The 72,089-nt window shown below is 31.7% G+C and overlaps 6 protein-coding genes and 1 non-coding gene across 7 annotated transcripts; 5 read left to right on the top strand and 2 right to left on the bottom strand.

Moving 5' to 3' along the window:
• The first annotated feature begins 2,424 nt into the window (after positions 1-2,424).
• On the top strand, positions 2,425-2,781 carry LOC107176656 (E3 ubiquitin-protein ligase RING1-like). Its single transcript, XM_015529473.3, has one exon. The coding sequence runs from the start codon at positions 2,425-2,427 to the stop codon at positions 2,779-2,781; it is 357 nt and encodes a 118-aa protein (XP_015384959.1).
• An 18,392-nt stretch (positions 2,782-21,173) lies between these two features.
• On the bottom strand, positions 21,174-22,817 carry LOC107176655 (uncharacterized). The gene is made up of 3 exons (XM_052443639.1): positions 22,695-22,817; positions 21,972-22,568; positions 21,174-21,815 (listed from the first exon to the last, which is right to left on the bottom strand). Exons 1-3 carry the CDS (start codon positions 22,815-22,817, stop codon positions 21,174-21,176), a joined length of 1,362 nt encoding a protein of 453 aa, XP_052299599.1.
• Positions 22,818-23,067: 250 nt separating this feature from the next.
• On the top strand, positions 23,068-23,174 carry LOC112496146 (small nucleolar RNA R71). The gene has a single exon (XR_003062629.2). It is a non-coding gene; the product is annotated as a small nucleolar RNA R71 (small nucleolar RNA).
• A 17,440-nt stretch (positions 23,175-40,614) lies between these two features.
• Positions 40,615-41,182, top strand: LOC107176653 (uncharacterized). Its single transcript, XM_015529470.3, has one exon. The coding sequence runs from the start codon at positions 40,650-40,652 to the stop codon at positions 41,004-41,006; it is 357 nt and encodes a 118-aa protein (XP_015384956.1). The 5' UTR covers positions 40,615-40,649; the 3' UTR covers positions 41,007-41,182.
• A 7,499-nt stretch (positions 41,183-48,681) lies between these two features.
• On the bottom strand, positions 48,682-50,262 carry LOC102623433 (60S ribosomal protein L9). Its single transcript, XM_006475499.4, has 3 exons — positions 49,802-50,262; positions 49,075-49,197; positions 48,682-48,984 (listed from the first exon to the last, which is right to left on the bottom strand). The coding sequence occupies exons 1-3, from the start codon at positions 50,174-50,176 to the stop codon at positions 48,898-48,900; spliced, it is 585 nt and encodes a 194-aa protein (XP_006475562.1). The 5' UTR covers positions 50,177-50,262; the 3' UTR covers positions 48,682-48,897.
• Positions 50,263-54,001: 3,739 nt separating this feature from the next.
• LOC127903045 (uncharacterized) lies at positions 54,002-54,520 on the top strand. Its single transcript, XM_052443632.1, has one exon. It carries the CDS (start codon positions 54,002-54,004, stop codon positions 54,518-54,520), a length of 519 nt encoding a protein of 172 aa, XP_052299592.1.
• A 10,007-nt stretch (positions 54,521-64,527) lies between these two features.
• Positions 64,528-68,018, top strand: LOC102623157 (2-oxoglutarate-Fe(II) type oxidoreductase hxnY-like). The gene is made up of 11 exons (XM_006475498.4): positions 64,528-64,747; positions 64,924-65,119; positions 65,228-65,326; positions 65,396-65,447; positions 65,657-65,778; positions 65,873-65,973; positions 66,057-66,115; positions 66,494-66,550; positions 66,797-66,842; positions 67,513-67,592; positions 67,808-68,018. Exons 1-11 carry the CDS (start codon positions 64,640-64,642, stop codon positions 67,887-67,889), a joined length of 1,002 nt encoding a protein of 333 aa, XP_006475561.1. The 5' UTR covers positions 64,528-64,639; the 3' UTR covers positions 67,890-68,018.
• Positions 68,019-72,089: the final 4,071 nt, after the last annotated feature.

Genomic DNA, 72,089 nt, shown 5'->3' with positions numbered 1-72,089 from the left:
ATTTACCCAATCTAAATTATTTAATTTAGTTTGAATTTAGGTAAACTCATGTGTTTTGGGTTTATGCCCACCCCTAATCGGACTGCAGTTTGGTATAACCAACTAGCCAAGCCCACTAGCGGGTTCGCCTCTACTATGTGATATGTCTGCGTGTAAAAGCCGAGAATATATTTTCAATATTAGGACGTAATTATTAATTTTAAATAATTATTTTGCTTCTGTCAGTAATGGTTGGCTACTTACCATTTTCCATTGTTCAAACTTGAAAAGTCTCATCAAACATTTTAAATAAAAAGACAAAAGATTTGTGGTCTTTTGCACACCTGTGATCGCCTGATTGATGAGTCTACCACACGAGCCACTCTGTTGCTTTCTCTTTTCAATACTCATTTAAAACAAGAAAAATCAATATTTGAATTCATTACAACCGAAGAGCATGCTCTGGGACTAGGGATAGTAAAATTCGGATCCGGATCTGGGTTTATCTTTTTTGGATTTAGACCCGGATACTATTTTCTTTTTCCGGACCCAGATTTTAACCCGGATTTTTTCACCTAGGTCCGGGTTTGGGTTCAACCCGAAAAAATCTGGATTTTTAGATTCCGGGTTTTGAACTCGAATCAATGAATTAATATCAATTTCTAAAATTTTAAAAATAAAAAATTAATACATTTCCAAGCAATAACACATCTAGATTAATCAATAAAATTAATTAAAAAATAATATTAAAATTAGATATCCGGGTCCGGGTTCTGGATGTCCGGGTTAACCTAAACCCGGACCCGGACCCAGATATATCTGGGTTATTAAAATTTATTCCGGACCCGGATTTTTTTATATTCCGGTACGGGTTCAACCCGGCCCGGATTATCCGGGTTCGTCCAGATCCGGGCCGGGTCCGGGTTATTTTGCCATCTCTATCTGGGACTGCATTTCATTACGCAACTGCGGCAGTTTGCGGCATTAATTCTTTTTATTAATTAATTAATTTATTTATTATAATAATAATACATGAAAAAAATTTAATTTGATATAATATCATATAATATTATTTTTTATTTTTTATTTTTATATTCTAGTTATTAATATACATTAAAATAAATTTATTATTTATTATTCAATAATTTTATATTATATTTTATTTTAATTAAATTAAAAATATAACTAAATAATGTATTATTTAATTAAATTGAAAAAAGTATATATTGCACCAAACATGATATTCAATTATAGCTTAATACAAAGTAATGCAATATAACTAATTCAATACAATATAGACTGTCAAATACACTTACAGTTTATTTGTATTAAATAAGCATATAAAAAAAAACTGTAATAAGAAATAGAATATTTCTAAGAAGTTGCTAATTAGAAGAAGTTTTGAGGGCCAAAATGAAATAAATAGCCACCAAGCCGTGATGATTTATGTTTCATTCAAGCATACAGAATAAAATGAAGGCTTATGAGATTCCACAGATGGCCAAAAGGTCCCATTTCAATAAAACATATCGTTATAAGACAAGGGATGATGGGAACGGTGCAGTGGCAACCACGGCTGATAGAGAAGCCATGGTGGCAGTGTGTGATGTCGAAAGATAAAATTTATTTGTGTTGAAGCAGCAGCAGCTGCTTCGTTAGCATTAGCATTAGTACTAAACCAATGTTTAATTTATAAGGATGTTAATATCATCCAAATTTAATTATATACATATATCATGTCAGAAAATTATTATTTTTATTTTTATTTAAAATTAACGTTTATTACATATTTAACTCGCTAATCGATCATAAACTGAAGCCATGAGAATGTTATGATGAAATGGATCCTTTTTAGTACTTTTGGTGGGTTTTCACTCTATTAGTGCATTTAGGTAGTGTCTAGTTTCAACTAAATATAATTACTGATTATATGGTGATTTAAAAAAAAAATGCATACAGACATTACATACATGCATTTACCTCTAATTTATTTTAAAATCTTTCATAATCTAGATACACATTATTTTTTGAATTATATATAGTCAAGACTAGATTCTAGTCAGCATTGGACTGGACCCCTCCCATTTAGAACACACCCTCTTTGACTTTGTTTTTCCTATCACCTTTTTTTTTTTTTTTTGCAATTTTTTTCGCTAATTATCGACAGCAACTGAAAGGTAAATTATGCCATTTAACATATATTACACAAGAAAATTAATTATTTGCAAGTCTCATACCTTACCATAGCTGCTCCTAATGGTCGCTAGAAACAACGTTCCTTATTGATTTTCTTTCTCGCGCGTGGGCCGTACGCGGAGAATTTTCCACAGTGAGAAGCGTGGACTCAAAAGCATTTCTATAAAAGTACCACCAGCAGAACACTTTTGGTTTATGCATCCTCAATTTATTTCTAGCTCTCTCTCTCTCTCTATCTCTCACTCAAAAATGGCGTCTCCATATTATCTGGCGATCAACACTAATATCGTTTCAGGCAGTCCAATAATTGATGAAAGCTTCAACCTCGACGAGGCACTAACGATGATCACAAACACGTCGTCAACGCCACCAGATCAAGACCAACCAAAGAGTCACGACGGGCAAACGAACAGTGAATTGACGGTGTCGAGCTTGCCAACAGTTGCTGCCACCGAAGGCCGTTGCACGGTCTGCATGGAAAATTTTCTGCAGGCATTTCCCGGTAAGCAAGTTCCATGCGGCCACGTGTTCCATGCAACGTGTATCTCCACGTGGATCTCCCTTTCTAATTCTTGCCCTGTATGTCGGAGTGGCGTCATCGCATAATCTCAGGCTAGAAATAATTAAGGCTCTGTTCGTTATCTTAAAACCATACTTATGAAATAAAATATATTTATATTTGATATAAATAATTTTGATAAAAATAAATAATGTATTAATTGGGAAAATTATCCACCGTTCACTTGTTTTTTTCAACTTTTTCAAAAATATACAATTTTCTTTTTGGCTGGAATCCGCTTGAAATTATATTTCTTTTCACTTTTCCACTTTCGTTTGGAGACTGTTAAGAAAACTAATGGAATATTGTGTAAATGACTTTTTTACCCTCAAATGTAAAAGGTAAATTATCCACCAACTACCTTTTTTTTCATATTTTTTCAAAAATATATAATTCTTAATTTATTTTTTTGTGAACTCCACTTTAAGTTATATTGTTTTGTTCCTTTCCACCACTATGTCGTTGTGAAATGACAATTTTACTCTTATGATGTCAGCAAAGTTCTAACGGTATTATAACGAGAGTGGACCAATGAAAAAAATATTAACTTCTGGTAGAGCCCTGTAAAAAAAAATATTTTTAAAAAACTGTGATAATACGAGTGGACGATGGATAATTTTCCTATTAATTATAAATATTTTACTGAAAAAGTACTGTGCTCGTAACAAACCAGAGTGTAAATATCTATTGAACACTTTATAGTGTAAATATCACATGATTCATGCCCAACTTTGAATGGTTTGTCATATTTTATGAAAGTCTGATGTAGGAAATTAGTTAGTAATTAAAGCATAGAAACACCAATTTATGATCAACATAAAGTTCTGGAATATTGTGAAAATTAATTTTTGGCGGCCGTTTAAAAATTTGTCGAGCAAGAATTGAATCAATGGTCAAATCTGAGGTGGATCCGACGTTATAAGCTCTTGGGAGGACTTGTTAATGTGCCTTCGAGCTTTTGGGAGGACTCACAAATGAGTCGTTGAAGACCTTGAACTTTTCAGGAAGAGGAATGCTATACATTCTAAATTTTTTATCTCAAAAAATTATCTAAATAATGTGATATTTATAAATTAATTCAATAAATGTCGTAAAGAATTACCAACCACTCAATAAATGATATATCATTTATAATGAAATTTGGGATAAAAAATTTAAAATATTTACTATAACTCTTTTGAAAAATGAGGTTTTAAGAGACTTCCTTAGAGCTGGTAAAGTTGCTAAGGGAAAGACAGGGTATATCTATTTGATTAGTACTTTAGTAGTCAGAGGAGAAGTTGAACAATAATTTGATCTTGATAAAAATTCTTTACACCCATATATTTTACATATAATATAATAGGGTTAATGCAGCAGCAAACCCAACAAAAGAATGAGGAAGAAACCCCAACATTAGGGTTATTTTCGGCATTCACAGGTGTTACAAAAGATTATATAATTTTTCGATATTTTTATTGAGGTATGTTAAGAAACTGAGTTTTTAAGTGGAGTTTTGAGGGGTGCCAATAGCTCCACTCTCACTTCGCCTGTTGGTTTGAATATTTGATTTTGTGGACTGCATTGCATACAATTTTTGGAACAATTAAGCATCCGTTTTCTTGGGCTCAATATTGGGCTTATCTTTATACTCGTTTTGTTTGGGCTTAGCTTTTGTATAAAACGAATATTTAAAATTTGAAAAAAAAAAAAAGAGATGAACTACGGGCATCCCTCTAAAGTCCTCCTAATATTCCTTTTAAAAATTATTTTTAAAAAATCAAACTTTTTTTTCCAGATATGCCCATTTTAAATTTGTTGAATTATTTTTTTCCCCTTTTGTAATGAAAATCCACACCCATGCTATTTCTTTTCCCAATTAAGTTAGATGTCACATTTAAAAACTCCATTAACAAAATGAAAGTAAAATAAATATTGTCATAACTTTGAGAACAAATATTTGAATCTTGATATGAATTTTTTCATCTTAACAAATACTCATTTTTGTTACAAATAGATTTGAAATGATAGGGAGTTTGGGGCTGATATAGAGAAGCCATAAACCATGTGGTTTCTTGCATGTTGATTACTTATCACTGCATCTAAATTATACTCCACTAATTATAAGTAATTAGTTCTGAACTTTCTATTCGGACTTCCAAAATAATTCTAGATTTTTTTTTAACTTATTTTATATTGTAATTTATCCTTTAGTTGTGGTTGACTTGTACTTGATTCAGTAAAAGTTAGTTAGCTAATTTATTAGCATTAGTTTAGGATTGTGCCCATCTACTTTTATTTAAATATTGTAGGCTCATGTTTTATTTTTAAGCTAATATTTAAATTAACATCAGTATCAATAATTGCATACTGGAATATTCTTTGATAATTTTAAGTAGTTGGTATTAATCTTTCGAAGTGGTAATAATATCTATGAGGCGGTTCATGTTTATGTTATTATCTTTCTTATTTATTTTTTAGGGAGGGCCTAAGTTACGTTTAACGTAACTCAGTACCTGCCTTATTTTTTTTTATTTTTTGGTTATAGATTCCGTGCATGTAACATTTGAAATCAGAGGCAGGCTAATAAAGCAAGGACAAATGCCTTGCAATTTTTAACAATGGAGCATGTATTATTCTAATTACTCTTGAGAAACTTTTTAAAGTCTACTCTCAAAAAATTTGGTGTGGTGATTTGATGTCACATTAAGGATGGTGGCTTGAGCTTTTTAGTGGCATTGCACTTCTAACTATGGGTGAAATTCACCTATTGAATGATCTATGTTGAGTAGATTTTACTTCAGGAAAGTCACCCTTGAGGACAGGTTAGTTTTTAAGGCGCAAGGAATGATACGGTCTTTCAATATAATTTCAGAATTTTTATTTTTAATTTACTTTAATATATAAGTTATCGTTTAGTTATGGTTAGCGTGCACTTGACTGAGTAAAAATTAATTAGTTATTTGCGTTAGTATATCATCATGGTGTCTAATTTTAATATTATACTTTAGGTTTAAGGTTTATTATTAAGGTATTATTTAGACTAGCATCAATATCAGTAATGATAGACTAGAATATTATTTGGAAACTATGAGTTATAATTTGAAGGAATTAGTCCTTCAAAGTGCCAATAATATTTATTGAGAGGTTCGTTGTTTATAATATTTTATTTCCTTTTCGTTTCATTTTTCTTTGCAAAGAAAAAAAAAAAATTGTGCTTGCAACATTTTGATATCAAAATTAGGCAACTAATAAGGAGCACATCCTTACAATGGAGCAATGACTAGACAGAAAATGATGGAACCTATGATTCTTGAACAAAACGAATTTTCAAAGAAATTGTCGGGCATGGTGACTAAAATATCAATCTGATTGGGTGCAGATTTGAATTCATCTTCAAGTGTCCATAATGTGAAACGTGTAGAAGAAAATAGTACAACTTTGGTGGAAACTCTAGTCTCCAACAAATTAACTGGCGATGTGGCAACCCCGATGGAGGAGGAAGTTGTTCGACAACGCAACAATTTTATGAATACATTGCAAACACAAAGTATTCAACAAGTTCACGCCCTAAAGCTGAGAGTGCTTTCTAGTCATCCGAAGGTGCAAGGAGTCTTTTCAAGTGCAAAGCTAAAATTTGTAGGTACTATAATCCCAAATAATCTACTAACCAAGTGACAAAATTAAAGAAGATGGATTTTATTGAGATAAGGAGGCTTTTTTCTAGAAAGGTTCAAGGTATCATTTTATCTCGTTGAAAATTGGAAGCGGAGAACTCTGTGAATAGACTGAAAAAGGCTCACCTTTAAGGACAAGGAAATTTTTAAGGGGAAGGACTGATATGATCATGTATTTAAGTATTTCGTTTATTTTAATTTTATTTGTATTAGTTATTTTAATATTATAAAATATTATCTAGTAGTATAGGTTAGCAGTTTGTGATTTAATGGAATTTATTTGCGGGAATTGTGGTTGGTTAGTTATTTTAAGGGGATAGTTGGATTAAGATATTCTAAATAAATATTCCTATTTCATAATAAAAGATGGTGGAATGAATATTATTTTAATGGAACTCGATTTTTTTTTAAAGAGAAATATTGATTAAATAAGGATGAGAAAATTTAAAGATAATAAGATAGTTTATGCCAAAAATCTTCAAGCAAAACAAAAGAACCAGAGAAAAAGTCCAAATTTTGCTAAACTATCCGCAGCTTCATTGCAGTTCCTCGAGATATGTTGAATCCTCAAATTATCCTTTGGTATAATAAGTTGTTATATTTCAGCTATAATTCAAAAAAGATCAGTCCTCATACTTTACCGTAGGGATGGTAATGGGGAGGGAAGAGGAGGGGACCAACCTCCTTATACTTATCCCCGATATCTTGCATATGTCCTTATCTTGTCTCCGTCAGAATTGCTTAAGGGAATCTCCGTCCCCTCCTCAAATAATAACAGGGGATCCCCGAAGGTTCCCGATTCCCGAATAAATGATACATTTTTTGTTTTCGATTTTAATTTAGTCATACTAAAATAAAAAATTAGAATAAAAGTAAAGTTTGACAATATTTCTTACAATAACATTGATCCATTACAACTGTCACATTACAAAATACAAATCATCAAAATAATTATCTTCGTCAATCTTCATAATCGTACAATAAAAAGAAAAAGAAATTACTTTTATATCAACAATAATATAAATAAAATTGATATATATACTTAATTAATATTTTTAAGAAAAATATTTACCTCTTGCATCTTCTACTCCTCCTATTCTTCCTCGAGAAATGTGGCAAATTGAGAGATAGCCTCAAGTTTCAAATCTAAAATAATAAAAATAATATAAGCAATGTAACTTATAAGTGAAAATATTAATAATTATATAATATAATTACAATGTAAAATAAACTGATATTGTCGTTGTAAGCTTATAGCCAACTTTGACAGTACATTAAGGCCTCCAATATGCTTGGATGAAGTCTGTTACGATTGGTGCTCACAATTCCATTATCGGTGCTAAAAGTTGATTCAGAAGCAACAGTTGTAATTAGAATTGCCAAAATATCTCTAACAATTCGAGCCAATATAGGATGCCTATGTGCATTTGTTTTCCACTAACTCAAAATGTTAAAATCTTTCGTCTGTGGTATACTTTCTTATCCAAATATGAATCTAACTTATTTGCAACAGCCACACAGTCTCCATTGTTTACATAATCATCAAATCATGTCATCCATTTGGTTGCTTTCTTATAAGAATCCCCCATAGATCTAGTAGAACAAGAACTAATACAAGTATAACAGTTGATGGAAACTTCAATTTATACTCTACCACTAATTCCCGGTGAAGGATGACCACTTTCCCAACATACAACTCTTTATCATCACCATAAACCATAGAAAAGTAATATTCAATGAACTTGCAAAAATTAAAGATATAGGCCACACCCAAAATTCCACTCATATCTTGCCAATATTTATCAAATTTCAGTAACATCAATTGAGCCAAATGTTGAATCTTATCACAAGGTGATAAAAGCCAATCTTGTAAAGATAATTTAATCTCACACACATGTTTCAAGAACACATTCAATGTTGGATACTGAGTTCCTGAAAATAACTCAGTGACATCATAAAAGCTTTTCAAATTCTCTTCCAAAATAGTGGCAAATTGCCAATCTTCCTCACCAAACAAACATTTATATTGTCCATCAATATGCTTTAATCGAACAAAAACATTTTTATTTTGCAACACAATTGAAATCATAAGACATGTGGAATTCCACAAAATAGGACAATCAAGCACTAATTGTTTATCATATTTAACATTTGAACGACTAGAAAATTCTTTAAACTTTTCCTTTTTTTTACATGATCAAGTCCAAAAAACAACACTCGCACAAAATTTTGCAATCCCATCATTAATCACACCCCTCCCTTGTTTGACAATCAAATTTAATATATGAGCACAACAACGAATGTGAAATAATTTTCTGTGCAAGATGAGATCATCTCTATTAAGTTTAATCAAAAGATATTCCATAATGCAGTCATTGGCAGAACAATTGTCCACAATCATAAAAGATACCTTATGTACAAGGTTAAGATCCATCAAGATATATATATATAATAGTCAAATTTTGATTTAATAAACATGTAAGAAAAAATAAGTTTAAAAAAAATAAAATTAAAGACCTTACCTCAAAACTAGACTCTGTATCATCCAAAAGTCATCAATAAAGTTGCAGTAACTACCATGTACCCTTTTGTTTGGGTATCCGCAGTCCACAAATCTATTGTGATGGCCAATCTACTTTGATTACTTGTCAAGGCATTCAAATTCTTAGCCTTTTCATTCTCGTAGAAATCCAATATCCCCCTTTTTAATTGTATTTCGGGACACATGCTTCCACAATGGGTTAAGTGAGGATAATATCTCTCTAAATCCCTCATGATCAACAATACTTAATGGATACTCATGTTTGACAATTGTACGTGCAATTGTTTTCCTTGTGACATCTTGATCAAAAACAAAGTTTCTACCTTTTAATGTCCTTTATCTCCCTTAACGGTATTCAACTTTGCTACGTAGTGATTGATTTCTTTTTGTTTTTTCATGAAACAAGATTTCATATGGTCATGCAAATGATTTGTTCCATCATTTTACCGTGATACCAACTTGGAATTACAATAGTTACATGCTGCCTTTTGTTCTCCATTAATTATTTTATTCTCAAAATGATCCCAAACAATAGATCTTAACTTCTATGTTCTTCCTTTTTTTGATGACCCATCTGGAATCGCATTTCTTGTTTGACCATCATCATCCACATGGACTACATCCACTAATTGTGGTGTAGCACTTGACATGTTTGCTTCCACTAGCCTAAAAATGTACAAAATAAAATAAATTAAACATAATACCAATTAAAATTTTCACTTAAAAATGATTTTTGCACAAGAATTTTATAAAATCAACAAAAGCATCAAGTTATCTTCAAACTATAGGCCACTACTTCCATTACACAAAATGAAAAAATCAATAATAAAAAATATTAACAGTTACTTGTGACAGTGAGAAATCAATAATAAAAAAATTAAATATATAAATTGAGAGAATTGAGAATTACCTGTAGGTGATCCTAGTGAATGGCTATGGAACAATGGCCATGCGGTGCATATAGATGGTGGCATGCAAATGGATGTGGCGTGATGTGGGTGATGATCGTGAATGGCGACAGTGGAGTCTTAAGGCGACTGGTGAAAGTTAGAAATTAGGTATTAACTATTATGTTTAAGATTATGTATTAGTTTTTGTTTTATTATATTTAAATTTAAAATATTTAATGAATATTATAATTAAAAAAAAATTGGGCCAATAAAGAGGAACATGTGGACTTTATCCTTGCCATCACCATCCAGCCTTTTCAATGTCCTAAATAAAAATTTAAGACTACAATTAGTTAAATATGCTCAAAAGTTTAATAATATACATATTCTGAAATTTTTATTTATGCTAATTGTTGGTTAATTTGTATAGGCAATTACTACCAATGCCAATGTGCAAGTATACACAACAAGTAATAAAGTGATAAGTATTCAAGATTGTTTCCACAAGAATTGATGTTATCAAAATGTTAAAGCAATCACAATAGTGCAATTCAACTTAGGACCGAAATAAACAATTGTAAAGTAATTTCCAAAGTAATCGAGGGTTGTGAAAGAATTAAATAAAATAATACCATAATGAAATAAACTATGTTAAATGTGTCTAAGATTCAATTGAGATTATAGTAGTTGAATGATCAAACTCTCCTAATGGGGTGACTATTGTCTATCAATTTAGCACCAGTTGTTACAATAAGTATTGTAGCACTGGGCAGAATAAATCTGCATCCGCAGCTATCGCATGTTGGAAGTCTCATACCTTTAAATCTATTAACAATGACCAGTTGCTAATATACTTATGGTACGACCTTATAACATTTAATCTCTCCACCCCACAAGGTGAACACTATGTCTAATGTGTCACAAATCCTAACGTCAAGTATTGCCCTTATGAGATTCAAGATAACTTAATTCAGGAAACTCAACTTAAGATCAAGTAGTACTCTAGTAATATCCACTAAGACATGCCATTTTGCTGCTCTATCTTAACTGAAACTATTAAATGGGTGGTCAACCAACATAACAGTTATATTCATAAAAGAACTACTAGAGTAAAATGTTACAGCAATACTATAACAACATATAAGAACAGTCAAGAACCCATTGGATTATTTCTCACTCAACTACTAGTAAATTTAGTTCATATTCTGAAAGAGAAAAATAAACATAAATATATTAATCTCGGAATACTTCAAAACAATTAAAGGAAGAAGATAAATATAAGTGAGCACGGTGAAAGACAATTTCAAATAATTCTGATCGATTCTCCAATGTTGCCTTCAATTCCGATCTTCTTCTTTGTTCATTGTAATTATTCTAATGATAATTCCCTTGCCTCTTTTCTATGTGGTGCACACCTCCCTTTTATATTGCAAATTAGGGTAAACACAAATCTATGAGCGTGCATGCGTTAAATTAGGAAACATGCGCTGACCCGCCCTTAAGTTTTCTCCCGCATTGCTCCCAGATTGCTACAGCACATGTTGCTCTAACATCCTCAATAGCACTGCATTATTCCCAATAATGCTTTTCTTCTTTTGTGGCCATCTTCTTTCCTCATCTTGCTCATCTACTGTCTCAACATCCCCTCATGAATTAAGACTTTTTGAGAACCTACAATTATGCACTTGTTTTTAGCACAAATTACTTTGATTCAAGCAAAACTTATTAAGACTCAATTAAAATGAATGTTTATGCAAAATGTAACTAAAATGTAATAAAAACACCTTATTTGTTCTCTAAGTGATCTTGATTCAAGTCTAGAATTGATGTAATAACTCTCATTTCCTAGAGTTATCACTAATATTTAATATTTTATAATTCAAATTTTATTATTTATTTACTAATAATTTTAAAAAATTAAAACTTAAAATGGGGAAACAAGGAGGGGATGAGGATTTCACCTCATCCCCGTCCCTTCCACGAATAAGAAACTAGGTAGAAAATTGTGTCCATCCCTTCCTCGAATAAGAAATTAGGCATAAAATTATTTTTGTACGCTCTCTAAATGAGGAAAATTTCCAAAGGTACCCGTCCCCATGGGGATTTGTGACATCACTACTTTGCTGCCCTTGGATGAGCTAAATAACATACAATCAATCCAACTCGATAACCAACGGAGACACACCAACCTCTCTTGCAAGTCTGAAACCAAAGCGTAAGGCTTCTGCCTCAGCCACATTCCCATCATCAAAATAAACACTAATGCCGACCCATGTTAACATAATTAAACCTTCATGATTGTGAATCACATCCCCATACCTAACTAGTGGTGGAAAAATATTATGATCTAATCCAATTTAAAAATTTTAGGTTAGGATCAGATCAGGTTACTTGCCTAATTCAATTAGGTGATATTTACTAAACTCGATCCAATGTAGAAACCCTATCGGGTTGGGTTGAAAAAAAAATCTAAAACAAAACTAATGTTGCCAATCAAAACTACTAAACCAATAAACAAAACCCACATTCACACATGGATATAGCACACAAAGTCATTTGCATATCTAAATCTATAAATCATATACAATGCACAGTGCACTCACACCTTACACGCACATAGTAGTTACCAAACAAGTAAACACACATAGAGATCAGAAACACATATGGCACGACAGTAGCCAGCAGCCATCGACGCAAGCCCGCAAAGCCAAGCCATCACTGTTGCCACGACAAACAAATAAGATTTGTTGCACATCAAGCTACTGCCTACTGCCACTTGCTTCATCGGCCACCTCCAATTTAATGAGAGTAAAATGGAAGGAACAATGTTTGTATCAATCAACAAGGGGATAAGATACTTTTAAGCCGAATGGTCTGTCGATGTCGTGCAAATTAATGGTATGAGAAGGCTAGAATTTGAAAAAAGAAAACACCAAACCGACATCGTCATCGTAACACAACGGTAGCGCGTTTTGACCTGAGATTTGGGATTTGGATTTTGAAATTAAGTTTAATAAATTATGTTTATATTGTATGGATTTGCAAGTGAAAATGGAAGATGCGGGAGGGAAGACCGGGGTGTTGATAGACAAGGCAATGAAATCAACAGAATGAGAAGTGGATTTAAGTCCCTTCATGGACCTTATTAAACCCGAATTATCCCGAATCTAAACTCAACCCTAACCCAATTCAATCTGAATTCAACCCGAATTTTGGATTTGATTCGAACATAATCTAATTTAATCTGATTTGATCCAAAATTCGGGTTCAAATTCAGTTTACTTTTTTTCAATCCGATTAACTTAAAATTTGATCGGGTTTATCTGAAGTCGATTTTGCGTAACCTTATAACTAACGATACCTCGTTAAGCATTGACAGTCGTATTACAATTATGCTTAAGCCAACCCACATGAGGCGGTTCCTAAAATATATGGGAAGTAATTGGGAAAGAAACATTTGTACATGCATAGGACTGTTGACAAAACACAACATGCAACCTTTGATCACAAGACATGACAAAAAATGAGCAAGCAGTAGCCTTAGCATACAAAAGTTTATTCCTCTACCCCCAAATCCCCTGCATAAGCAAAAGAGACAAATAAAGTCCATCTGATAAAAAATCTAGATGCACATTGTCCTATATATCCCAAAAAAAACTAGACATGACAAAAAATGAGCAAGCAGTAGCCTTAGCATACAAAAGTTTATTCCTCTAACCCCAAATCCCCTGCATAAGCAAAAGAGACAAATAAAGTCCATCTGATAAAAAATCTAGATGCACATTGTCCTATATATCCCAAAAAAAACTAGACAAAACATATATATAAAAAAGAGAGAAATCTCATACATCATAAGCATTCTCACAAACAAATAAAGTGTGAAAAATTAACTCAATAGGACTTCAACATATTACACATCTTGATTGGCAAAAACCCTTTCCAATATGAGATTAAACATAATAGGAAGCAAATTACATAGGGCACGCCAAAGAAAACTTCTAACTTCTAAGGGAGCTTTCAATTTCCAAATTGAGGACTACTGATGTGAAGAACCATCAAACTTTGAGAACATGACATATTCTTCCACCCGTGCGCAGCATATTACCTAGACTTAATAGAATATTCCCCCCACGATCGAAATATCAATAACATGATCTTGAAGAATCTGCAAAGTAATTTAATATTTACAATATAATGGATATCCACCATAGAAAAATGTCGATATAGCATATCCATATTCCATAATTTCCATCTTTAAGCAACTAAGCTACCCTAGCATAATCTCCTAGGGAAACTAGCGAAATAGGTCTGAACAGCAAAGGTCTAGGAATCCAATTATCCTTAGAAAATATGAACATGTTGCCAGAACCAAGAATCCATAAAATTCCATGCTGGAATAGCTAATCCATCGAAGGATACTCTGCTAAACAAAGGATGGATTTCTACTCACGCCCACATCAATAAAAGAATAATGACAAAAATATCTAGCCAATATACTCTTACAGCAAGTGACTCAACAGAAGTAAGTAAAAGCCACCCATGTTTAGCCAACAATGACTTAAAACACCCTCGAAAACTTAATCCTCCATCCTTTTTAGACTGGCTCAAATTATGTCATCCTATTAAATGAATCTCTTGTTTTTCACCCATAGACTCCGACCAAAAAGTTGTGAAATGACTCTCAATATCAATATTTTTTGGAGAGTTTTGTCTTCCTTGAATTAACCTCATCCATAATCTATTTGTCCTACTTCATTTCATTTTTTTGTGTAAAAAAATTGTGCTTATATCCAAGAATTAACTAGTTGATATTTTTTTTCATTTTTGTTTTATTCTTCATTGTAGATAGTTCTTGTCTATAACAATTGGTGAAGTCTACTCTTAAAAATTTTGATACTATAAACCTTTCTCTTATTGCTCTCGAAGTTTTTCCGATGTTGACCACTTATTTGGTAAAGATGGTTTTCGCTTCTAACTTCCTATATCCATATCATTTTCATCATATTCTAGTAGCAAAATTATGCAAAGATACATTCCTCAGCTCTAACACCTCTTTAGTATGGTTCCATTAGTATTTTTCTTAGGAATATGGCTGAAACATTTAAAATAACAAATGTAGATATAATTAAGAGATAGGGTTAGTTGCTTGGAGGGAACTTTTGTTGGATTTTTTAATCCAATATTATTGGATCTTTAATCTAACATTTGACTTATATGTGAATAATTATATGTTACAGACTGTCATATAAGGTTAAGCCCAATTAAAAGTGATCTATTTAGGTTTTCAGTATTATGGACTTTAATGTATCTAACAAGGTGTGGGTCTTTAATATGTAAAGACTCAATGCTATTCTAATTATATGTTGGGCAGAATTAAGAATATTCAGTGACAACAGGAAAATGTTGTCTATATAAGTGGTTATAGTCCTCAGGTCACACGTGTCTTTCTGTTCTTTCTGAAATCACATCATCAGAGAGAGAGCACAGAGAGAACTAGAGGACTCTATAGGAGAACATGTAGATCTGGAAGGCCAACCCTCTACTCTAGAGAGGAATTAAGCATTATGAATTTAAGTACGCTTCCGCATAATTTTGTTATTGATTCTTAGTGATATAACATGAATATTTTTAGGTTATATGTGATGGTTTTCACCAAAAGTTTTCTCTTGCCCCAACAAGTGGTATCAGAGCCTCTTCGTGTTGAATAATTGAGAATCAAATTATTTTTTATTAATGATTAAATCTCTAGTGTCTCGAATTTAATAATACCATAATTATTAAAATTATTGAGTTTTGAGAACAAATTAAGAATTAAATTCAGAAATAAGAATAATAAATATTCCATCATAGTTTCAGTTTCTTTAAGGCTCAAAGTTTGAGGCTGGCAGTTGCCATTACCGTTAAGGTTCATCGCTAAGGTATTAAGCACGGCTGAGACTTCATGGTCATCGTGTGGTTGTTGGACTGCGCGACAGCAAAGCATAGCACCATGCGCGGTTGGGCTATGGCGTGCTGTTGGTGCATGATTTATGTTACTGCAGCATGCTGGTTGTGCTAAAAAGGAAGAGAGCTGCAGCATGGGAAGAAGAAAAACAACAGCCACAGCCACGACATAAAGGAAAAGAAACCGAAGAAAAAAAAAGGACAGTGGCCATTTTTCTGGTCAGGAATGGTGACTGCGTTATCAATCAAGCCACGACTTAGTGGCCGCGGCAACTTAGGTGAGAGTGGCTACCATGGTCGCTGCCTAAGCTAGGAGAAGGAGAAAAGAAAAGGATGAAAACTAGGGCTTCATAGTTTGTATCTTAAACGTTACTAAGGCATTATAATTTTTTTTCAATAGAATAATAAAGTTCTTTTGCATTTAAATTCAAAATCTAGTTAGGCTTAATGAAGATAAGTTTTGGGCCAAATATTTTGGGCTTAATGGATTGAAGGGGTTGATTTATATTCGCCCATTAAAATTAAAGTTAATTTTAGTCCATTAAGATTTAAACAAAAGAGAAAAAAAGAGGGTTTGGTTTTACTGTGGGCTGGTTCAAGATCTGATTCAACCTAAACCGGTCCAGCTCTGACCCGATCAACAATTGATCTGTCAACGGTCAATGTTGACATTTCACTTCGATTGCTGACTGTTGACCAAAATTTGACCCACTTTTTATTTTTTGTGGTAATTTTTTGTGCAATTTTAAATTCGAATATTGGTTGGTTTATATGTATTTTGAGATAAATTAATTGAAGCAATATATCTCCAAAGTGACCTCTTTTATGGAAATTAATTTATTTTGAAATATAAACAGTTTTGTATATGTAATTTCTATAAATATCAATTGGCCCAAAGGAAGATCCATATTTAATAGAATTACATGTGCACCTGTGGCAATAAACACGTGATGATTATTCGGTTTTACATGTGAGCAATAAATCGGCCCAAAGGAAGATTCATTGTTTGACATGTTCTTATTATCAGTGTTTGATTACCACACCAAGATATCATTTACAAGTTAATAGTTTATCCAAAGATAGAATATTAAGGGAGTTTTCGGTATCTTGAAATGGGGTTTACCTTTATTTGATTTTATTTTTGTTTTAAGTCTAATATGAGCTTTTTTGTTTGTTTGATGTTCTCTGATTCAATTATGTCTACTACTGATATTACTACCTGTATCAATTCTATGCCTATGTTAAATGGCTCTAACTTCAAGTCATGGCAAGAGAACCTCTCAATAGTTCTCCCAGTTATGGATCTTGATCTTGTGTTAAGGGTTGATTCTCCCCTACCTCTTACGAATGAAAATACCACTGATGACAATAGGGATATGAAAAGATGGAAGAGATCAAATAGCATGTGTATCTTGATCATGAAGAAGACCATTCCGGAACCATTTAGAGGCTCTATGCCTACAAGGATAACTACAACTAAAGAGTTTCTTGCAAAAATTAGAAAGGGGTTTGTCAAAAACGAAATGACAAGAATGAGTACGATCTTAACAACTTTGATTTCAATAAAGTATAAGGGCAAGAAAGAAATAAGGATAAGAATGTTGCAGATACAACACCTCAGAAGAAACAAGAAAAGAAATCGGACGATCCAGTAGCCACTAGTTGTGTCTTTTACGGTGCTAAAAGGCATGATTTAGTTTGTTCTGAGGTTAATTTAACTTCGGTACCTAGACACACGTGGTGGATAGATTCTGGTGTAATCACTCACATCAGTGTGTCTATGCAGGGTGGCTTGACTTGCCAAAAGCCCAATGATGGTGAAAGATACATCTATGTAGGTGATGGTAAGAAGATTGAAGTTGAAGCAATTGAAAATTTTAGATTATTATTAATGACCAGATTTTATTTGGATCTTGATGAAACATTTATTGTTTCGTCTTTTAGATGGAATTTGATTCATGATTCAAAACTGGCTGGTTCCAGTTCTTTGTCGGGCGATGATAATCTTTATATGCTTGATACAATTGCTTCATTTAATGAATCCTTGTAATTAAGTACAAGAAGTGTAAAAAGAATATTTATCAATGAGAATTCAGCTGCGTTATGGCACAAGAGATTGGGTCATATCTCTAGACGGAAAATAGAGAGGCTTATGTCAGACGAAATTCTCGACCCCTTAAATTTCACAGATTTTGACATATGTGTTATTGTATCAAGGGGAAACAAACCAATAAAAGGAGATTTGAAGCCAACAAGACTTTTGATGTTTTAGAACTCATACATACAGACATTGGTAAGCCATTTCTTAGATAGTCAATAATATTTTATGACGTTTATAAACAATTTTTCTAGATATGGCTATTGTTAGTGTATAAATACTAATGCTATTGGTGTCAATGTGCAAGTGTACACAACAAGTAATAAAGTGATGAGTATTCAAGATCGTCTCCACAGGGATTGATGTTATCAGATTTGCTACAGCAATCTTAACAGTGCAGATTTTGTGTCTAAATTAAGATAAACAATTAGTGAAACTATTATACTAATTAAAATAAAAATGCAATAAATAAAATGCAACAAAGTAAATTATCACGTCAAACTCAAGGATAAAATCAATGGAAATATAGAGTAGTTGAGTGAATAAACTCTCTTAATGGTCTTGACTATTTTTCTAATGTTTGGCTCGGTTGCTACAGCATTTGCTACAGCACTGGACAGAATCCTTATGTATCCTCAGCCGTCGCATGTTGGATATCTTATATCTATATGCAACCTAACAGTGATCAGTTGCAATGCCAACATAAGATATAGCATTACACGCTTAGGTTCTATTTACCCTACAAGGTGAATCCTTATGTCTAGTTCATCACTAATCTTAAATCAAGCATGGCCCTTTTCGGACTCAAGTAAAATCAATCCGAGAAACTCAATTTAAGATCAAGTATTGTTCTGATATGTTCCACTAAGATAGGCCATTTTGCGGCTCTTTATTAGCTAGTATCATTAAATGGGTGATCAACAAAAATAACGAATAAAATAAATACTATCAAAACAAACTACTACAACAAACATGCAGCAACACATATATTTAGTCAATAAAACATCAAGATTATTTATCACTCAACCACAAATAAATTTAGTTCATGGTTTGCAAAAGAAAAATAAAGAACAAAGTTTCAACCATGAAACACATCCCCATGAATAAATAGAAAACACGAAAACAAGAGAATGATAAGAAGAATTGAGCTCCCAATTGATCTCTACAATATTTCCACTTGTGTAACCTTCAATCTCTCTCTTGAATCTTGTTTTTCTTTTGTTTCTTTGTGTTTTCTCCTTGAGTGACGACTCTCTTTAATCCTTATGATGTGTGCTTCTTTTATAGTTGAAAATTAGGGTAAACAGAAGCCTAGGGCGTGCATAAGTCAGATTAGGAAACTGCAGATCGCAATTCTGCAAGTATCCAGCACGGAATTTTCTCTGTCGTTGTTCCAAGATTGCTACAGCAACTGCACTGTTCTAGATTTGTTTCAATTCTTTTATAGCCATGTTCTTCCTCCTTTTTGCCAGCCTATTACGTCAGTATTCCTTCCATGAATTATAAGCTTCTGGAAACCTACAATTATGCACACAATTTGAGCACAAATTACTTATCAAGCAAAACTTATTAAGACTAAACTAAAATGAATGTTTATGCAAAATGTAACAAAAATGCAATAAAAACACATCATTTACTCTCTAAGTGATCTTGATTTAAGTCTAGAATTTCCATAATAACTCTCATTTCGTAGAGTTATCACACCCTCAAACTTAAATCGTTACTTGTATTCAAGTAATGACAACAACACTCACTCTGTAATCACACAATCACGCAACAAATAACTTAACTCTGTCATCAAATTTGCCATAGTAGTTCAGTTCTAGACTTAGGCTTCATTATGTGCAAAGTGTGTATGTGCCACTTTGATCAAATTCCAAAGGTGCTACAACATTAAACAAACTTTGTATACAATTCAGAGGTAGAACACAAATATATTCACATATGGGGGAGCAGAACTCACAATTATATTCAAACTGTGCTACAAAAATAATTTTTTTTTTCAGTTAAACCCTTCAATGCAACATTGAGCTTTCATGTGAATGTCTATCACTTGTAATAACGACACTCAATTACTCATTCAAAATATATGTCAAAGTTGCTACAGCAACGCATTCAGGATGTTATATCTAGTTCATACTTTTGGACGCCTTTGACTCAAGGCTGAACATGGGGCTCATGAACAGACTAGGTTACTCAGTATCTTAGGTAGCAGACCTCTTTATCACCATTTTTTTTGCTTTTCTTCTTTTTTTTTCTTTTTTTATAATTGCTGCAGTACTGCTCGTAGCTCGTGTTGCATTTGGACTCAAGTTTGCATATGAGGTGCATACTCAACCCTGGTTATTCAACAACTTAAACCATTGGAGCAAAATTTATTTCATAACAGGTAAAGTCCAATAAAAATTTTCCCCCAAACTTAAGATATTTTCTACTCTTTTTTTTTGTTTTCCTGGCTCTGCTACAGCATTCTCATAAAACTCAACCAAAGTCTAAGTGTTGGGACAGAAGTTCAACCTCCATCTATAACTATCTTTACTTGGCTTTCTCATAAATACTAAATAACACTCAATTTATCTTCATTAGGTTTTCAAATCCATACACAAATATTAGATAACAGAGCTTCACACAACACACAACACAAACATAAACACATGCACTCAGAAACATAACCCCCCCAAACTTGAGTGGTGTTGTGTCCTCACAAGCACACAAAACAAAACCACATAAACCAGACATGCATACACTAAATAAAAGGACATGTAGAATGAATTAGAAAATTAAAACTAAATGAAAGAAAAGTTTTACAGAAAGAAGCAAAATAAACTAGCAGGTAGGAGGGTACTTCCCTGTAAAGGGTCACTTTTTCTTTGATATACTTCTCAAACGCTCCTTATCATAAAATCTTATCAATCCATTTGCTACTGTAAAAGCAAGAAATGCCTCTGTTGTTTGAGAATCTTCTGTTATATGTCATGCTGTAAGTGATGCTGCAGCAATTCCTTCCTGCTCTTTTTGCCCACATTTTTTTTTACTTGCTGCAATGTAACATAAAGACATAAAAAAATTAGATGCACACTTAAAATAACAAAAAGACAAATTAAATAATTTAAAAGCTAAATTCAATGCCATAAAAACTTGAAACAACTTCCCTTATTGGGTTGCCTCCCAATTAGCGCTTGATTTTAGGTCTTTCAGCCTGACCTTTCTTGTTTCCTCAACCTGGATCCTTCAAGAACCGATCATTCTTTAGGCTGTTCATATCATCTCTCATATAGTGCTTCACTCTCGGCCCATTAACCTTGAATTCTTATTGGTTTGGAGTGAGTTCCCTTTGCTGGATTTGTTTGTCAATTCTAAAGGGTTGCTTCTCCCCTGACCATGTTATGTTAGCTGTTTCATGATCTTCATCATCAAGTTCTTCAAATGTTACAGCATTGATTTCTTCCTTACTGCAGCAACTATGTAATCTCTTTGCTATAACAAAGTCCACAACACTGATAAAATTACAATCTTCAATCTCATCGGGACTCTTCATGACATCCAACACCTTAAATGTAACTTGTTGGTCATTCACCCTCATGGTTAATTCTCCTTTTTTAACATCAATTAAAGTCTTTCCCGTGGCTAAGAAAGGTCTCCCTAGAATGATTGGCACTTCTTTGTCTGCCTCAAAGTCTAGCACAATTAAATCCACGGGAAAAATAAATTTATCCACTTTCACCAACACATCTTCAATATTCCCTTCTGGATATGCATGAGATCTGTCAGCAAGTTGTAAAGACACGGTTGTTGGTCTACATTCACCAACTCCCAATTGCTTAAACACTGATAAAGGCATAAGATTGATGCTAGCCCCCAAATCACAAAGTGCTTTGCCACTGTATTTAATGCCTATGGAGCATGGGATTATAAAGCTTCCTTGATCCTTCATCTTCTGTGATATCTTACTCTGGAGCATTCGGCTGCACTCTTGTGTTAGAACAACTGTTTCAAACTCTCCAAGTCTTCTTTTCTTTGTCAAAATATCCTTCAAAAATTTTGCATAATTTGGCATTTGCTCTAGAGCTTCCACAAAATGGATATTGATATGTAGCTGCTTCAGTACTCCTAAGATTTTGCTGAACTGCTTGTCTTGTTTTTGCTTCTGAAACCTTTGAGGAAATGGTGGTGGATGTCTAAACTGTTGTGCTGCAGCAGGTTGTGCAGACTGCTTCTCTTTTGCCATGTTCTGGGTTGGTGCTACAGCCTCGTTATCCACAAGTGTTGGATCATCATTTTCGGCAAATGCTACAACTTGACTACTCTCACCAGTGTGCTGTGAAGTGGAGGAATGTGAATCTTTTTCAATTTGAGTTTCTTTATGGATTGAAGTGGGCTCAGCTCTTCTTTTTGGTACACCAACAAGACCATGAACATCCTTTTCAGATCTCAAGTTAATCACTTTGCAGTGCTCTTTCCCTTCTCTTCTTAGGTCCTCTGTATTACTGGGTAAACTACCTTGGGGTCTATTACTCAATGCTGCAGCAAGCTGTCCAATTTGATTTTCCAAGTTTCTCAAAGATACAGTATGACTTTGGATAACTGCTTCATTCTTCACAATATAATCCTTAATCAAACCTTCAAGGGAGCTGAATTGATCATTGTTGATGTTTTTTTGCTCTTGATTTTGCTGATAAAATCCACTAGGTTGAGCAAGTCTATTCTGTCCATTGAATGTTGCAGCAGGTTGATTCTGACTACTCCATGAAAAGTTCGGGTGTTGTCTCCATCTAGGGTTGTAAGTGTTTGAATATGGATTGTCCTAGTTCTGTCTATTGAAGCTGCCCACATAATTGACTGAAGTTGGATTTCCAGGACAATTGTCGAATAAATGTCCTTTTCCACAATAAACGCAAGACACATCAGAAATTTGGTTAACAGTTGTTGGAGCAGTAGTCATAGCCTTTACCATCTTTGTTAATGAAGCTACTTGGGCTGATAATGTTGTCAAGGCATCTATGTTATGGACTCATGTTGTTCCTCTTACTGCAGCTTGTCTGGTTGATGGCCACTAATAGTTATTGTTGGCTATCCTCTCCAAAATTTCATAAGCCTCATTGTAAGACTTAGATAATAAGGCCCCATTTACTGAAGCGTCTACCATCAATCTAGTGCTTGGGTTGAGACCATTATAGAAAGTTTCCAACTGTATGCAGTAAGAAATACCATGATGAGGACATTTTCTGAGTAACTCCTTAAATCTCTCCCATGCGTCACACAAGCTCTCATCTTCAAGTTGATGGAAATATGTGATCTCGTTCCTCAACTTTGCATTCTTGGTTGGCGGGAAGTATTTCATCAAAAATTTGTCAGCCAAATCATTCCATGTAGTGATAGAATCTAGTGGTAGAGAATTCAACCATGCTCTTGCTCGATCTCTCAAAGAAAACGGGAAAATTCTGAGTCTCAATACTTCTTGCGATGCTCCAGCAATCTTGAAAGCATCACTTACTTCCAAAAATAACTTAAGGTGTAGATGAGGATCTTCGGATGGCAAACCATTAAATTGCCCCACTGTTTGAAGCATCTGAAACATCACGAGTTTGAATTCAAAATTGTTAGCTTGAACGTCAGGTATAACTATTCCCGGATGTATGGCTTGAGGAGTCAACACTGCATAGTCTCGAATGGCTCTATCTTTATCGTTCGCCATGTGAATAATGTTGTTGTTCCCTGGTTGCCTTTGAACACATTGTTCATTCAGACCTTCATGTACATTGACTGGTTGTATCCCCTCTCTATGGTTCAAGTTTCTTAAATCTTGCAAATCATCCATTGGTACAGCAGCTTCTAATTCCCGATGCTCTCTTCTCAATCTCCTTGCAGTTCTTTTAATTTCTGGATCAAACTGGAAGTCAACAGATTTATATTTGCGCATGCAAGGGTTGCTAGATCACCTATGTCAACAAAATAAATAAATTAAAATAAAATAAAAAATTAGCACCGTTAAAACTAATTTCACAAATCACAATTAACAATCAATCCCCGGCAACAGCCCCAAAATCTTGTTAATGTATAAAATACTAATGTTATTGGTGTCAATGTGCAAGTGTACACAACAAGTAATAAAGTGATGAGTATTCAAGATCGTCTCCACAGGGATTGATGTTATCAGATTTGCTACAGCAATCTTAACAGTGCAGATTTTGTGTCTAAATTAAGATAAACAATTAGTGAAACTATTATACTAATTAAAATAAAAACGCAATAAATAAAATGCAACAAAGTAAATTATCACGTCAAACTCAAGGATAAAATCAATGGAAATATAGAGTAGTTGAGTGAATAAACTCTCTTAATGGTCTTGATTATTTTTCTAATGTTTGGCTCGGTTGCTACAGCATTTGCTACAGTACTGGACAGAATCCTTATGTATCCTCAGCCGTCGCATATTGGATATTTTATATCTATATACAACCTAACAGTGATCAGTTGCTATGTCAACATAAGATATAGCATTACACACTTAGGTTCTATTTATCCTACAAGGTGAATCCTTATGTCTAGTTCATCATTAATCTTAAATCAAGCATGACCTTTTATGGACTCAAGTAAAACTCAATCCGGGAAACTCAATTTAAGATCAAGTATTGTTCTGATATGTTCTACTAAGATAGGCCCTTTTGCGGCTCTTCATTAGCTAGTATCATTAAATGGGTGATTAACCGAAATAACGAATAAAATAAATACTATCAAAACAAACTACTACAGCAAACATGCAGCAACACATATATTCAATCAATAAAACATTAAGATTGTTTATCACTCAATCACAAATAAATTTAGTTCATGGTTTGCAAAAGAAAAATAAAGAACAAAGTTTCAGCCATGAAACACATCCCCATGAATAAATAGAAAACACGAAAACAAGAGAATGATAAGAAGGATTGAGCTCCCAATTGATCTTTGCAATTTTTCCTCTTGTGTAACCTTCAATCTCTCTCTTGAATCTTGTTTTTCTTTTGTTTCTTTGTATTTTTCTCCTTCGGTGACGGCTCTTTTTAATCCTTATGATGTGTGCTTTTTTTATAGTTGAAAATTAGGGTAAACGGAAGCTTAGGGCACGCATAAGTCAAATTAGGAAACTGCATATCACAATTCTGCAAGTATCCCGCACGGAATTTTTTCTGTCGTTGTTTCAGGATTGCTACAGCAATGGTTGTTACAGCAACGGCTACAGCAACTGCACTGTTCCAGATTTGTTTCAATTCTTTTATAGCCATGTTCTTCCTCCTTTTTGCCGGCCTATTGCATCAGCATTCCTTCCATGAATTATAAGCTTCTGGAAACCTACAATTATGCACACAATTTGAGCATGAATTACTTTAAATCAAGCAAAACTTATTAAGACTAAACTAAAATGAATGTTTATGCAAAATGTAACAAAAATGCAATAAAAACACATCATTTACTCTCTAAGTGATCTTGATTTAAGTCTAGAATTGCCATAATAACTCTCATTTCATAGAGTTATCAGTTATATATATCTCCTCCGTGAAAAGTCACAGTCTTTGGATATATTCAAAAATTTTAAAGTTGAAGTTGAGAACTACTCGGCAAAAGAATCAAAAGCGTCAGATATGACCGTGGTAGCAAATACTATGACAGATATGATGGTTCAGGTGAACAACGTGTAGGACCATTTGCTAAATTCCTAGAGGAATGCGGTATCGTCCCACAGTACACTATGCGGGATTCGCCCACTATGAATGATGTTGTTGAAAGATGAAATATGACACTTAAGGGCATAGTGAGGAGTTTGATTTGCCATTCTACCTTATCATAATCACTTTGGAGAGAAGCACTTAAGACTACAACATATATTTTTAATAGAGTTCTAACTAAAGCAACTGCCAAAACCCCTTACGAGCTTTGGACAGGCAAGAACCCTAGTCTAAAGCATTTGCATGTTTGGGGATGTGCAGCTGAGGCAAGGCCTTATATGCCTAATAAGAAGAAACTGGACTCAATTGATGGTAAGTTATTATTTTATTAGATACTCATAACGATCCAGAGGGTATAAGTTCTATAATCCCACGATTAAGTTGATTTTCGAGTCGGGAAATGCTCGATTGTTTGAGGATGTCGAGTTTAAGAAGGGAGATATGGCTAGAGACTTTGTCTTTGAAGAGGAATATGTTGATATTCGCATAGGTGTTATTGGCATTGATCAAGGTCTCATTCCTGACTTTGTTCAAGACACAACAGTTCAAGACAACATTGGGGAACCCCCCATACAAGAAGTTTTTCCAGAAGAACAAACTCTACGACCTCAAGAACCTATGCCATTAAGGAGATCCACTAGAAAAAAGAGAAGTGCATTGCCAGATGATTACATTATATTTCTCCAAGAACATGAGGTAAACATTGGAATGATGGAAGATGATCCAATCAACTTCCATCAAGCCATAGAAAATTCTAACTCTCAGAAGTGGATTGATGCCATAAATCAGGAGATGAAGTCTATGAAGGACAATGACGTATGGGATCTTGTCTCCTTGCCAGAAGGTACGAAACCTATTGGTTGCAAATGGATATTTAAAACCAAGAGGGATTCGAAAGGTAATGTGGAGAGGTATAAGGCGCGTCTTGTTGCAAAGGGCTTTACAGAGAAAGAAGACATTGACTATAAAGAGACTTTCTCTCTAGTTTCTTTGAAAGACTTTTTCAGGATTATAATGGTATTGATGGCGTATTTTGATCCTGAGTTAAATCAGATGGATGTAAAAACGACGTTTCTCAATGGTGACATTGATAAAACAATCTATATGGTGCAACCAGAAAACTTTGTGTCTGGAGACCCAAAGAAAATGGTTTGCAAACTTAAGAAATCATTTAGGGGCTCAAACAGACATCTTGACAATGGTATTTCAAGTTTCATCAAGTGATCATCTCATTCGATTTGAGATGAATTTCGTTGATGATTGCATATACCATAAATTCTAAGGGAGAAAGTATATATTTTTTTGTTTTATATGTCAATGAAATTTTGCTTGCTAGCAGCAATATAGGCTTATTGCACGACACCAACAGATTTCTAGCTAAGAATTTTGAGATAAAAGATCTCCGTGATGCCTCTTTTGTATTAGGCATGTAGATACACCGGGATCGCTCACAAGGTATTCTAGGATTATCATAAAAGAGCTATAACGAAACGGTTTTCAAGAGATATGGCATGCAAAATTGCAAACTAAGTGATATCCTTATGGCTAAGGGAGACAAGTTCAGTCTCAATCAGTGCTCTAAGAATGATTTTGAGGAAAAACAAATGTAGAAGATACATATCCATTAGCAGTAGGAAGTCTGATGTATGATCAGGTTTGTACGCGACTAGATTTTGCGTACGTTACTAGGATGTTAGGCAAATATTTAAGTAATCCAAGAATAGACCATTGGAAAGCATCCAAACGGGTCTTACGGTACTTACAGAGAACAAAAGACTGCATGCTCACATATCAGATGTCGAATAAGCTTGAGATCGTTGGGTATATTGACTCTGATTTTACTGGATGTCAAGATAGTATGAAATTCACTTCGGGTTGCATCTATCTACTAGCTGAGGGTGTTGTCTCTTGGAAGAGTGTTAAATAGTCTCTTATAGCCTCTTCTACGATGGCAGCAGAGTTCATAGCATGTTTTGAGGGCTACGGAATTTTGCCACGGGAATGCGTATAATAGATGGTGTTGATAGACCACTCAGATTATTTGTGACAATAAGTCAGCAGTGTTGTATTCCAATAACAACATGAGCTCGACGAAGTCAAAGTATATAGACATCAAGTTCCTAGTTGTTAAATAAAGAGTTCAGAGTGGACAGTTGTCTATAGAGCACATCGGCACAGACTTCATGATTGCAGATCCACTTACTAAGGGATTGCCACCCAAGACGTTTCATGAGCACACTGCTCATATGGGTGTCATGTCATTGAATGATATTCAGTTTTAGTGGAAATTTTTTATTTTAGATGCTCTTGTAATATAGACATTTTTCAGTTATTTCGGTTTATGAATATTAAGGTTATTTTCTGCAGAAATAAAGTTTTAGCGTATTTACACTCTGATTTTGGTATGATTTGATCTCACTAAGGTTTAAGGTGGACCAATTGGAAATAGTCATGTTAAGATCACATTGCATGAAATTTTCATGCTATACATCCACATCATAATCTATGTCATTTAGTTGTATTTTCATAGTGACCATTGATAGGTCGAGTTACGATAGTTGTAACGAAGGCCGCTTTGATTCTATGTTAGTATGATTGATGGGTCGGATTGGTTATACATACATTTGGTAATGACCGTAAGGTTGAGCTCATTCGGTTATTTTTTTGAAAAACATAATTATGAGGTTACACAAATAGCCTAAGTGGGAGATTGTTGGATTTTTTAATCCAATATTATTGGATCCTTAATCCAATATTATTGGATCCTTAATCCAATATTATTGGATCCTTAATCCAATGTTGGGCTTATATGTGAATAATTATGTGTTGCAGACTATCATATAAGGTTAAGCTTAATTAAAAGTGATCTATTTAGGTTTTCGGTATTATGAACTTTAATGTATCTAATAAGGTATGGGTCTTTAATGTGTAAAGGCCCAATAGTATTTTAATTCTATGATGGACATAATTAAGAATACTCAGTGACAACAGGAAAATGTTGTCTATATAAGTGGTTATGGTCCCAGATCACACATATCTTTCTATTTTTTCTGAAATCCCATCATCAAAGAGAGAGCGCATAGAGAACTAAAAGACTCTCTACGAGAACGCATAGATCTGGAAGGCCAACCACACTACTCCAGAGAGGAATTAAGCATTATGGATTCAGGTACACTTCTGCATAATTTTGTTATTGATTCTTGGTGGTACAACATGAATATTTTTTTTATTATAAGTGATGGTTTTCACCAAAAATTTTCTCTTACCCCAACAACTTTGACTCAACTTTTCTACGTAGGTCAATTACTAAACTATTTTAGTGTTTACCTTTAAATGGGGGAGACAAAAGAACGTATAAAGCACGGGAAGCTTCAAATACCATAGTTGGATGTGAGGTAAGATAAGATAGCCAACGTCCTTACACTACAAAGATGGTTAAGTTTGATTTTCTACGTTTTAATGGTAGTGAGGAACCTATAAGTTGGATATTTATATAAAAATAATCAATTTATCCAATTTCACGACACACTAGAGGAGGAAAAAGTAGCACTGGCCTCTTTTCACTTAGCAGAAGAAGCAAAATTATGGTACAAATTACTGGGGCGAGAGTCCCGGAAAGTATCTTGGTAGGAATTCAAAGAATGTCTTCATTCGTGATATTGTCCAATCCAATTTTTTTGATCCTTTTGGTGAGCTTACCAAATTGCTACAATCTGATAGCATGCGAGAATTTCAAACTCAGTTTGAAAGGCTGGATTGTTTTCCCAAGATAAACAAGTTAGTTGTTTTGTCAATGGATTAAAAGAGATTATCAAGTTGTATAGCTAGAAGACCAACTACTTCATCGGTAACTTTAGGCTTGGCACGGCTGGTTGAAGCTAGAAAAGTATCTTTGCGCAGAATTTGCTACTAATAAAGAAAATTGATTAAAAGAAAATTACTACTTCCAAGACACGTCCTTGAGGACAATGATACGCTTTAGGGGGGAGGAATGTTACATGAATTAATCAATTACTGTCACTTGATTTTCTAGAAAGATTTCTTGGATTGGTTTTTAAAATTAGGATAGGTGATTGAATAAGTTGGTTAATTTAAGTTAAAGATGTTCCTTAGGGTATGATTGTGATTGGTTTAGCTTCTTGAAAAATCAATTCTTATGTAGATTTTCAAATAATCAACGTTGTAAACAATTTAGTAATGTGTTTGGTAAATTAATATTATACATTAAGGGTTCCTCTATGATCCTGTAATTTTTTTACAGCATCAATAATGTTTTTAATTGTGCACCATTGGATTTAATCAATGGTACACAATATTTGTAGGTAAAAATAAAAATAAAAAATAATGGTAAACGGTTAACAAATGTGTAAGGGGTGGAGAAGTTTGTAAAATAACTATGACTACCCTTAGAGTTTGAAACAATTTCACTTAAATAACATATGTTATTTAAAATTGTTTTTCAATCCCCCTTTAAATTTGAAATGTGATAATCTTTTTTAAATAAATCTTCCAAAATCTATTACCATTAAGTATAAAATATAATGGTATTATTTAACACAAATCAAATAAATAAGTTGCAATTGCAAAATTTATATATGATATAACACTAATAAATAACACAACTAAGTACATATAGTTAAATAAATGCCATAGTTATATCAATAAACTCATTGTTGAGATTGTTTGTAACATAAAAATTACTTGATCACACATGTTTTAATAAAATTTAATATCGTATATTAAAATACTCATTATTTTATATAATATTAAGGGTCATTGTATAATTGATCATGAAGTATGTATCATTTTTAACACCCATTTAACATACTTATTTTCTGTACTTTATATTTATCTTACGGTTAGTATCCTCACATGGTGGGAGTTTTAAGTTTTATAAGCTTATATATTTTCATTTTATTTTCAAATATCACTTTGTTAATTTCATAAAAGTTAAATCCAATATATATTCCTAATGAGTTTTAGTTTATGAATCGTGAAAGATTATTTTATTGATATCCTTGGATTGTAATTATAAAATTTTATTTTATGAAGAGTCATTACTTTTGTTATGATAGTTAATAGTGACAATAAATAAAATATTGTCTCCGATAATATTTACGTGAGAAAAAAAGTGAAAGAAAATCATTTATATTTTTAGATTTTTATTGACATGGTAGAAAATTATCTGAGCCTTATAAAATTTAACTTTCACAAGCTTGTTTTCATTTTATTTTCAAATGTCACTTTGTTAATTTCATAAAAGTTAAATCTAACACATATTCCTAATTAACTTTAGTTTATGAATCATGAAAGATTATTTTATTGTTATTCTTTGATAGTAATTATAAAATTTTTATGTTACGAAGAGTCATTACTTTTATTATGATAATTAATAGTGTCAATAAATAAAATATCACATCAAACAATATTTAATGGACAAAATGAGGAAAAAAAATCATTGCATGTTTTTATATTTCCATTATAAATATATGGTTTGGGATACTTTAACTTAAAATTTTGACACAATATTTGAGCCACTAATATATCATAATCTAATGGTTGATATTGAAAGTCAAAGCAACATTTCATAATGTTATATCCTCCACCATTGAATTGCATGAAATAAATAGTTTAATTTTTTGTTAAAAAATTAAATCAAAATATTTCTCACTCTATAGTTATATAGACATATATATTTTTCAATAATAATTGGTGAATAAAATATTTCTCATTTGTTGTAACTCATATAGTATTATTAATAAAACACATATAAAATAGTTTATTGAAATACATTCTATTATCATTATTGTTTAGGTATTAATGGTTTGTAATTAAATTCATACAATACAAATTATTATAAGACTTTGTGTTAAATAACCTACTTGATATTATATTTTATACTTAATGGTAATTGATTTTGGAAGATTTATTTAAAAAAGATTATCATATTACAAATTTAAAGGAGGGCTAAAAAGTAATTTTAAATAAAATATGCTATTTAAGTGAAATTATTTCAAACTCTAAGGGTTGTCACAATTATTTTACAAAAATTCTCCACCCACTTGAACGGTTAACAAATGGTTTATTATTATTTTTAAATTATTTTTTTAGTACAAATATTATACACCATTAATTAAATCTAATAGTTCACAATTAATACAAATTGATACTGTAATTTTTTTACAGTATCATAGAGGAGTAGGTTTTTAAAATTAGGATAGGTGATTGAATAAGTTGGTTAATTTAAGTCAAAGATGTTCCTTAGGGTATGATTGTGATTGGTTTAGCTTCTTGAAAAATCAATTCTTATGTAGATTTTCAAATGATCAACGTTGTAAATAATTTAGTAATGTGTTTGGTAAATTAATATTATAGATTAAACACTTATCAAATAACCTAATACACATATTTTGATACAATAATCTTAAATATTAAGTGTACTTGTCAAATGAATAAAATATACATATTTGTTACTCGATAAAAATAAATCATATTTTATAAACAAATAATATTACTAAACTTATTTTAATTTTATTAATTATATAGTTTTAGAAAATATTTTAAATTGTGGATCACTACTCCGTTGCCGACGTTGGCTTTACACCCGCCAGCGATGAAATTTGAAAGAAATATGCTCTGTAATAGGCACCATTGGATCAGACATTCAACAATATGCACCATTAAAAAAAAAACCGTTTTGGCAATGGGGGGCGTAAAACCTAGCACACGCCTCCGAGAAAATTCATTACAGTGAAACTTCGCTGTTAAACAGTGGTTAATGACGGTGAACCGCCACTTGTATCGAACACAGAAGCTGCCGATTAGACCAGGGGTTGTGTCAGTGACTCATGAAGCACCTCTGTTCGACGGCGGCATTATATGGACGTCAAAAAAAAATCTGAAATTGACTAATTCTTAGCAACATCTTTGACTTAAATTAACCAAGTTATTGTCAACGCAGCTTTATTTTCTTCTAACAGGATCTCCCTAAGTTACAGTTAGCGTAAATTACTGTCTATGAATTTAATCAATCCAGCCTGTTACTATTTTTCCTTAAATATAACGTCAGCCGTTGGATCGGCAACGGGTACACTTTAATCCAGCCAATCCAGCCTATTTCCACTTTTGTACAGAACCTTCGCATTTTCTCCATGAACTGGTACTAGAACATATTTCATTCTAAATCTAATTAGTGCCTATGAATCACCTGCATTTTTCATAAAACAACTATTTAAAAAAAAAAAAACTGCATTGCATTTTATAAAATGGAAACTGGAGCAATATAGCACTGTTTTGTGTAATGCTCCAATTATTGATCATCTACATATAAAGATAAAAGTTCAATTAGTCTATTTCATTAAATTATTGACATTAAATTAGTGTTTGTATTTCTAAAAATCCTCAAAATATCTATGTCATTAAATTATTGACACGCCTATCATTATTTTTTATCCCTTTTCACTTCTTTTTATCTTATTACCCTCTTACAATGATTTATTTTACATTAATATTGTGGATAAAAGTTTGAGCTCTTGCGGGAAAAATTTATGCGCTAAAATTAGTAATGACAATAAACACAAAATGTTGTGGCAAAAGGAATTTTTATTTAGCCACGAAAGAATTGTCGCTCTATAATTTTTTTAGCCATTAACATACTTCGTGGCCATATGTTTTAGTTTTAGCCACAATATATGTCGTCGTTGAATATATATATTTATAGGGCATGAAACTTGTTTGTGGCTATATATATTCAATATAACCACAAAATCAATTCGTGGGCGAATGTCTTGAATTTAGCCACAACATATCTTGTCACAAAACATAATAATAGGCGTATATGCATTTGTTTTAGGTACAAAAAATTTTCACAAAAGCCATAAAAGTTTTTTAGCTTTTTACATATTAGTATCAATTATACTAATGCTATATATAATTTTTTTTAAAAAAAAAAGAGACTATGGTTTTAAGATCTGTCGATGTCAACCAGTGTAGTTGGTGAAATCTCGTATAATAACAAGATATTTAGGGTTAGACCTTCCTTCATTGGATATAATTGAGAAAGAGAAATAGTACCTATAGATATACACATAGCAGAAATCCCAATTTTATCTCATTAGAAACTGTATACAAAGATTGGTATTCAATTGTGGAGTAATTAGTTAAGTAGAATGAAAAAGACTCTAAACTAGGAATAGGGCTAGTAGGGCAACTTAATAATGAATTCAATATAAACTAGCGATCAAAACTTCAACTCATGTGGCGTTCCAATTAATTTCATAGGAACATTGGCTTATATTAAATTCTTCAAGTGATGGAGCATTTTAATTAAGTTCATGGGGCAAGGACTTAATTAATTAATGGAGTTTAAGGATTTTTTAAATCAAGTAAGGCAGCTGGCTCCAATTGCCAATACTACTATCCCATTACATATATAGTCTAATTAATCTAAGAATCAAATTATCAAAAAGTTTAAAAAATATATTAGACTTGTAAAGTGTATACAAATCATATAAGTTTTTTTACATGGATGAAAAAGAAAATACATTTCAAATACTATATGCTAAAAATAATTTTATTAATTGTATAGTTATTAAATGTATTATATATTAATTAAATAATATGCAATTAAGTAGTATTAAAATATTTAATCCTTTTATTGCTTTAAAATTGTGACTTTCAGTTGAAATTTAATAATTAAATATTTTGCAAAAAGATGAGCTAAGTTACTAAACATTAATTAATAAAATTGTAATGATAATAATCAGCAATAGTTAATTAAAATACAATTGTTTTATTAAATACTATTTTCCTAAATAGCTAATAAAAATAATATCATAATTATATTTTCTATAGGCGCCTAAATAAAGGCGCCATTTTTAGGGCTTGTTTTGAGAGAAATTCTAGAGCTTAGATAAAAAATTAAGGACAACGTGATATTTCCCATGGCTTTTTCAAGTTCAAAAAAAACAAAAGTTTATTTAATTTAATTAATTTTCTTGAAATTTGGCTGAAACCTTAACCCTACTACTTCACAATCAAACTTCCTCCCTCATCACTTGAAAGCCATTTGAGTTTTGCCGCGGTCCGGAGTTTCAAAAGTCGTCGACCGCATCACTGATCCTATTATTCTCGCCACTCAATACCTAGTATAATGCCTTTATTTAAGCACTATTTGTTTTAACTTTATAGTATATATGGGTTAATACTTTTGCTTTTGATCCTTTACTGTACAAGGGACAATCTGGGTATAAAAGCTTATGATGTTTGATTTTTCATTCATTTTGCTGGTGAATGATAGAGCTGACAAAACGAGTCGTCAAATCGTGTTCATGTCTTGTCAAATTTAGGTTGACTCAAACCCGACTCATTTAATAATCGCGTCAAAATATTGAGAATCAGACCTAACATGGAAAATAAATGGGTTACCCAATAACCCATTTACTATCTATATATTTAATAAATGTTACACACACACACACCCACATATATACACACCCCCCAAAATATTACACATTTATACTATTAAAATTTTTAATTATATATATGTAAATAATATCATATATCAATATCATAAAGTATACATTTGTATCAATATTTTACACACTTATACTATTAAAATTCTAAATCTATATAAAATTTTATAAATAAAACACTATGAATATATTTACCCTTAAAAAAAATAAAAAGAGCATCATGTCTAATATTTGAGTTTTAATGACAATAATCTAAAATGTAATTTAAAAAAATATAATTGTATCATTGTTTGGGTAAATGAATCAAGAATTTTAACCTTAACCCGACATGGAAAAAAAAAATTGTGTCAAGCCAGACCCAGCCCATTTAATAATCATGCCAAATTTGACAACTTATATCCATTTATTTATATCATATTCGTATCGAGTGATCGGATCGCGTTAAATTTTACCAGCTCTAGTGAATGATGAATGGCATGTCAATTTGATCTCATTTTACTTTTGGTACTTCAATTTTAACAATCTAAGTATGGTCTTTTATTGTGCTCTTGAATGGTAATGGTGGGCGGGTGAAATAGTTTCTTTGTAATATAATAATATTTTATTTTATTGATATTAGATATAAAATATAGCTTTTTGTCTCAAGTATCTGGTACCGATGTGGTCCTAATGGGTTCCATGTTTGACAAAAAGTTGTTTCTATTATTTTATAAATAATTAGATGATGCTAAGAGATAATATTTTATAGATTAAAAAGTTAAAACATTGAGACAAAATGAGAAAGAAAGTGCCATGTGTTGTTGAAAAAATTAAAACGGTTTTAGGTGCAATCTAAAGCAAGAATATCAATTTTTTTTAATGCATAAATTTGTATGCTTTGCTCCATGTTTTAAGAAAGAAAAAGTTACTAACTTTTTTTAGAAGTCTTATACTTAAATTTTGGAGCATTTTTTGTGGTTCCTTGTATGTTAAAGACTAATATTATTTCATGATTTTCCTTAAGAAAAATTCACTTGACAGTTTTTAATTCTTTTCATGTTCTTACAATTTATTAATGGAACTCAAAATTGCTATTATGAGTTAAAGATGATACAAATGTGAAATTACTATTTTGGTGAATTTTGAAACTATAAAGTAAAAAAAATAGTAGGAGAAATAAAACTAGTAAGGATTTAGATAATCTTATTACTCTCTAGATTTTGGTTGTATAAATGTTAAGCAACATTCTTTTTATTACTATTTCTTGCATGTAAAAATATAAACTAGTCAAGTAAGTATATTATATATTATATGCCAAGCATTTGATCTTCAAAAATAGAATCCTTTAGGTGTTGAATTAATTTTTATAATTTTGTTTGTTTACCAATTTTAAATTATCTTCTTGCTCTACATTTCACCTCTTTAAAAACTTTATCAATTGAATAAATGGAAAAAAATCTTTTTCCAGTTTCTGACTAATTATCATTTTTTATAAAATTCAAGATTTGATCAACACTACGAAGATGCAATAAGATATTCATCATTTTGTTGACTGTGATTTACATAGCTTTGTAATTTATTATTGTTTTTACAATTTTTCTTTTTCAACTTGTATAGGACATGTGATAAAACTTGAATTGAAACTATGCTTTGCATCAATTGAAACTACAAGTTTATAATTATGTAAGTGATAGTCACTTCCTCTTTTTTTTTAACACTTTTCTTAACTGAAGATAAATATTTAATATGACATAATAATTTAAATATGATTTTTCTTTAATAGTTTAATTTATATAGTATCCAAATTGTGTCAACAACATTTATAACTTTTTGGAAACTTTAATAACAATTTACATATTAATTTTGGAAGTTTATTGTAGTAGAATTGGAGGTAATTGTGCTGTAAAATAAAGTGCATATGTTTTGTTTCTTATGGAGTGTTATATTCAAAATATAATGGACATGCCTTCCAAATTTATTTTCTTGAAGAAACTAATTTTTCTTTTTTTTTTCCTCTTTTGAGATGCTAAGGCCTGAGGCCAATTAATTGATTTTCGAAGCTTTTTGTTAAGCTGTTAAAAGAGAATTCCATACTTTTAAGTTATTCTTATATTTATTTTTCTTTCATTGCAATCTCTTAATACTTGTTATAAGATAAAAATACAACCTGCACTTCAATTTTTAGCTTTGATAGTGATGTTTGTCATTTTGCAAGTCTGGAATTAGATTGTTTTCATGTCTTAGTTGTTTTGACCTGTTATGAGAATTGGATTTGTGGTGATATTGGTCGGTCAATGTAATTAATCAAGTACCCAATTGAACTGGCTACTTGAAAGGAATTTCAAGCGGCGTTAATGAAGGATTATTATTAGATAGGATAATTATTATATATGAATATGTTTGCAAAGTAATGTATGCAAGTAAATCTTGACTATGTAAATGGATATAGATACAAACTTGGTTACACACACATACATACATATACATATACATACACACACACACATTTTACCTTCTAATTTTTTTCCCACTTTGTATGCATTTCAGGCTAGGTGTAAGATAAATGCCAAAAACAGAAAAAAGCTAACGTATAATCATCGGGGGTGATCTAAGTCATTTATTGCTCATTGTGAGGAGAGCTCTAATGTGATAATCTTTAATTGTAATTTTTTTAACATAGCTAATGTGTGTGTCTATAAATAAATATATATATATATATGCATTTGTTTTTAACAACAAAATAAGAGTGGTGAGGTACAAACCTTACCCGATCTATTTCGTGAAACTCATTACAATGCCAGTAAATGATGGGTGAATGCTGAGTGAATGCTAAGGCTCAGTCAAGATATGTAAGAATTTTTTTGAAATTTTAAAGTTAAGAATTTTTTTGAAATTTTAAAGTTATTTTTACACTAATTAATTTATTTCAAATTAATAATGTTTTCTTCTTTTTTTATTATTTCTAGGAGAAGATGGTCCAACTACAAGAGCAAGCTGATAATGAGGGATATGAGCCATTGAGTGATGAACAATTATCTCAAGCGGTGTGTGGCAAGAAATTCGATTACCTTTCTGGTCTTGAAGTGTGTAAGCTACCACCTCGTTTACAGGCAACATCTAATGAAAATGCCTCAGCATTGTACAATGAGTTAGAATCAACAAAGACAAAGCTTCAAACCACTCAGACTGAGCTTCAAGAAACAGAGACTAAACTTCAAAACACTAAGAATACCCTCAGTGATTTGTCCAGTAGGCTTAACTAATTTGAGGCTCTCATGAGCTCTTATTTATCCAATCATGATACTATTTTAGGGTTGCAATCTGTTCAGCCACCTCGATCATGATTTCCTCATCTTAATTGTATGCATTTTGGACTTATTTTACTTGTTATTACCATGCAGATTTGTTAACTAGCATTATATGGTTCTTTTACGGTTTGATGAAAAACTAATTGGTGTGGCCTTAACTTTTGGTCTATTTGATTTATATGTATTTTATTTTATGTCTACTTATATATTTACTTATAATATGATTGTTCTTTTTTAGTGCTAAAGTTTATGGTAGTACATTTAAATTCTTGATTAGTTTGAGATAAATTCTTTTAAATTTCATGACTCAATATATTGTCAATTAAAAAGGAATAATATCATATTTACCATTTTTAATTTCATTAGCGAAATATTTATATATAATAAATGTTTACAAAATATTTCATTATATTTTTGTGGCAAAAACCAACAATCAAATCTATAAGTTTTGTAGCCACAATCGATTTCGTTACTAAAGAATATAACTAGCGACAAATAGATTTCTTTGTAAAATGTTCCTGTATTTTCTTTGTAAAATGTTCCCATATTCATCCACAATGTATTCACAGCTGATGGTCTTGCATCTAGCCACCATGACTAATGTTACCAAAGAAGGTAATTAGTGATAAACCCAAGTCATGGCCAAAGGTTGTGTCATTCAGGCACAATTTAATTTTTGGCTAATGGTGTTAGTTTTAGCCACGAATCCATATTTAGCCACAGATGATGGAATCAAATATTTCGTCTACAATGCTAAGGAAGAGGGAGCGTGCGATAGTATTTTGCCAGGAACATAAATCGTGTCTATTAATGTTTGGCCACGAAATCTTTATGTCTTGTCTATATATTTTTTGCCACGGTCATTAGGTGACAAAATGGCCACGAAATTTTGTTCGTGGCAAAAGATATTTGGCCACAAATTTTATAGTGTTTAGCCACATTATCGTACGTGGCTGAAACACCAATTTCTTGTCGTGTATATACAGCAGCTGCTAGCTGTGTTACATATAATCCAGAAGAGAACAAAAGAAGAAAGAATGTTAAATAATATATAATCCATACGAATCACAGACTATTGCGGGGCCTAATAAAAACTATGAAATAATAAATACCAGCATGATGATCACTTTTTTTATTTTATTTATTTATTTAATCATAAAAGAAGCAATATATATACAAACACTCTGTTACATGCTAATCATAAAGTAATTGGCATCTGCTTAATCACATGAGATGCAAAGTTTTTTTATATAATAATATAAAAAATTCTAACATTTAAATCCTAATTAATGTGATAATTTATTTAAAATTATCATATCAGTTAAGACTCGAGTTGAAACTCTAATATTATAAATTATATTACTAAACCAAACCGACCCTTATTTCCTTCCGACTTTTCCTTCAAGCTTCAACAATAACTGGCGGTAGACTTGTAGCTTTTTGTGAATTACTAGTCAAGTCAATGCCGTACTGCCAATTTTGATGATGAACCGAAGAACTCTTACTCGCTCAACACAACTTAAACCCAAATGTGTTTTTGGCATGATCAGATACAAACATAAGATGTTTAACGCACTGCATTCTGGATGAATTATAAGTTATAATTTACAGCGACGGTGCGAGTATTTAACTTATAAAAGCTTTTTTTTTTTTTTAAAGCTATTGGAGACTGCATACGCATATTAGTCTCATGGGGATGGAAATTAAATTATTATTATATAATAGCTAGTAGATTAATACAATTTAAATTTTAAATATTGCGATCCACTAGCATTATTGATACTAATGCTCTGTAACAGTAAATAAAATGGAGACCACGGTTGGATGTTTGGAAATTGGGAGTAAGCATCCTTAGGAAATAATTTTACCAGCGAACAGGCATGACATTCGAACTTCGTTACACTTTAGTTTAATGTGAATTTTGTCAGTGACCGTAATAAATTGACAAAATTCCCCATTTCTCTGGATTTATGTTCCGTTTCTTACAAAATTTGTCAGCACTAGATTATAACCAGCACTGAACCAGATCACCTCCCTTTTATCAAACACGTGCATGGATTAAGAACAGCACCTGAAACGACGTCAATGATACGTCTCTCGAGAAACAATTTTATATTGATTTTCCTCGGCTGCTCCAAGTAGTCCCAAGCTAAAATGATTAATTTTATTGATCATTTTTTATTCTTGTGGACCGTTCGTGGCGAATTTTCTCAAAAGCTTCTCTATAAATTAATGTACCACCAACAGAACACTATGACTCATCCTCATTCTATTCCTATTTTAGTAAAGGCTGAGTTGAAGCTGTCTCACCCTCTCAAAAATGGCGTCTCAAAATTCTTCGCCGACCAACGCTACTAACGTTCTACACTGTCCAATAATTGATGAAACCTTCGACCTCGACGGGGCTCTACCGATGATCACAAACACGTCGTCAGCACCATCAGATCAGGAGCAACAAAAGAGTGACGACGCGGGAACGATCAGTAAATTGATGGTGTGGAACTTGCCAACAGTTGCTGCCACCCAAGGCGTTTGCATGGTCTGCATGGAAAATTTTCAGCAGGCATTTCCCGGTAGGCAACTTCCATGCGGCCACATGTTCCATGCAACGTGTATCTCCTCGTGGATCTCCCTTTCCAATTCTTGCCCTGTATGCCGGAGCGGGGTACCTGCATAATCTCTGGGTGGAAATAATATAAATATGAAATGAAAGATGATCTTGTATATATATATATAATAATTCTGATAAAAATAAATATAATATTAATTATGAGTATTTTCTTTATTAAACCCTTTATAGCAGCAATGCGGTACAAAACCTGGCCTAATTCTGTTTGTATTTATTTTTATTTTTCTTTGGGATCATGTTTTGTAGTCTTACAATTCTTTTAGCGAACGTTTAATGTTCATAAAAAATCATATAGTGAATCACATGATTCATGGCTTTTCAGCTTTTGGAGAACTTATAAGTGCGAGCTTTTGGAGGACTCTTGCAAGAAGTAAGCCTTTAAGCTTTTGGGAGGACACACAAATGAGTGTTGTAGTCTTGTAGACCTTAAGCTTTTAGGAAAATCGGCTTTTGAGAGACTTAGTGTATGTTTGGTTGGGTTTCTCTACTAGCCAAAAGAAGTTTTTTAAATCTAAAAGTTTTTTTGAAAAAATATTAAGATGTTTGTTTGCATTTATAGTAAAGCTTTTCAAATTTAAAAAAGCCATTTTGCTTCTACTTGGAGAAAGCTCAAAACTTGGGTTTCTCCAAGTAGAGTTGTTTGAGCTTTTTTAAAATATATAGAATTTTGAAAATACCCTAACAATATTTCATTAATTCTAAAAAATCCTAGTGTATATACAAAACCCTATACAACAAAGATTTCTTCGATTGCCGTCATTTTTTGCTAAGCATCAGTAGGTATGATTTTTCTCATGTTTTCTTTACAGCCATTTTTATCTCTCATGCTTTTTCTTATTAAATGAATTGTTTATTCTCTTCACTTTATAGCCACTTTTCAACTATTTTTTCACTTTATTAATTAATTAATTTATTATTGTTTAATGTATTCACATGGTTATATAATCCACACAAATTAGTGTATGTATTATGTGAATTATTTATTTTATTTGTTTGTTGGATATTCATTCTATTATATTTGTACTTATTTAATATGTTCATATGCTGGATGTTCATCTTATTTATTTTATGTTTGCATTTTTTTATAATAAATATTTTTTCATTATTTTTTATAATAATATTAAAAATCTTTTGTCTAGAATGGAAACTGTTGTAAAGGAAAATATATAAAATCAAAAAATCAAAAGAAGAATGGGATGATGCTACCTTAGATGCTTTTATAAAGATTTGTGTCAACAAAACCTTAGTTGGAATCGACCAAATGGTCACTTCATTGATAAAGTTTATTACTGCAGTTTGAATTATGAGGTTTATCTAACTTTTAATTGAAGTTTATTTTAAATTTTTGTGTGAAGTGAGGAAATTAGATAAGAAATATCGTGATTTGTCTAAATTTATGATTTAAAACTAAGTTCTCTTAGTTATCTTTTTTGCCAACTTGACTCCACAAAATCACTTTTAAACAGTGTTTAATTCACGGATTAGGGAATCAGAATCTAAAATCAAAATCATTAACAACGTTTACTTCACAAAATAGTGGCTCAAAAGAGTATTTTTAATTAACAACTAAACACCCAACAACTTTTTATTAAAAGCTCTACTTGTAAATTTCCACTTTTAAAAGCTCTACTTGAGAAGATTAACCAAACGGATCCTTAGGCCTTGGAGCTGATGAGGATGGAAACTAGAGATTTCGATTGTTTTGGCTTCCTGCTTTTTTAACCACGCTCGCAAGGGCAGATGAGAGATGGTAAGCCTGAGGATTTTGCGAAATTGACTCTATTTATACCAGTCTAGGATCCACTGTGGCCACTATTAATCTATTATTCAATCTTTCACGGTTTTGTTAGCCTTTTCTTATGCTACTGGCAAGTTGCATTCGCTTCATCTGGAGGCCACGTGCTTCCTTATTATTGGCCATACAAGGTAAGGGTAATAAGTAAGTGCTCTCTTGGGCTCCATATTGGGCTTATCTTTACAGTTTTGTTATCTGGGTTTAGTTTTGTATTTGGTTGGGAATTACAAAAGAATTGGAGCTTTTAATACCTTCCGAAATTTTTATAACACTCCCTTTAATTTATTTTTTAAAATACCCTCATATTAATTAATAAAATATAAATTTATGCATTAAAATTAATTATCTTCCTATAAAATTTTATCTAAAGAAATATTTCTTTTTAAATTGTATGCAAATCTTACAATATTAAATTTCTCTTAAATTTTTTTATTAGAGAACTTTTATCTTCATAACTCTAAACTTTTGTAATTAATGAGTTGGGTGTGAAAATTTTGTTACAAGAATAATTTATATAATTAAATTTTCGTTCAAAACAAGAAATAAATTGATTTGTGTTAGGATATTTAAGCAATTTTCTAAAAGCATTTTATAAGGAATTTTGAAGGTGTTACTGTGTTAAAAGGCTTTCGCATTACAAAATTACACAAATCCAAGGAAACTGCTAACTCAAATTAATTTTTTAAAATAATTATTTAAAATTAAGTTGCATTTGGTATTATTTTTCAAATGTTGTGTTTGAATTTGTTTAATAATTTTGATATGGTTATTTTTTGAAAAATATAAAAATGCAATTGGTAAGTTTTTTTGAAAGTTGTATTTAAAAATATAATTAGTATAATTGTGTTTGGTAGAGTGTCTAAATAAATTATAAAATAACTTATATGTAGGATCCATCTTTTTTTAATTTAATTTATAGTAAAATGTTAAAAGTAAAAGAAAGGCATGTGGACCCATTATAATTATAATGCAAATAGGGATATATAGACATCCCAAATTTTTAATCCCAAAATTGATCCTAAATGATGTGTCATTAATTGAGTGGTTGATAATTCTTACAAGATTTAAGTGAACTAATTATATTATCTCACCAACCAATTGATGAATGCCACATTTTTTGGGACAATTTTCTAGGATAAAAAATTTGGAATGTATAGCATTGCTCTATCATTTTATATCAGTTCATCACTAAATTTTTTAGCAATTACTTTTTTTCACTTATTATTTCAGTTTTTATTATTTTACTGTCAAGTTATTACCTCTATTAATAAATTGTTGATGTCACAGGGGTATTTTAATAATTTCACAAAATATGATATCATAATTTTATCGATTAATTATTCTAGATATATAAAATGATCAATTGATAAAATTATTATTTTTCGTATACAATTATTTAAATCTTTTTAATTTAGATTATTAAATTACACTGACACATTTTAGGGTAAAATAGACTTTTATTATTATTTTTGTTAAAATTTTTATTAACTTTAACGATTTAGTGGTAAAATGATAAAAATTGATACATTAAGTGAAAAGAAGTAATTCTATAAAAAATTAGTGATAAATGAAATATTATCTAAACAACCCAAGAGGGGGGTGAATTGGGTTATAAAAACTTATGCGAAACAAACCACACAACAATTTCAATCTATTGCCTTAATACGAACAAAAACAATAAATTTAATCAAGCAAAATAATAAAAGAGTAAGGGAATAGAAATCAAATACTTGATTTTTACGTGGTTCGGCTAACTGTGTCTATGTCCACGCCTTCAAGCTCACCGGACTTGAGGATTCTACTAAGCAAGCCTCTAAAACTTCAATTACTCTTACAATTGACTTCCAATGTGTTAATAACCTCTATAACAAGAGATTATCCACAATCTCTTAACCCAAATATATCACAACACTTTACAACCTCTCAATTTGATTTTCAAAAAGATTATATAACAAATCTCTCTCACACAATATGTTTGATTACAAATGAAATTCTAAAGTATGAGTAAATGAGATGTATACAAGAATTTATAGCTCAAAGAAGGTTGTATGCTCAATAATTTGCTCAATGATAACGTTGTGATCGTTGTTGTTTGAATTTAATTGAGTTTATTTATAGTTGGAGCTGAAAAATAGCCATTATTGACTTTCTACTCGAAGTTAGATCGCCGTTAACTATAAGTCAGATCGCCATTTTGACTTGAGCAAGTGACCGTTGGACAAAATTTCAAATTGTCGGATCGTCGTTTTCGAGATGTCGGATCGACGTTAGTGTCCATAGACTAATCTTCAATTCTGTTCGATGTCGACTAGTCATTATTAAGATGTCAGTTAGTCGTTTGTTACAGTGACTGCTACAATGAATTGTTTTCCACAATTATAGTTTTGCTCTAAAACTTTATAAAATTATTTTGTGGCCCAAAACTATATGAAACTTGTCACATAAGTCCATTTTCAGAATTTTAAGCAATACTTGTTAATATCAAGGTTTTCAAAACTTTCAATTAGATCATAAACTTGAAAAACAACTAATTTCATAAAATCATTTTCCATTTAAGTGTAAACTTTACACTATCAAAATAATGGTTTGTTAAAAATATATGAAAAATAATTTGAGCTTTTAAAAAATTAATCAATTTAATCAAGTTTGTTATCATCAAAATCAATATTAAATAAATATTCATGTTAACAATAAAGTTATGTAAAAAAAATCAGGTCATAAAATAATAATATTTCATACCAATAAAACAAAAAAAAAGCGGCTCGGGATAATTTTAATGAAAAAGAAAGTGGGCCCATGTGTACAAGGCAAAAATTGTTGGAAACAACAAAAAAAAAAAGGATAAGTATCCACTAATCACCTATTTTTTCTAGCTTTTTCAAAAATTCACAAATCTTCTTTTTTTTTACAGCGCTCCACCTAAATTTAACATTTTTTTTATTGGTCCACTCTCGTTATAATATGTTAGAACTTTACTGACATCATAAGGGTAAAATTATCATTTCACAACGACATTATTTGAAGACATAAGTGGATAGGTGCAAAACAATATAACTTCAAGTGAAATTCAGCAAAAAAAAAATAATAATAAGAATTGTGTATTTTTTTAAAAAATACAAAAAAAAAAGTAGTCGGTGGATAATTGTCCTTTTACATTTGGGGGTAAAAAAATCATTTACACAATATTATGTTAGTTCTCTTAACAATTTGAAAACGAAAGTGGACATATGTAAAATAATATAACTTCAAGTGGAATTCAGCAAAAAAAAAAATTAAAAATTGTATATTTTTAAAAAAGTACGAAAAAATAAGTGGTCGGTGGATAATTGTCCAAAAAAAAATTGTTCTATGATTTCTTCATTAAAAGCATAAAGCATGTACAACTTATTTTCACCAAATACAAGACCACGTCAAAAAAGTGCTCTACCAAACACGTTTTTCATTTTATTATTTTTGCAAAATAGAAGACTGACTTACCAAAAACAACTGCACTGCAATTGTGAACGTTGACAAATAGTAAGATCATTAGATTGCTAATAAGATCTATTGCAAGTTTCAGATATATTGAACTTAATAAAATTGTTGTTGCCACAACTCACACTTAAACAACAAGTTTTTTGAACAAATTGAATCATGCGGGAAAGCTACAATCTATGCCAAAAACATAACGTGTAATTACTAAATCAGTAGATTGCTAACAACAGAAACTGCTGGCTTCGTTATGTATATAACGTATATCCAAAAGAGAACAAAGAAGAGAGAATGTTAATTAAAAGATACAGCAATTACAGTCAATTGTGTGCTGAATAAAAAACTATGAAACAATAAATATTCTCATGACGATCACTTTGTTTATTTAATCATCAAAAAACAAGTTACATACATACACTTATATGCTAAACATAATGTCATTGGCATCTGTTTAATTACATGAGTTGCATAATTTTCTATATAATAATTTCAAGTATTTTAATATTTGAATGTCAAGTAATATGGCAGGTTATTTGCAACTTCTACGTCAGTTGACACTTGAGTTGGAATAAATAATGTAAATCATATTTGCTAAACCAAACGGGACAAAGAGACCTTGGTTCCCTTCTGGCTTTGGCTTCAGGCTTCAACAATAACGAATGGCGGCATGGCAACTTTTGGTTCGTTACTAGTCAAGTCACTGTCATATTGCCAATTCAAACGATGAAATAGAAGAGCCCTTACTCACACAAGTTATATCCAAATGTAGTTTTGCACTTGAGAATTCTATAAGCTTGGTTAGAAACACACTATATTCTAGGTAAATCATAAGTTATAATTTATAATGATGATATGAAAATTGACTTTTATGAGTTTTTACCTCTTTTGCAGCTATTGGAGACTGCGTACATGCGTAGCCTCACAAGGATGGAAAACCATTATTACACCATCTAGTAAATAAAGGTTATATTAGTTGTTTATATCATCTAATAGAAGAATGTCATATGGACGTTATGTAAATTAAATTTTAAATATTATAATCCCTAATATTATTGATATATTAATATCGTATCACAATAGACAAAATGAAGATAATGAAAGGGATGACAAAGTGTTGGGCTTGGATTGAATTTGGCTTAGCATGTCTCCGAAAAGCCTGAGTTTTCATTTTATTTTACAATTTTAAAGTTCACAAAATTTATTTTTGTTAGATTAAGCTTTAAAAGAGAGCATAAATGATTCAAAACTTTAAATATATGATATAATTGAAATTTATATTAAAAGATGTAATTTAATTAATAAAAAAATTTAATTTTTTTTAAACATTTATCAAGCTTTCGGACTGGGCTCGGGCATTTTAAGTGAAATCGAAGCCTGGTCCTAATGTTTAGAAACATGCTCCGGCCGAGTTTTCCTGCCATCTCGAGATCCTGGCTGGATTTGTGGAAATTGGAAGTGGGCGTTCTCAGAAAATAATTTATGGAAACTGGAAGTAGAAATAACTTAAACGACTAACGATACCCAAGAATGAAAGATAAATGGACATGACCTTAATTACACTATTCTTATGTGAAATTTGCTATTGACCACAATCCCATACTGTTGTTGATGTGAACCGCGCTTGATACAAAATCTTTCACTTGTTTGTAAAAATTTTTCTTGGAACAAGCTATAAAACGTGACCAAAATCTTCTATCATCAAACCTTAATTTTGCCTAGTTATTGTAACCAAGTAACAGAAAGTGGGGAGAAAACGAAAAATTCTCACCTATCTCATCGCGTTTTGATCTGATATAATCTTCCTTTTGATAAGATTTCTGTTGGTAGTCTGTATCTTTTTCTTTCCGGACATCATGAGGAAGTGCTCTTTACATTTAGTACATGATTATTATCTAATACATATTCAACAAATCAGTAACAGTAGTGCATGCCATTGTTGCTAATCTCTGCAAAATTATACACACTCAAATTATACCTGAACTAACTGGTGATAAAAGCACCTACAAAACATACATACTACAATTTTTACTCTTAGAATTAAAACCATATAATCAAGAAACCCCATATGAAACTCAATCTCCATAGAAAAACAATGCTTTTAAGTCACAACACTATCCACATACAAAAACAAACCATGACCAACCTTCCATAGGAGAGCAAATACTGTTACTATGAAACTCTGCCTAACTGTTAAATTTCGTACTGGGTGATGCATATTGTATATGGGAGACAGACAAGAATCCCACAACAGCCAGGGGTTCAGGTTGTTCATGGAAGCATTCATCATATCATTAAGAAACCTGTGACAAAGACACTTGAAGAACAGCACCCAACTAACACCACCAACAAACTGCTTCGAGCTACCATAAGACATAATGATTTCCCGTCCATTAACTATCTAAACGCAGAAGACATATTCTTCAAGAAGTTTGATTAGAAGATTATTCAAGAGGTAGATAAAAGATCAAAAATGCCAGATGCATAGCTATAAAATCCATACATATATTGTGATGATAGCAATTGAAGACATAAAATTGAAATCTAGAACTCCCAAGTCCCAAATCCCAAATACAACCAAAAGCATGTCCTCAACTCAAAGTAAGAGGCAAAATTAAAAAGATTTAAAAAAAAATTCATAACATTACTATGACAAGAAAATTCGAAAGCTAATCATCATTCTTCTCCAAGTATGGTGCTTTTCTCACTGACATAGATCCCATCAAGAAATTTCCTAATGTCCTTGTTCTTCACATGGCATTTCTGTCCAAAACAACGATCAAGCTCAGAGAGTGAAAACTACTACATACACAATGTCAACATGCAGACACACAGAGAGAGATAGAAGCAAACCTGATTGATTAGAGCAGCAGAGCGAGACACGAGTTCAATGTCATTTCCATCAAGAACGAGTTCATCCTTAACCTTATCGGACCTAATGACGGTAACACCATCAAGCATATCCACTTTTCGAACCTTTGTTCACCAAAGACATAGACCTCATCAATCAACTAAACATCTACTAAGTTTACTTCAAATGACCATAAACCGTAGACAGCAGAGCAAGACGATAACCCAAAGTAGATGCAACAATGCACTTCTAAACGACGCCGGCAGGGGGGGGGTGTGGGTTTTTGTGGGCGCCAAAACATGGTGCAGAATTCTAATAAAAGCAGAATGATCTAGAATTTCATTCATGCTAGTCATCATAATAACCATCAATCCAATTTCAGCAATTAACAATAGATATCACAGCTTCCAAATTGTTATGCCCTTGTAAATGGAGGGAGCCCATGTGCTTATAAGGCCACATGCAAAACCTTAACATGTGGGACTCAATTAGAGTCGTTACACACATAATATCAATTAGTTTCATTCAGAGTCAACAAAACAAGTCTGGCAAAAGCTGCGCCCAGTGCACACTAATGGTTGAAGCTTACACACACACACACAGAAACTTAGAAAAGCGCTAAGCAGTCAAAATCGACTACCTATACGTAATAGACTTCTAAGTGAACATAAACAATAGGAAATAATAGAATTAAGAAAAAAAAAGAGAAATTGAATTAAAAAAAGGAACCTTTTTCTCTCCAAGAAAGTTACGGATCTCAATGGCCTTGTTATTGTTACCGATGGAGGCGTTGATGGGAAAGTGAGCGTACACAAATCTCATCTTGTAGCGATAGCCCTTGGTAACACCAGTGATGAGATTGCCGACATGGCTGAGGGCAGTTCTGATGGCGGCGCTGGTCTTGCGAGAGCCGAACCAGGCATCGATCTTAAGCTTGCGCTTACCGGTTTCCTCGTCAGTCATGAGATGGAAGTCGAGGTTCAAATGCTTGAAGTCGCGGCTGAGCTTACCTCTCGGTCCCTCTACTTCAATAACCTTTGCATTTATCTTGACTTTCACCCCATCTGGGATGTCCATAGTCTCTGAAGAGAGAATTGTCTTCATTTTCCTCTCTCTGTAATATCTTCCTTCTTCTTCTCCTCCTACGCTTAAGCTAGAGCTGCCGCAAAACCCTAACCCTAACTCTGTTTCTTTCACTTTATATATCCATAACGTTGAGGTAGAGAGCAATCTCAATTTCATCCCATCCGTCGATCAGAGCAATGAAATAAACGGCGTATGATTTTGCCACCTGTGAGCATTTTCATTTTTTCAAAAGCCACGTGTGAGCATTCTTTGTTAAGTTTGTTGCTGATTGATTCTACTCGTGCATATGAACACCAAGGGGAAATTTACAAAAATAATTATAAAATTTTTGTTATTTTCACAATTAACTCTCTTAATTTTTTTTTATTAATATTCGCTAAACACATGTTTTTCTTCCCAAATTATCCTTCTTTACAAACTAAAAGAAGGAAAAATTAACCGTCCCAAATTACCCTACTCGTGCATATGAACACCAAGGGGAAATTTATGAAAATAATTATAAAATTTTTGTTATTTTCACAATTAACCCTCTCAACTTTTTTCTATTAATATTAGCCAAATACACATTTTTTCCCCAAATTACCCTTCTTTAAACAAATTACCCTCTCAATTTTTTTCTATTAATATTAGCCAAACACACGCTTTTGCCACCTGTGAGCATTTTCATTTTTTTAAAAGCCAAGTGTGAGCATTCTTTGTTAAGTTTGTTGCTGATTGATTCTACTCGTGCATATGAACACCAAGGGGAAATTTACGAAAATAATTATAAAATTTTTGTTATTTTAACAATTAATCCTCTCAACTTTTTTCTATTAATATTAGCTAAACAAACACTTTTCTTCCCAAATTACCTTTCTTTACAAACTAAAAGAAGGGGAAATTAACCCTCCCAAATTACCCTACTCGTGCATATGAACACCAAGGGGAAATTTACAAAAATAATTATAAAATTTTTGTTATTTTCACAATTAACCCTCTCAACTTTTTTCTATTAATATTAGCCAAACACACGCTTTTCTTCCCAAATTACCCTTCTTTAAACAAATTACCCTCTCAACTTTTTTTTATTAATATTAGCCAAACACACGCTTTTGCCACCTGTGAGCATTTTCATTTTTTTAAAAGCCACGTGTGAACATTCTTTGTTAAGTTTGTTGCTGATTGATTCTACTCGTGCATATGAACACGAAGGGGAAATTTACGAAAATAATTATAAAATTTTTGTTATTTTGACAATTAACCCTCTCAACTTTTTTCTATTAATATTAGTCAAACACACGCTTTTCTTCTCAAATTACCCTTCTTTACAAACTAAAAGCAACTTTCTTTCTCCCCTTTGTCAAACCAAAGGCAGCTTTCCACTCTTGAATCATCAACCAACGGCAACGGCAAAAGGCAACGATAAAAGTGAAATCCGATCATAATTTATCCGGATCCAACACTAATTGGCATCACATAGTGGTATGAGTTATTTTCTGAACTTGCTCGAGAGTTTCAGTGAACTGCAAATCGTGGGTGAATCTGGCGATGAATCTGGTGCCAGACTGCCTGTCGCACGAAACTTCATGCGACAGGGAACCTGTCGCACCAAAACTTGGTGCGACAGGCTGCCTGTCACACGAAGATGCAAATTCATTAAAACTATATTAATTTGATATGGCTCAAATAATTTATTTTTTTTATAATTTCAGGCTTAATGGATTCAGTCGTACTTGAATTGTGTTACGATGGTTGGTGGGAAACATTAGAGGATGGCCGTATGGAGTATGTGAATGGTAAAAATTGAGCTTTTTTGTTGGAAAAAATTGTCGGGCTTTTTTTGTTGGAAAAAATTATCTGTTTGATCAGTTATTGGCAAGAATATACGAGGTGTTACAAATAAACCCTAATAAATATAGTATCACAATGAAGACAACTTTGAGGTCTAGTAACACATTATATCGTATATGTGCACTGCCCATGGATATATTTGATGATGAAATGGTGAGGGTTGTGTTGCATATGGCATCCAATGTAGCCAATTTTGGATGCATTCCTATATTCGTGACCACATCACCTCGAGTTCTGAGCGAAGGTATTGAGCCACATGTCGATACAGAAACTTCGTTTAGAACAAATATGTCTGGCTCCGATAATGAAGAAGAGGTGTTGCCAAGGACAATATCGTTGCAGCAATATTACTCTCTAATCCACAACAATTATGACAATATTGATGATAATGGCATTACGTTACAGGATGTTGGAGCAACGGTATTTCCAATAACGACGTCGTTGGACCAACGATATTCTCCGTATCACAACAATGATTTCCGAGACAATGATGATCTTCATGATGAGACAGAGGGGGATAATGTTTGTGCAGAACCTTCTAATAGTATGAGAGACACTCATTTCAATAATGATGGTGATGATAGAGGAGCCGATCCTTCGAATATTCCGTCGTTTCAGCATGAGAATGAGTGCGAAGACAATACTCCTGTGAATAACAGAGGCAATAGACCTATTCCTCCTATGGTTCGATCGAGAAGGAGAATTGACCCCCTCACAAGTCTTGCTCCAACTTTGCCTTCGAACATGGTTGCTCCAAGCTTTGTTAGCAGTTGTGACTCAAATGATATCAGTGTGGGTAAGCTATTTTCTGAGAAGAATGAGTTTATATTACAACTACGCAAGGTTGCCTTTGGGGATAAGTTTGATTTCAATATTACACGGTCTACAACGACACGTTTCGAGGCTCAATGTTGTTTGGAATCATGTAAATGGCGTATTCGAGCAACTAGAAGTTCCAACGAGCAAAATGTTCCTTGGGTGGTGCGGAGAATTGATAATGTACACACTTGTCATTATGAGGTATTGGTTGATGGACGTCATCAAGTAAGGAGTCGGGTTGTCGGTCATATTATCACAGAAAAATATATTCAAGACAAGAGAATTTATACTCCGAATGACATAAGAGCAGATATGCAACAAGAATACGGTGTTCAGTTAACATACCAACAGGCATATCGGGCGAAAGAAGTTGGTCTTGAAATAGTTCGAGGCAACCCTACAGAGTCATACAACTTGCTCCCTAAATACTCTCACGTACTAACTACAGCGAATGAGGGTACAATCACTCACCTCGAGCAGGATGGAGATGATAATTTCTTGTACTATTTTGTAGCACTCGGATCTTCCATCAAGAGTTTTATGCAGTACATTCGGCCTATCATTGCCGTAGATGGTACTCATCTCAAGGGGCTATATCGTGGAAGCATGTTCATGGCAACATGTCTTGATGGAAACAATCAATTGTATCCGTTAGCTATTGGGATCATAGATTCAAAAAACAATGATGCTTGGGAATAGTTTATGATGAAGTTACACGAAGTGATTGGCGATAGACCTGAGTTAGTAATTATCTCTGATCGATGCACTGCAATAAGGAGAACTGTTCTTAAAGTATTTCACAATGCAACTCATGGCATTTGTTTTTACCACGTGAAAGGTAACATTAAGTCACAGTTTAGAATGTCCAAAGCTTTTTGGGATGAATTTGAGCCTGCCTTTATAAATGCAGCAAAAGCATTGGCCACGAGGAATTTAAGAGACAACCTGAAGGGTTGTGGATGATCCACTCGGGTGCGGCTGATTACTTAGAAAATAATGTCGATACGTGTAATTGGGCAAGGTCTCAATTTGAAGGTAGGAGGTACAACATACTTACCACCAACATCGCGGAGGCCGGAGAGTGTTAATTCTTTCATGAGGGAACCACGAAAATTTCCTATTACTCATCTTGTTGATCACTTTAGGAAAACATTGCAGCAATGATTTTATGATAGAAAAATTGTGGCTGAATCAATGAGTACTCGACTAACAACATGGGCGGATGAAATAGTCATTGAGAGGAGAACTATAGCTGAAAGAATGCTAGTTCGGCCGGTGTCTCCGCATCGATTTCAAGTTATAGGTGGTGGGCTTAAGGAAGGTTTGGTTGACTTGCAAAAGAAAACTTGCTCCTGCAGAGTGTTTCAGCTTGATCAGCTTGTATGTGCTCATGCAATTGCGGCGTGTCTAACACACCGGGTCGATTTTATTAACCTTTGCTCGGACTTTTACACTACAGAATGGTTGACGATGGCTTATGCACAACCAGTGGAGCCAGTTGGCGATGTGGCTGATTGGGAAGTTCTAGATGAAATTCAGGAGATGCAAGTATACCCACCAGTTGAGGCACCACCACCCGGCCGTCGTAAAGAGCTCAGAATACCTTCGGCTGGCGAGGACGTTAACCGGTGGACTGTAAGATGCGGGCGGTGTCATAAACTGGGCCATAATCGTAAGCGATGTAAGAATCTCATTGCGTCGACTCGAAGTTAGTTGTATTATTTCAATGATTCGTTGGTTAAAACTGTTATTGTTTTTTGTGTATTGTACACTTATATGTCATGAAATTTTATTTTATTTTAAATATTAAAATGTGAGCATTGAAATTATATAAACTTAAGTGTGCAAATTGGAATAAAAATTCAAGTTTCAACATTTAAATTACTACAAGCGGTTTACAATACAATATCGTCATTAAATATGTCAACCGCAATCTTATTTCTAAAGTACTCAACATGACTAGCGTTAAACTCTAATCTAAGGCCGAACATTAAATACATCGTAACCATTAATATAAAAACACCGCAATCGCCAGTTCCGGGCTCTTGTTGTGGCACACTCCTAACTGCGATAACTTTCCAGGGGTCGGCACTCCGCAACTCAGGTCGGATGTTGTAGAACCCAACATATTCTAACCATCGAGGGAAGATAACTTCAAGTGGCTTGAATTTCAACTTGTATCTTTTGTCCTCACGACATGTGAGTAATGAGTCATAAATCCAGACTTTGTTTTTCTGAAAGTCTACTCGTGACAATACCCAATGGGAGCCGTCCAAGTTAACAGAGATGAGTAACTGTATATAAAAATTGAAAAACATGTTCGTTATATATGAAATTGATAAACAACCAAGAAAAAAAGACAACTTGTATATGAAATGCAATAAAATACATACCATATCGACATCCGTCATTGATTTGGACATTGTGTGCTGTCGCCCACAAAGATAGCAATTCAAGCGGTCGTCGAATACTAATGAATCGACCGCACAATCTCCATTGTTCCATAACCGATTCAACAACACCTAATACATAGATAACCAAGAAATGCATAAATTAACAAAACTTAAAGGCGATAATTATTAAAAACATAAATGGTATTTATAAGTTTTGTTGGCACGTTACCCAAAAAAATGTGTCGGTATGTCTGACACGTTAAACTAAGGCATTTGGATACTGCTATTGTTTCTCGCTAATCAAGTGAAAATACTCGTGAATATGCTGTAGAGGAACATAAACATTACGATTTAAAAGAAAAAAATTATACACAAATCCACAAGACTCAAAGAATTTTAAAAAATAATTACCTCATCGCCTAGCCATCCCATCGAAGCTAAACCCAAAAATATTTGAAAGAATGACCGCGAGTGCTAGACTCTCCGAACCACTGTCATATCACCAGCGAACCATCGATCAAACTCAGCAAACAGACTAGAATCCTCCAATTCTCTCAGTGGATTTATATCTACACTCGTATCCATATCAATCGCATGGTCCATGATTTGGGGTCAAGGTATAGGCTGGACGTTCTTTCTTCGCCTGAGTGGAGGAATCATGTAAGGACTATTATAAACATACGACGGTATGTACGCGTGGCCGAACATACTAACGCCCGAAGGCACCTCAGTGAACACCTGCACGCTCTCCCCACTAACATCCCCGTAGAAACTATACAATGACGTGGGCGTAGAAACATTTTGATTGCCCACGTCAGTATACGCTCCATAGTCATCTGGGGCATGTCCATTCGCCAAGATGAACATATTAAACAATTGTTAAATTAAAAGTTAAACGAACATAATTATTAAATTTAATTATTCTCACCTCATACGAGCGTCTAGTGGGAGAATCCTTATTTGGACGTATAGAAAACGTGTCAATAAAGCCAACGACGGTTTCTTTAAAATCTTTTAATTCCGACTTCAATTCATACACGTTACGATCAATCTTATCCAGCCATTGTCGAACGTAATCATTAAACTGCTTTGTCCTCGACTATTACAAAAGAAAATAAGTAAAAATTTAGAATAACAGTAAAACAATAATAATTAATAAAAGAAGAATATCGTATATTATTTATAACCTCAGAATCATGTGCGCCATCAAAGTTGTCTGTCTGCTCCTAGTGGTCATCAACAGCCACCTCATCCTCAGAAGTGTCATGATGCTGCTCTGGTGTTGGGTTTGGTATGTCGTCATGCTCGTCATGCTCGTCTGATTGTCTTGAAACCAACGGCATCGCGTTGATTGAGGGTTGGTGCTGTATAAAGTATCATTTAAAATTAAAAAATGAAAAGTCAAAAATTTCTATTAAAAAATTTATAGTACTTAGATTTATAACCGACCTTATGAACCCAGTCTAGAATGCTTGGCATGTAATCCTTCACAGTGAGCCAATATTTTCTGCTACTCTCCTTTGAATTTGGCTCAAGGGTTTGTAAAACGTCCTCCTGCCATAAATTTAATTGAAAATTTTAAGTAAGTATACATAACTTAAATTTAGTAAAGTTAAAAAAATAACTAATACATATTACTTACAATACGAGATTCGTCGTTGAAGAACGAAAAACCTCAGTAAAGTTGATTCTTGAAGACGCCATAGGCTTCCATTGCACGATGTAGGGAATCTTGTTCTTCGTTTTCACGACCCATGTTGACGGCAAACCTCTGATCACTTAATAAATCCAAGCCTGCAACAACCAAAGTGAAAAACATATTAACACATCTATAAAATATTTAATACTATAAAACTTATTAATAAACAAAAAAACAATGCACCTGAACCCCGGACGTAAAGCCGTAAAGATTGTACTTTTCAATGTTATAATCTGGGTTTTTCAACCGAGTCGTCTTAAATTTCTCGTCTTTCTTGAACAGTGCATTGTCAAGACTATCGTATACCATTTCCTACGACACAAGACCTCATGGACGGTTTCGGAAGTACTGTATATCATCAACTTCGTTAAGCCAATCGAAATTGATTTGACAGTGATTTTTTCTTGTATTTAGTACTCTATCCGCAAAATAAAAGAGCGCAATCTTTAATGCGTCCATATCGTCCATTTCCTCGAATTTCAACTCCTTAAATAATGCATCAAATTCCTTAACATTGATCTTGCGATGCACACCACCAAAATACGTTTTCCGTAGCCTATCCACTGTTTTGTTATCTCTTAGTTCGGTATCAACACCATATGAAAGTCCAGTAACCAGGCACCATTCTACAATTGACAAGCGAATCAAATGCTCACCAATTTGAATTTGAAACCATAACTGATCCTCACGGCTATCTTCTTCATGGGCCACTTGCCTCAGTAAAAGATTGTGCAAAATTACCCCACTAAATGGAAAACTTCGACACTCCAAGAAATGCCCAAATATATCCTTCTTAAACATATTCAACTGCCGCTTTGTTAATTTTTCATCGATGGCTTTTATGACTGAAGATAAATTACACATGCTCGAAATTCGACCCGGAAAGTGATCGGCATAACGAAAATACATCCTGCCTACTTCGATATCCGACGATTATGATTTCGCCATGTATCTGTAATATTTATAATATTATTACATTGCATTTACAACAAAAATAAAATAAATTGACTTGACAGAAAAAACATTATAAAGCCACTGTAATTTGGTGCGACAGGCGTGCGACAGCACCAGATTTGGTGCGAGAGGCTTGTTGTCGCACCAAATTGGTGCGACAGCACCCATTTGCGCGCGCGCGCTGCTGCCCAGCGATGGGTGCGAGCTAGCGCCCGTCGCTTGGGCCAGCGGCGCGCGCTCTAGCGCCCTTCTCTGGGCAGCAGTTCCCAAATTGAGAAAGAAACACTCCTAAAACAACAACAACAACCACCACAATCACCACCACCACCACCATTATTCTCAAACTACAAACATTATTATTCTAAAATTTCATTTTAAATTAATGAAAAAAAAATAAATAGCTAACCTAGGTTTTGTTGAAGACTGTAGATGGTAGATCGGACGCCGAAGAGGGATGAAGCCACCGTCGATGAGGGCTGATGTTGTCGCCGATGATGGGAGTTTTTTCGGTTTGGGAGAGATGGGTGAAAGAGAGTGTTGAGGGAGAGATGAGAGAGAGGGCTATTTTGGTCTTAAAGGTTTTTTTATGGCTAATGTTGATAGAAATTTGTTTGGGGGGTTAAGATGAAAAAAGACAAAATTTTTATGGCTATTGGTGTAAATTTCCCAGCCCTTCTCAAGGATTAAAAAAAAAGGCGAAATTAAGGATTTGTTTGGAATTGCTTGCATAAAAGTAATTTTAAAATTTAAAAGTTAATTTTAGTATTTGATAAAAAAGAATTAAAATCACATTTACTAAAATCAGCTTCTCCTGCAATTAATTTTTAAAAGTAAAGAAGGATACCTTTTAAATTCTAATTTTGAAAATTAATTTTATCTTTCAAATTAATTCCATAAATATCTTTATTTATTAGTTAAACTCAAAACTATCCTCATTCACATTAGAGACAAAATCAATATTTCAATAAATTTTGATTATAATTCATGCATTCCTTTCGTTTACCCTGTTTCTTCTTCATATTTTACATCCCATCAAAAATTGTCTACAGCAACAAGGCAAGATATCAATACGTGTTTCATCATCCTTTAACTAAATTCATCCTACATTATATTCATTTTAATCATTTGTTTACTTACAATAGTTTAACAGTAAAATTTACTAAATACTGTAATTGTTTTCAAAACTCATAGTACTTCTAAAAACAAAATTTACTAAACACTTAACTAATTCTCTTCACAGTTGATCATTACTACAACACAACTAATAAGAATTATTTTAAAAATTATAGCATTACCAAACTATCCCTAAATTTGAAACTTTGGTTGAGTCGGATTCGGGTTGATTTAGGTCGTTATTTACTTGATTTTTTCAGTCAATTATTCCCAGTTATCCTTTTTTTTGTAATCTTTAATCATGGAGGTTGGAATCGTTGTGTTAGATTGAACGGTTAAAATATTTAGCTATGTTGAAGCTACTTTAAATGAGTTGGATCTATAAATTTGATTTTAAATTAATGTCAACTTGAAAAAAAAATAAAATAATAATATTTAACAATCTCAAATTACCTCACCAATCCCCAATTTTTTATTTATCTTAGAGAAATTATCTTCACACCACCTTTCTTTTGTTATATGTATATCTAATCACCACAAAAATTTGACATATACTTTGCACCACCTTTGTTTTTAAACTTGTATCAATCAAACAATTCGACACTAAAAATAATCATTTTATTCCTAAATGAATTAGAAAGACTATTTTATCCTATAAAATTTTGAAAAAAAAACTATAATTCTAAGGATGCCCCTAAATATAATAAAACAAATAAATCATAAAATCTAAGATGATTTTTAAATGAAATTATAATTATAAAAAATAACATCTTGTAATTATAATTTTTTGTAATTTTAAATTTATTTAATTTTTGTAATTAAATTAAGTATAGGGAAGTTTACAAAAATTAACATGAAGAGAAAAGCTCTGCATAATTATTATAAACTTCCCTATAATTAATATTAAGAAACTTACCATACAAGTTAAATGAAATTCTTATTATAAAAAATTAATATGATAATTTTTAAATGAAATTATAATTATAAAGAATTTAACATATTGGATGTAAGTTTATTTCTTTTATTAAACTCAGGAGATATTTTTATAATTATAGTTTTTTTCATTTTTTTAAAATTTTGTAAAATAAAATGGTCTTTTAATTTATTTAGGGATAAAATGGTTATTTTTAGTATCAAAGTGATTGATTGATATAAACTTAAAAATAAATATGGTGCAAAGTACATGTCAAAAATTTGTGGTGTTTAAATGTACATATAACAAAAGAAAGGAAATGCAGAGATAATTTTCTTTTATCTGATTACTTTCTAGCTTTTAGCATTAATGTTCTCGACCTTTGTAAGATTGAGCGCAAGGTGAAGCAAAACTGAAAACATTCTTTGTTCGTTGATTTTACTAAGAATTGCAACAAAGCTTAGTTTGGATAAGTTTTTGCAGGTGGCAATTTCAAAGACTGCCAAAGATCAACATGGGCAGTGAGGCCAATATTAGCAGAGGCATAAATTAGTCTTAGCCGACTTTATTTTATGGTTTTAAATTTAGGGATGACAATGAGATGAGGTGGGTGTAGGGAGGCCTACCTATTCCCCCACTTCATTAAAAATTTCACCTCCAATCTTCACCCCATCCCCCCAATAAATTTAGTGAAGTGGGGATGGAGAATCCTCTTGTGGGGAAATGATTTCTCTATCCCCACCTCATTTATTATTTACTTATTTTATAGTAGGTATATATAAATAATTTTAGTAAATTAAAAATTAGAAACTTAAAGAAAATCATTACCATATTATAAAATATTTAAATCATTTAAAAAGATCTCTAAAAGATTGAAACAATATCTTGAAATGATATTAAAACAAAATAAAAAATTTTGAAGAGAGTACTACCTTAAGATAGAAAAGAAAACATAACAATATTTTAGGGTTAAATAAGTATTATAATTTAAAGTGTTCTTTTAGTTATAACTTATTTATATTAGGTAAAAATAAAATGAAAAGTTATTAACTAACATTGTAATTGATAAAACAAAAATTATTGAACAAAAATTCATATATAATGGGGGTTGGGGTGGGGGTGGTGTAGAAAGTACAAAACCAAATCTTACCCCATTAAGAATTTATGAATTATTTTTCTCTCATTCCTCACTCCATTTCCCAAAAATAATTCAAAATTCACCCCATTTGAAGTGGAGTCCCATGAGATTCCAAATCATGGAGGATTTTGCCATCTTTATTTAGATTTCTCCACGGTGACAAATTTTAGAATACTTTCTAACTTATTATAAACCTAAACTTATCACTATTTTTTCTTCCGGATAAATTTTAGATTATCCCCCTTAGCCCAAATAAAAATGACAATTTTCAAAATATTCTCAAACTATTTTAAATGTTATTAACAAAAGTTATCTATTTTGTTTAAAAGAAAAGCAAAAAATATGGGCGAGTTGATGAAAGTTATTTTATCTTATTAACCAAAATAATGGATAAGTTGAAGTATACAATAGTTTGATAAATCCAAAATTAACTCTTTTATTCAAAGTATATGGGAAAAATGAGTCACGTTGATGAAATTTTTTTTGTCTTCTTTACGAAAATAAGGGATAAGTTGAGGTTTACAACTATTTAGAAGATATTTTGGAGATTTCTATTTTATGATGTAATCTGAATTGACACCCCTTATTTTATTATACATATATTTTTAAAAAAGAAAAAAAGATGACATAAATCCACTCTTAAGCTCCAGCCAGTGGGGGCAAAATCATCAGTTTACTCACTTTAATGAACTGTCCAATTTTTTATGAACATCAAGAAGTGTGTCCTAATTGAAATGAAACCCTTTACTTTGGTGGTATTTATTTATTTTATCTGAAGTTCGAATATATTTGAATTTTTTTAATAGGTCTAAATGTCTGAATCTAAATAATATGTTTTCTTTTTTAATTTGATTCTTTGAAAATAAGTATCAAGATGTTTATTTTCCTCAACTTAAAAATCTGAAAAATCGATAATTTCACACTTGTGATCTTATAAAATTAAAAATTAAATAAATCATAAACATCACAAAGAATATAAATAAATGTATATTCTAAACTAGAACATTTTAATAAATTTTATCGGAGTTTATGATGGTCTATATGAAAAATATTCATAAAAGATTATAAAGATAAAAAAACACTAATTTGAAGAAGATAAAAAGATAAAAATAAAAATAATCTACTATTGTATTATCACAAGTTATAAAAATGAATAATGATGAGAATTAGTAAGTCTTAGTAAAGATCAAAATAAATTAATTAGATAGGAATATTTAGGAGTACATGTTTTTATGATGTCATTTCGATTTTTTAGATTAAGTAAAAAGATTTAAAAATGACTTAATAACTCAATGACTGAAATTTTTTATTAAAATAAAAAAATAGACTTAGGGAATGGTTGTTTTTTTTAACCTAATAGCTTAAAATGACTTAACGTAATTAATTAAGTTAATTAGAGGTGTCTGTTTTTATAACTTAATGGACTTTTCAGATAATTTTGATTTAATAAAATAAACCAATTTTTTTAGTGATTTAACTGACTATAAAAACTAAAAACTAAATCAGCCAACTAATTTCTAATAAAAAAATTACCCACTAATAATCTCATCTTTTTTTTTTTCAGCCAATCATGGAATATGTCCTCACGTTGGTTCTCTCATCAACTTATTGAACCTACCATTATCGATAATCAAAGATATTATTCTTAAGTTTTTTTATGTAATTATATAATTTGTTATTGTTAAAAAAAATTATGTATAATAATTCCAAAATCATTATATATTCACTTGAATGTGTTTTTGCTTATATATAGTAAAATATTAGGTATTTATGATTTTTGAGATATATATATTATTTGAGATTCAAATTTAATAAGGATACAAATGTAAAAGTATATATTTTTAGTTTTTAAAAGTTTAAAAAATAAACAACTTAATATGTTTTTAGAGATTCAGACAAAAAAAATATATTATTCAGATCCAAATACAGGTCTATCCATATTTTAGATCAATTCAAGTTTATTCAAATTTTAAATAAAAAACAAATGCCACCTTAGGTATTTGTCTTTTTGTTTGAAATCAAAATATGTCTAAATTTTTCTAAGTCTAAACAAATATGAATACAAATATAAGAATGATATTTTTGTTTATCTTTTTTAAATATTTGAGTATAAGTGACATGTTGTTTGTTTTTATAAATTAAAATTATCTTAAGTATGATTATTTGACATTTATGCCTTTATAAGTTGAAATAAAAAAAATTAAGTTTTATGGTTCAGAAAATAAGTATATTAAATAAACATCTTTTCTTATTTAAATACAGCTCGTAAAAATACATTTTTTTTATCTAAATATAAATATTAAAAAATTAAACATAAATTAAAAAAATTAAAAAAAATAAAATATCAGACTCCACAATTTAAGATTTAATCACTTTACTAATTGAAATTAATTTAATTAAGTCTTTAGGATAAAAAACAAACGGCCCCTTCTCCGTCTGCTGTGTTGCCCTTTGAAAGAACACGGACAGTAAGGTGGTGTTTGGTTGTAAGGAGAGAAAGAGAGAAAGGAAAGTAATTTAAATTTCTTTCTTATTTCCTTTGTTTGATTTACCATAATTTATAAGAATTTAATTTCCATTAGAGTTTAATATACATCATAATGTGGAATTTAGATTTCACACCAAAGAGTGATGAATTTTAATTCCTCCTCTATTGGAAGCCAAAACATCCAAAATTACCCCTTCAATTTTTTATTAACTTGTTTAATATTATCAAATTATTATTATTTACAATTTTATTTTATCAATTTAATATTGTAGATAATTAATTTTATATTAGTAAAAGTTAAACCAATGATTAAATAATTTAATAAAATCACTTTATTTATTTTATTAATTTTAAAAAATAGAAATACAAATTTAACATTGCCAGACTGTCGTCGCTGCCACCGTCGGACCACCGCCGACAACCGCACGTGAGACATCGCCACCTATACCGTTGGAGTTGCTGGCTGACGAGAAACATCGTTTTAACATCACACAAGTGAAAAAATGAATTTATCTTCCTCAAATCCAGTTAATAGAAATTTGAAAACTTTCTAACTATCTCATTTATGGACAAACATTAAGTATTTTGGCCAAATAAGTTCTTTCGATCTATAGATCATTAATTTCTGATAATTTTCATATAATTCTCAAGTTGAAATGACATGGTATGGTGGCCGCCGATGAGACAGCAGCAGCGCCAACTTTTTTTTTGTTCAAATAAAATTTTAAAATTATAATATATTAATTAAGAAATTATTTGTATTATTTCATAATTTATTTAGAAATAAATTAAATTAATCTAATTTTAAAATAGAAGTATGTCAATAAACTTTTTGAATAGAGTTTAATTATAAATATAATTATATTACTTGAAATAATTTTTTATTAGTTATTTATATAGTATATTAAATAAATATCTTGTTTAATGTTTGAATTATATTTATGATAAATATTGAAAGTTTAACACTAAAGAGTAAAATTATCCAAATAAAAGTTAAGACACTTCCTTTCTTTGTATAATTTTATAACAAATCAAACATTAAAAACAAATTTCAATATACTCTTCTCTCCTTTCTTCCTCCTTCCTCTCCTCTCATTTCTTTATTCTTCTTCAAAGCAAACACTACCTAAAAGAATGGAAAATTATGAGCAGAGCAAAATTGGCTCCAAAGCGCACACTGTTCTTCATTGTATCGACCTCTCAAGCCCTGATATTCATCAATCCGTTTCCCTTTTAAAACAGGTTCTCTTCGGTCTTCGCTTCACTTAGATTAAAAAAAAAAAAAAAAAAACACGCGCACCCATTGAAAGTCTTTATCACTTATCAATTCGTTAATTGTTCTGTTTTTAGTTTATTATTATTTGTATATGTTACTGCTACACGTGGCATAATAGAAATAATGTGTTTGATTCTTTCAGGCATGCTTAGACTGTGGCTTTTTCTATGTAATAAATCATGGGATAAGTCAAGAATTCATGGACGAGGTCTTTACTCAGAGTAAGAGGTTTTTCAATTTGCCATTAAATGAGAAAATTAAGGTTTTAAGGAACGAAAAGCACAGAGGTTACACTCCTCTTCATGATGAGCTTCTTGATCCTGATACTCAAGTTCACGGTTGGTTGCCTTTTTTTTTTTTTCAAATTTTATTTCAATTGGCTGTGTAAAGCTTGTTTGTTTCTCTCGAGTATAAGTTCTGATTGTTTTGTTGTTGTGCTGTTATAGGAGATTACAAGGAAGGGTATTATATAGGCGTTGAAGTTCCTGAAGGTGACCCTGAATCCGAGAAGCCATTTTATGGCCCAAATGTTTGGCCTGCACCGGGTGAGTAACTAAATTTACTGACTTACCATGAAATCAAAATTTTTCATCTTTTTTTATGCTGTCTTTTAGATATTTTGCCTGGTTGGAGGGAGACTATGGATAGGTTTCATCAAGAAGCATTGTAAGTTGCTGCAACTGTACAACTAGCAGAATGCAATAGTTTTTCGTGATTCAATTTGTTTTGATTAGGTTATTACATGGGAAGTTCATTGCTATTTCAATTTAATTTTCTTTTAAAAATATTCAAATAATAAAGGATGTCTACCGTATCTTTGTCTCTGTTTTTCTGTTTTTCCGACTATATCTAATTTATTTTGTGTGTGTTCCCAGAGAGGTAGCAAAAGTAGTTGCGAGAATAATAGCACTTGCACTTGATTTGAATACTGATTTCTTTGACAAGCCAGAAATACTTGGTGAACCTATTGCAACGTTGCGGCTACTACACTACGAAGGTGACATTCTAAGTTAAAGGGTCTAGGAACTCCATTGTGAACCTGCCACAGTTGTGCAATTAATATAACTCATATATTGCCATCTTTTACTTAGGTCAAACTTCTGATCCTTCAAAAGGAATATATGGTGCTGGGGCACATTCAGACTTTGGTTTGATTACCCTCTTGGCAACAGATGAAGTTTTAGGTCTTCAAGTATGAACAATGCTCTAAATGCCACTAAGTTTCTTATTGTTTTTTGATATGATCATTTACCAAAATTCTGAAATTTGTTGCAGATATGCAAGGATAAAGATGCTAAACCCCAGATATGGGAGTATGTTCCACCGCTGAAGGGGTTAGTTCTCTGTCATTTCCATTTTCCAGCTTTATTGTGTCTTCTTGTTTATTAATTATCTCAGGTGTGTGGGCTGTGCGCATGTGCCATACTTGGCATTTATGATGGAAAACAAGCAATTCCATAATATGATCTTTCTTTCATTTGGATATTGTCTAAAAGTGTAACGACACTTCTGCTCTGGTATTTTGCCTGTTGTTTTTCAGTGAGCCATCTTCAGATTGTAATTAATATTGAGAATCAGTATCTAAGCTGTTCAGTCATTTCAAGTTTTCCATCTTTATACATGGTGAAGTTGTAAGAATTATAAATAAGAACTATTGATTACTGATAGTGACTTTGTTATTCACATGGCTAGTCTATGATTTATCTTCGCAGAGCATTTATAGTAAATCTCGGTGATATGTTGGAGCGTTGGAGCAACTGTGTCTTCAAGTAAGCAACTGTATCTTCAAGTAATGTAAAATCCTTAATAATCAAAATTGTTTAAATTTTTCCTATGTTTACATTTCCTTAGTTTTATTGGTGATCTTACGATTATGTTAAAACAAAGGAAATAATTTTGCCTTGATGGAACATCATTTCTGTAACCATTGTCATGAATATACTATTGCCTTATGTAGACTTTTTGTTACTGTTACATATGGGTAATGTGCAATTCTGCTTTGTGTTTGTCCCCAGGTCTACACTGCATAGAGTGTTAGGAAATGGCAGAGAGAGATATTCTGTAAGGCTCCATTTCTTTTTCTTTTTTTTTATCCCAGATTCTTAGGACCATTAAAAACTTTTAGACATTTTGTAATTTCAGCATAAAGCGTTTTGAAATGTCTTTATATCATGCTGGTTTGCTAATAAATTTAATTTTTTATCTGCACAAACACCATTCACTTGTCTTTATTGCTAACTCTGGCTACGCGGAGGTTATGTTTAGTAATAGCCAGTTAAATGTTTCTTTGATCCAAATTATAACAAAAAGATACCATATTTTCTTATATAATGATGGAATGAGTTGTGGATATCAGAAAATTGTCAGGTTTCTTAAACTTTATAAGTTAGTACATTATGCAACTTCCATTATGCAACTTCTGACTACTTTCTGGAGCCAACTTTATTTTTATGCAAGTAATGAGAGTAATGGAAAATTGAATTTGAAGACCATTTTTGGTTACTTCAATTTGCTGGAGAAAATGTAGGCTGCTCGCTTACATTGTTAATTAATTTAGAGTCTCTAACTTATTAATGGCATCTTCCAGACCTACAGCCATTACTCTTTTTATGATACTTGGATTTTATATATTTGTCCCTGTTTCTTGATTTTCTATCGAGTATGTTTCCTTGTTTAATTAGCGGTTGAATTTTGCTGCCTTATTGCTCTGTAATTGTTATTCTTATGACAGATTGCTTACTTTGTGGAACCCAGCCACGATTGTGTTGTTGAGTGTTTGCCAACCTGCAAGTCCGAGAAAAATCCTCCAAAGTAAGTTGCGATGCCAAAATCTTTTGATAATACATAGAAAACTTGAATTTGATCCCTTCTCACCTGATTGATATCTACTCCCATTTGTGTTATGGCATTTGACCGATCTTGATAACTTTGTTGAGCATCGTAAGCCATTTTGTTATCATGCTGAACATCTATGTTTGTGACTTTCTATTGCATTCACTAATGTCTGATCTTACACACTTTGCCAGGTTTCCTCCCGTCAAGTACGGATCATACCTGAGCCAGCGGTATAAAGATACTCATGCTGATCTCAGTATATACAAAAAATAGGAAACTTGAACATAGAATTGTATATAGAAATGCCTTCATCAGGTGGGCGTATATATGTATTTAAAAAAAATGGAAAAACCTCATGTCAATTAATTATGAAAGGATGGTATTGCGGTGCTTTTACTCACATGTTCGATGGCTTTATCATTTTAAATCACTCCTAATTTTATGTCCAACGCAAAAGCTCCTTTGATTATTCTTGTTATTTGAAGACTTAAACATCAGGTTTATATATATGAAATCTTATGCCAATTACAATGACAATTTCTGTTACAATATGATGACTAGAGAACTTGAATTTTTGTAATAATACTTAATATATGGGTCATTGATTTCAAAATATCAAATATTGTTATATAAATTCTAACTTAAATTTTTGACTTAGAATTTTGAATTATTAATTTCAAAAAATTCAGTAGAAAGAATCAAAAACTCTATTTTCTAAGTTGCACAGTAGAACTTTAAATTCTAATTTATTTATAAATATAACTTCATATTCTAATTTGGAGAATACTCAAAATTAGAAGTTCTAGTTTGGATTATACTCAAAACTCTAGGTTCAGAACTAGAACTTCAAGTTCTCAATCGTTCCTTAAAATTATAATTTGGAAATTATAACTCGAAACTCCAAGTATCGATTTTAAAAATTCTGAGAGAATTTTTGTTCTAATTTATTTGGTTAAATTTTTTTTTTTAATACTGATATACAGGACTATTGGATTACATCTGGCACAACTAGTATTTACAATCAAGTTATACTACTTGGACTCGTGTGCGACTAGCATTTACAATCAAATTATACTATTGGGACTTGTGTACGATTAGTGTTTACAATTAGATTATACTACTAGGATTCTTGTACAACTAGTATTTACAAGTATGTACAATTAGATTATAGTAGTAGGACTCGTATACAACTAGTATTTACAATCAAATTTACTATTGGGACTCATGACATTTTGTACATAATATTGTCTTAGTGTCCACTCTACTTACATTTTGTGAGAGAGAAGAGTGTCTCTACTCAATTATGAAATAATTGAGGAAGGACTACAACTAACCTTATAATACTTTTATGGAGGCTCGAACTCTTGTGAGAGACTATGTTATTGGGAGTCTATACATTAATCTTCTGAAGACCTACCCAGATTTTTGACCCTCATGTAAATTAATCTTCTGAAGACCTGCCTAGATTTTTTACTCTCATTAATCGAGAACGTTCAGTGTCCAATCTTCCCTCTCACAAGGGTCTCAACTATCACGAAATGTGATTTGTAGAGAATAATATCTCAGTGTCCACTCTACTTACATTTCGTGAGAGAGAAAATTATCTCTACTCAATTATAAAATAATTGAGGAAGGATTACAACTAACCCCATAATACTTTTATAAAGGCTCAAACTCTTGTGAGAGAATATATTACTAGGACTCGTGTACATTAATCTTCTAAAAACTTGCCTAGATTTTTTACCCTCGTGTACATTATTCTTCTGAAGATCTGCCCTAATTTTTTACTCTCATTAATCAAGGGGTGTCCAGTGTCCAGTGTCCAGTCTCCCCTTCACAAGGGTGTCCACTCTCGCTCTTCCTTCTACAAAATTTTCTAAGAGAGAAAACAATATCTACTTAATTATGAATTAATTGAGAAAGGACTTCGACTAACTAATGCTCAAACCCTTATTCTCACACATTGTGAGTGCAAGGGCACTCCCGTTAGGACAAAGACCTATTGGTTATTAGGTTAATTATTAATATTTCAATTATGGATTTATTTCTTATTTCTTTCACAAACTTTAGGTTGTATTAACAATATTGAGACAAGGCAATGTCTATGGTACCATAGGAATAACATACTCCTTAATTTGTCTTGTAGTAAAGAGACCATCTAATGCCAATATTAGCTACCAAGAAATACCAATTAGTTATCGAGATCAGCAAATCCTGCTAATAACACCTTGTAAATAAACTAGAAAAGAAAGAGAAAATTTAAACTAGAAACAAAGTGTTTAAGAAAGCACGTGGTTATTGGCTACATGCCTTGTTATTACTTCCTTCAATTGCAAAACATAATTTGTCAATTTAAGGTTTGGCTAGTAGAACTAAAATAACTTATTTAATATTTATTTGGTATGACTTATCTAATGGTTATAAGTACTTATTTAATCTCAAAAACTCTTATAAAAATTTTTGTTTTTGTTTAATCGAGGTTTGGAAGATTAAATACTTGTTTGATACTACTTATCTAATGATCATAAGTGATTATTTAATCTTATAAGCTCTTTTGAAAAATTTTATTATTATTTAATTATTTTTTGAATAAAACTTTTGAAGATTATATACACTATTTTGTCTCTACTAGTAAAAACTTAAATTTGTAGTTTTTGGGAATAAATATTGAAATTTTTTTAAAATATTAAAATGTCTAGAATATATTTTACTTATTTGACAACCTTATTTCATTTCATTTATAACATAACTTAGAAAAAAAAATTGCCTATTAAAGTAATTTTATAATTTTTAATAAAAACTCTCACTAACAATGAAATAACTAAAATTTTTTAAGTGAAAGCTCTACTTATACAAGCATTTTGCTTCTATACCAAACAAAGCCTAAATAAGCTATTTTGCTTCTTTTAGTAAAAGTTTAAATTTTATACATTTAAGAGTAGAAGTTGAAAAGATTTTTTTAAATGTTAAAATGTCTAAAATATCTTTTACTTATTTGACAATTTTTTTTTATCGTTTTCATAACATAACTTTAAAAAAAAATTACTTGTTCAAATAATTTTATGATTCTTAATGAAAGCTCTCATTGATAACCAAACAATTAAAATTTTATCATTGAAAACTTTACTTGTATAGTGTTACTAACAAAAGCTCTATTTAAAGAAGTTCTATTTGAAAAATTATACCAAACATAGCTTTAATTCCCAATAATTCTACTCAAAATACAACTAAACCAGTCTAGAAATTTTGAAAAGAGTTCTTCAAATTAAATAAACACTTTTGGTTATTTGATAAACTATATAAACATATACTCTACTAAATGAATAGATTTACAAAGAGGGCTTCTCCATTTATATGGAGAGATTAGAGTCAGATTGTCATATACAAATATGGGATAAGTTATACAACTAAAGATGGCAATCATCTATTTTCTAAATATGAAGAACATCAATTTTACTTGTAATCTATAAATTAGGGATGTTAAAAAAGTCTAAGCCTCCCACATGAGGGCCTCAACAAGGGCTTAAGAAAAAAGCTCGGGCCAAGCGTAAGCCCTCTATTTTTTTTTTTTTAAAAATTATCAATTAAAATAATAAATTCAAATTTAAAAAAAAAAAGAGAAAGCTTAAATCCATAATTTATATATTAATAATTAATCAAAAAACTTAAAATTATAATACTAAACTTTTTTTTAAGTGTTAATTATTAAGAGAATACTTAAATTCGAGAATTAGTACTAAAAGATTAAATTTCTAAACTTTTATTTGCTTCATTTTTTTATTTATTATTTTAATTTCAAATATTTATTATTTTAATTCATTGTTAATTATTAACTCATTTTAAGTTTATAACAATTTTTAAATTTTTTTTTAAAAAAATAAAAGCTCAAGTCCAGCCCAGCCCCATAGTAGGCCTAGCTCATGCCCAACCCTTGCACCACTACTCTTCAAGCCTATGCCCAAGCGCTTAATTTGTCAATCCTATTAAAAATCATTTTATGAAGTGATAGGACCACTTGTTTATAACACTTCTCAAATTACTAACAATTAGTCAGGGTGTACTCTGAACAACTGTACAATAAACCTTAATAAATTAATATTTAATAAATTGATAATTTTAATTAAATACTATTTTCCACTTGTCCCAACTTGAGATAAACATACTAAATTAATAATCGGATAAATTTACAAGATTGAACATTATAGAAAAATACTTGTGATTTCAATTTCATATGGGGCACACTAGGTAAATTAATAATATGTTTTAAATTTAATAAATTTTAAAATTAATCAGATTTCTATTTATGTCAAGTGCACATATTCATTTAGTATTTGTGAGTCGTGTAAAATACACTTGTGCAAGTGTTAACAATTCTATAACAAAATAAACAGAATTTTTGTTTTCTATTTATCGATTAAAGTACACATATTGATTTACTACTTATGTTTGATAGTTGATAGTTATTTAACAATT

The sequence above is a fragment of the Citrus sinensis genome, chromosome 1, assembly GCF_022201045.2.
Source record: "Citrus sinensis cultivar Valencia sweet orange chromosome 1, DVS_A1.0, whole genome shotgun sequence".
Lineage (NCBI taxonomy): Eukaryota > Viridiplantae > Streptophyta > Magnoliopsida > Sapindales > Rutaceae > Citrus > Citrus sinensis.
Note: the sequence above shows the minus strand (reverse complement) of the source record. Positions and strands in the feature narration are given on the sequence as shown.

Coding starts and splice junctions, on each gene's coding strand:
- LOC102623157 (XM_006475498.4), top strand. CDS start 64,640: ATGGAAAATTATGAGCAGAGCAAAATTGGCTCCAAAGCGCACACTGTT. Junction 65,448..65,656: donor AGGTTTCATCAAGAAGCATT/GTAAGTTGCTGC, acceptor GTGTGTTCCCAG/AGAGGTAGCAAAAGTAGTTG. Junction 66,551..66,796: donor TGGAGCAACTGTGTCTTCAA/GTAAGCAACTGT, acceptor GTTTGTCCCCAG/GTCTACACTGCATAGAGTGT.
- LOC102623433 (XM_006475499.4), bottom strand. CDS start 50,176: ATGAAGACAATTCTCTCTTCAGAGACTATGGACATCCCAGATGGGGTG. Junction 49,198..49,801: donor ACTTTCTTGGAGAGAAAAAG/GTTCCTTTTTTT, acceptor TGGTGAACAAAG/GTTCGAAAAGTGGATATGCT. Junction 48,985..49,074: donor CTGCTGCTCTAATCAATCAG/GTTTGCTTCTAT, acceptor TGTTTTGGACAG/AAATGCCATGTGAAGAACAA.
- LOC107176656 (XM_015529473.3), top strand. CDS start 2,425: ATGGCGTCTCCATATTATCTGGCGATCAACACTAATATCGTTTCAGGC.
- LOC127903045 (XM_052443632.1), top strand. CDS start 54,002: ATGAGTACTCGACTAACAACATGGGCGGATGAAATAGTCATTGAGAGG.
- LOC107176653 (XM_015529470.3), top strand. CDS start 40,650: ATGGCGTCTCAAAATTCTTCGCCGACCAACGCTACTAACGTTCTACAC.
- LOC107176655 (XM_052443639.1), bottom strand. CDS start 22,817: ATGGTAAAGGCTATGACTACTGCTCCAACAACTGTTAACCAAATTTCT. Junction 22,569..22,694: donor ATCCAACTTCAGTCAATTAT/GTGGGCAGCTTC, acceptor TTCAATGGACAG/AATAGACTTGCTCAACCTAG. Junction 21,816..21,971: donor AGTTCAGCAAAATCTTAGGA/GTACTGAAGCAG, acceptor CGAATGCTCCAG/AGTAAGATATCACAGAAGAT.